The 72089-nt window shown below is 38.0% G+C and overlaps 2 protein-coding genes across 2 annotated transcripts; one reads left to right on the top strand and one right to left on the bottom strand.

The window, feature by feature from the left end:
• Positions 1-21131: 21131 nt before the first annotated feature.
• LOC105053600 (uncharacterized) lies at positions 21132-38754 on the bottom strand. Its single transcript, XM_073245333.1, has 6 exons — positions 38626-38754; positions 24308-24364; positions 23850-23926; positions 23694-23756; positions 21930-22006; positions 21132-21845 (listed from the first exon to the last, which is right to left on the bottom strand). Exons 1-6 carry the CDS (start codon positions 38752-38754, stop codon positions 21745-21747), a joined length of 504 nt encoding a protein of 167 aa, XP_073101434.1. The 3' UTR covers positions 21132-21744.
• A 37-nt stretch (positions 38755-38791) lies between these two features.
• LOC105053601 (UPF0496 protein 3) lies at positions 38792-40657 on the top strand. The gene is given in 4 exon segments (XM_010934833.4): positions 38792-38912; positions 39003-39085; positions 39493-39612; positions 39615-40657. Coding segments are annotated over 3 exon segments (1122 nt in total). The 5' UTR covers positions 38792-38912; positions 39003-39033; the 3' UTR covers positions 40565-40657.
• The last annotated feature ends 31432 nt before the right edge of the window (positions 40658-72089 follow it).

Here is a 72089-nt window from a genome sequence, read left to right on the forward strand (position 1 = left end):
GGGCTATTGGGTCGGAACCGTTCACACGATGAAGGCGACGTGGCTCGATCTAGGGCAGGTGCATCGAATCGTCAGACCGAGGAAGGGCCCAAGTGCTACCACTGTCGACATCCGAGAAACCCTCGTTCAGCATGCTTTCATCTCAACCGTCGAAGGGCCTTATATATATGCAGCCACTCACATCCAAAACTTCACTTTTTACTGTCCTGTTTCTGGCGCTGAGGCCCTGTCGAATTGTCTCCCAGTTTCAGATAGCTGTTTCCGTCCTCCTTCTTTGAAAGCTCTTCTCGAAGTTTTTTCATTCTTGTCTCCTTGCATCCTTACTCCCTTGGCATTTTTCTTTTTGTTCTCTTTTCTTGGGCTAGCGTTATGGCTAGAACCTCTCCTCGAGGAAGTCAGTCGGGGAACCCGACCGATGATTCCTGATCGACCCCGGAGGTGGAGGCTTCTTCACTTTCGGGCCGAACGTCGAATGGCTTAGGGAGTAGTATGGTATCCTGAAGCAGTTCGAACTTTTCGCCCCTAGGGCTGAGGGTCGGGTTAACAACCCGCCTCCGGGTCAAGTGGCCTTTTATGTCGAGGATTTTTGGCAGATCTTCGCTTTTCGATTTGGAGTTCGTCCGAAATGTCTTGGATTATTACAGACTTTGTTCGGCGCAACTGGCACCGAACTCAGTCCGGTTAATAATCAGCTTCGCTTTGTTGTGTCGGCTCTTGTCGACCTTTCCCCGCATCTCTCTCTTCTGGGCGTTCTTCGTCCTCCGACCTCACCCGAAAGCCCGAGGGTGGTGGTTTTCAATCCCCAGAAGGGTTTTTCGTTCATTATCGATCTTCCATCGTCGATCCATGGATGGAAGAATCAATTTTTCTTTGCTTCTTCTTCGCTACCCTGGGGGTTTCCTTCTCGTTGGGGCGACCCTCGAACTCAGCCAAACGAAAACAGTTGGGTGGAGGCAAGAGACCGAGAGGACTTTCACCGATTGAAGGATGTGTCGGTGCCGAAGCAGAGAGAGCTCGTCACCGAGCAAGCTCTATACGACGTCGGTCTGAGTTGGTTCCCTGCTTAGGTACAGTTCGGTCTGTCGATCATCTTTTGACTTTTTCATTTATTTTCGGACTTGTGCTAATCTTTCGTCGAAATTGCAGGCATGCCGCCGAGAGTAAGACTAACAGATGCCGACATTCGGCAGCATGCGGCGAGGAAGAGACCGACGTTCGGAGCCGGACCTTCGCGGCCACCCAAGAGGCCCCAGACATCATCCACGACCGTCGTTGCGAGGGCGGCTGCGCAGCCCGACACTGAACGAGCATCAAACTTTGAATCGATCATCACCCTATCGATGCCGGCGATGCCACCCGAGGCACCGTCTGAGGAAGGGTCGGCGGAGGGGGCAGTCGAAGGAGCATCGGTGCCTCTATCTGTGGAAGAGGTTCGGGTCGAAGCACGTGAGCCTGAACGACCTACGGTGGCTCCCATCGCACCCTCGGGAGGAACTCAGTCGAATTCAAGTTTTTCGTCCTTCTCCGATCTTTAGGCCTGGGTGACTGATCGGGGGAAGGCTTCGATGGCACCGACGGACGACACAAGGTTGGCAGACCGTGTCACGTCGTCCGACGTTTGGATTTTCGAGGGAGCGTCGGCCCTGGCCAACCATAATTTGGCCAGGAGGTTGTGTCAGGCAACCATTCTCTCGATCGATCGGGAGCTCTTGAGGAGTCGGCCAGTGACCGAGATGCTCTCTTCCTTCTACCCAACCATGATCCAGGTGAGTTCTTCTTCTTTTTCTTTCCTCTCCATTATTATTTTCAGTATTTTATTTTTCTGACGACCGACCTTCTACTTGCAGCTGATCTACAAAATTCCGAGTTGGAGGCGGGTACCGGAGGTTCGGCGACGTCCGAGCAGCCTGGAAGGATAGGACCGAAATCGCCGAAGCTGAAAAGGCGACGCTGGTGGAATAGCTGAAGCTGTCGGCCGACTGTGAGGCCAGGCTCGAGGAGGAGATTTCCTGACTCACCGACGGCCTGGCTACCTCGGAGGCCGAACTTCAGTCGGCCCGCGAGCAGGTCCGGCGCAAGACCTGTTCTGTTCATCGGCTGCAGCGTGAGTGGGACGGCTACATTAGTGAGCTTGAGGCCGAGCGCGAACAACTTCAGGTTAGCCTGGAGAATCTGGCTAAAGCCGAGGAGAACCTGTCCTCTGCCAAGCCGACGCCGACATAGCGAAAGTCGAGACGAAGTCGGCTAAAGAGGCACTGAGCCGGGTGGTGGAGGACTTTCGTGGCTCGGATGAGTACCGGGAGGAGCTTCTCGAGAGCAGCTTCGCCTCCTACCGAGTGGGGTACGAAGATGCCCGGGATGCAATTCAGAGTCTGCACCCGGAGCTCGACCTGAGCAGCATCGCCCCTCCGGGATCGGAGGACCAGGCCACAGAGGAGGCTGACCCAATGCCGGAGGATCAGATGGCTGCGGAGGAGGCCATCCTTGGGCCGGTGGGACGAGCTACGAAGGTGAGGCGCTCCAACCTCCGATCCCACTCCGACCGAGTGGGTACACCGATCGCTCCCGAACTCCTTCCGGTGCTGGAGGTCGATTCTGACGAATAGTCGGAGTGTCTGCTTCGTTGTTTTTGTATTCTTTTATTTTTTATTTCGCTTTTGATACTTGTAATTGGACTTCGGCCTAATTTTGTAAGTCTAATTTTAACTAAATGAAATCAAAGAATTTTCAAACTTTTCTTCGTATGCGGTTCAAAGTGTATGTCTCGCGAGCCATCTCCGAGAGTATTGGTCGTAGCCCCGACATACCTCATTAGAACTTCGGTAGGATCCAGCGTAGTTGATCAAGTAGTCAGTGGCATGCGCCATGCTAAGGGCAGAGCAAGCCCCGATCACAGGCCGGCATCCTAATTGTCGTACAGGTTGCATAGGATCCGATGGTCGGAAGTCGTCCCGACTGTAGGTCGAGCGCCCGTCGCCCAGACCTTGGTCGGGCGTGCACATCGGGTCGGGTGTCGGCCAATCTCCGAACTAGCTTGTCGACACGATCATTCCATAAAATCTGATAGTCGAGTAGTGTCCGACGTATCCGGATAGGATAACGATGACAAGTCGAATATCCGTTGTCCGACCCTTGATCGGGCGTGCACATTGGGTCGGGTGTCGGCCAATCCCGAACGTAGCATGTCGACACGATCATTCTGTAGAATCTGATAGTCGAGTAGTGTCCGACGTATTCGGATAGGATAACGATGACAAGTCGAATATCTATTGTCCGATCCTTGGTCGGGCATGCACGTCGGGACGGGTGTCGGCCAATCTTCGAACGTAGCACGTCGACACGATCATTCTGTAGAATCTGATAGTCGAGTATTCGGATAGGATAACGATGACAAGTCGAATATCCATTGTCCGACCCTTGATCGGACGTGCACGTCGGGTCGTATGATAAACGGTGGCAAGCCGAATATCCATCGACCAGTTGTGACCAAGTCAGTGTGTCGCGAGTGCGATCGCGATCGTCTTGACATTTTGCCCTTCTTAGTCAAAGCTAAGTCGGCAAGTTAGCCAGCCACGTTGATCAGAGTCGACTGTGGAAGGAGCGCGTCTTCAATTTAGAGAGGTTTCATCGCCAGCACTGGCCTTTCGTTAGTGTAGACAGAACGGTTCTCGTATGAGTCTGATGTGTCGTCGGCGATCGAGCCGTAGGTTCCCAACGAGACATTGGGCCCAAGTTGGGGTGTCGGGCTCGTACTTCTGGCGAGGGCCGACCCTCGGCGAAGAGCCAAACTTTATAGACTCTGGGGTTTTAAAGAATAGGAGGCATCTCTCAGCCGATCGAGAAATGAATCGGCTGAGTGCGATGATCCTTCCATTGAGCTACTGTACTTCTTTTTGGTGTTGGGTGCCACATGTCGATAATCGCCTTTATCTTCTCGGGGTTTGTCTCAATTCCGCATTGAAAATGAGGAACCTGAAAAACTTCTCCAAAGTCACCCCGAAGGTGCACTTGGTCGGATTTAGCTTCATCCGATGTCGTCGAAGAGTGCAAAAATTTTTTTCAAGTCTTGGACATGATCTGAAGCCTGTGCGCTCTTCACCAGCATATCGTCCACGTACACCTCCATGTTGCACTCGATTTGAGCTTTGAAGACCTTATTGACGAGGCACTGATAGGTGACTCGGTATTCTTCAAACCGAAGGGCATCACTCTGTAACAGTAAAGGCCCTTGATGGTCACGAAGGCATATGCTCTTATCCTCGAGCGCCATCCGGATCTAGTTATATCCGACAAAGGCATCCATGAAGCTGAGCAGATGATGACCGGACGTCGCATCTACCAGTTGATCGATCTTCAGCAGTGGAAAGCTATCCTTCAGGCAGGCTCGATTCAGATCGGTGTAGTCGATACAGATCCTTCACTTTTCATTGGCTTTCCTCACCATGACGACATTGGCGAGCCAGTCGGGATATGTGTTTCTCTGATGAAGCCCGCCTCAAGTAGCTTGTCTACTTCCTCGTCGATGGCCTTCTGTCTTTCGAAGGCGAAAGACTGTTTCTTCTGTCTCACCGACCTCATGCTAGAGGCGATGTTGAGTCGGTGAGTCATTGTTTCTGGAGGGATGCCGGACATATCCACTGCCGACAAGCGAATATGTCGGCATTGGCTTTCAATAGCTCTATCAACTGTTGTCGCTCCGGGTCGGGCAGTTGCGACCCGACCCAGATCACCTATTCAGGATTCTTTGCCATCGGGATGGAAATCAGCTGTTCGATCGGTTCACCCCGTTCCTCCTCTTTCCGTTGGTCCAACTTGTCGACCGACAGAGAATCCTTCGATTTATTGTTTTGAGTTGAGATTTGGAAGCATCGCCGAGCGAGCTGTTGATCCCCGCGCATTTCTCCAGCTTCATTTTTAGTCAGGAACCGGACCAGCAAGTGATATGTCGAGACTATCGCTCTGAAGACATTTAGTCCGGATCTTTCGAGTATGGCATTATAGGCCGAAGGTACTCGGACGACCGTGAAGGTCATGCAGATAGTGCTTTGTCGTGATTCGGCCCCAACAGTCATGGGAAGAACAATTTCTCCTTCCACTGCGACGGTCTCTCCGACGAAACCCACTAGGGGCATAGAGACTCTCCTTAGTCGGTCGGTCGACAGTCGCATTCGAAAGAAGGTCGAGTAAAACAAAACGTTAGTTGAGCTTCCATTATCAACAAAAATCTTTTTTACATCATAATTCGCTATTGTCGTCAAGACAACAACAGCGTCATCATGGAGAGTTTGGATTCTCCGAGCATCTTCGTCTGTGAAAATGATTACATCATCCTGACGTGGCCTCTTCGTCGACTCTCCTTCAGTAGTCATTCCTCGGTCTAGTCATTTGGAGATCATATTGATGACTCCAGCAGTAGACTGATTGTTTGCTGCCTCTTCAGTCGGTTGGGGTCATCGGTCGGAAAGTGGTCGAGTCGGTGGGTCCCTTCGATACTTTTCAAGATACCCTCGTCATATGAGGGCCTCTATTTCATCCTTGAGTTGGATGCATTGCTCGGTGTTGTGATCGTGGCCCCGATGGAATCAACAGTATTTTCTCCGTCGTGGCCCTTTGCCTTCAGAGACGGAGGCCGTCACAGATATTCTGCTCCTTCGATCTCCATCAGGATCTGCGCATGAGGAGCAGAGAGAGGGGTGTAGGAGTCATACCTGCAATGCATCGATCTCGGACTCCGGGGCGATCTTGGGCTCCGTCGTCGAGGCGAGATCCGTTTATCGGTCGGGGGCCTGCTGGTTCAACAAGAGCCCGACTTTTCTTCTGCTTCTCCTTCTGGCCTGTGCCCTCGGTCAGGCACCGGTTAGAAGCTCCTTCGTCCACGCGCATGTATTTGTACGTGCGCTCTAGCAATTCGGCATATGTCCGGGAGAGGGTCTTGTCTAAGAAATATGTGAATCAGGACCCCCTTAGCCTCCTCTTCATGGCCGAGATAGCCATGTCCTCGTTGAGGTCCTAGACCTCAAGTGTGACCATATTGAATCGGACCACAAAGTATCGGAGTGTCTCATTTTCTCCCTGCTTGAGGGAGAAAAGACTGTCCGAGGTTCGTGGTGGTTTCCGACTGGTGTTGAAATGAGCCACGAAAGAATGCTCGAGCTGCGCGAAGGAGTGAATACCTTCTAAATGGAGGTCGGAGTACCAGGCCCTGGCAGCTTTACGAAGTGTGACGGAGAAGCCGATGTAGAGGAGGGCATCGGTTGCCCCTTGAATTGTCATGAGAGCCTTGTAGCTCTCCAGATGGTCAACTGGGTCGGTGGAGCCATCGTAAGGCTCCACATGAGGCATCTTGAACCGACTACGGATCGGTTCGTTGAGGATAAATCGGGAGAGAGATTGGGTAGTCCGAAAGTCGACGTCGTTTGAAGACTTCTGACCATCCGTCTGGAGCTGGACAAGCCAACGGTCGATTTCTTTGAACTTACGTTCGTAGTCATCCAACCATCGGTATTGAGAAACCCCAGGGGTCGAACCTTCCGACGAATTTGAGAGTGAGGCGGACGGTGTTCGCGGCCACTTCTCCTTCCTCGCTCGCTCCAGCTGGGAAGGACAGGGACGTCGAGATCGGTGGGTGTCGCATCGTGACTGCCCCTCCCTTCTTAGTGGGAGTGCTGAGACGGCTGCTCTTGAGGAAGAGATGGAAGTTGACGCGGATGTCGGCGGCTGCTTCTGGACGGCATAGGGTGTGCCGCCGGTTGTTCCACCGGCGGTTGTGGTAACTGGGTCGGTTGTTGTTGGAGGTTTTTGACCGTATCTGTCAGAACAGTCATTTGCCGCATGATCGCCGTAATCTGTGCCTCCGTGGTCACCATCGGGTGCGGAGAGCTGGGTTCCGCTATGGAGGGTAAAGGAGGGGCCTCTTTCCGGCGGAAAGAGTGCCTCGCCGATCTGGTAGCTCTCGATTGCTGAGCCCTGATTTTTGTCATCTTGAGAGATTTTTCAAGCTCTATGGAGCTCGCTGCCTTACCTAGGCCGAGCCCCTTCTTGGTGCGCCAAATCTGTTGGGGCCAATCCCCTCATCACCCGATCGTCCGGGATGCATACCTGCAAGAAAAGTCCTCACTGATCGGAGATGCCTTCAGCGGGGACCCTCAGACGCTCAAGTCAGAGAGGAGACTAGGCAACAATGAAAAAAATCAGGAGGCTCAGTGAGAGGGAGAGAGCTTGAGAGCTTTTCGAGAGCTTACCAAAACTGTTGCCTTACTCCGTTTTATAGTAGAATACGGTATGATCTCGCCATTAATGGTGTAGACAATTGGAGAGTTGTCAAATCGTCGGGGGCTATCAAATCAGCGTGGATTGTCAGGTCATCATAATTAACCCATGTCCTTGGCAGGACAATGCCCCAGGGTGGTCGCACAGCATGTCCTTGATAGGACAACAGCCCATAGCGGTTGTACGGCGTTTGGATGGGCTGGCCGACTATATGTCGGTATTTGACTGCCGGGACATCGGATGATGATTCGAAAGCACCGTCGACTGATTTGGTGCCTTGTGGAAGTCGGACGTCGGCTGCCACCCCCAACAGTGTGTCGGTGATATGGGTTCGGCCGGTTGGAAACAGTATTGATCTGTTCGACCGGCATACCTTCGATCGGATATCGTCGGCAATCATTGTCGGAGTCGTCTGTCCGTCCGGTGGGTAGAGTCGGACGTCGGTCGGATCGTTCTGAGGATAAGTCGGTATATAGGGGTCAGCCAGTATATTCCAATAATAGTCAATTTGTGTGGCCGACTTTCAATCCATTTAACTATCCTAGACCATTTAATCATAGGTTTTCTGTTACATGGACGAGCTATTTATTTTTCATAGACTTTTTAGATTATTGTACTGCAAGTTATCTAAAAACCAAAAAATGTTGTTTAGTTTTTTGAATAATTAAATTTTGTTTCACAACTGACAATATTAACAATGATTTCATTAATAACACAATAATTTCCACTCATTCTTGATTGATTTTTTCTTTTTAGTCACGAGAATTAGATCAATATCTGATGGATTCTACCGCTCAATATATAAGACTATAATATACGTAGTTTCACAAATATTATTATATATACCCCAGGATCTGATGGGTTGAGGGATCTTGATCTGAACCTGACGTGATCTGGTGGGAAAGGATTATAGCCCACCCAAGAAGACAAGGTGTGGTTGAGTCAAGCTACGTAAACACATCCTAGTGGAGATAGGCTCCACTACTTTCCTATATAGGATGATCTTGGCTATTTTATCTTTTGAGAAATATCATTGATCTTGGCCATTTACTAAAACCTAGTATCTAGGATTGGAAAACAAAATTTTATGAATTTTTCTTATTTATTACTGGCTTTTTAAAAAATTTATGCACATGCCCACCACTATCATTATCTTGGATCACTAACTTCGAAGAATGGATTGCCAGGGGCTCGACAAAGATGTGGTTTGATGCAGCCCTCTGGAAATGAAAGTTGAACAAAATCATAACAAACATCGTATGAATTTCAAAGCCTTCCTACTATCTTTACTATAATACAATAGAATTTTTTGTGGTCGGACTTTATTTCGCAAGCTACATATTCTTTGTAGTTGATCTTTTCTAAAGAGCATCTTAATATTATAATGATAAAAAAAATTTATGCTAGATATTTTTCTACTACTCAGGGGCTTTTTGACTTGTATAAGGGGAGAGCTTGTTAGGAGGTTAGATGGTACTTAGATTTAGAGACTTATATAAGGGGAGAGCTTGTTAGGAGGTTAGATGGTACTTAGATTTAGAGATTCGAAAAGTATCTTAAAGTCAACCTGTTTGATTGGAAGATAGTATGGAGTTGCCCTTCCAGTAAGATGGTGCTAAGGGATAAAGGTATAGATCTTTCGACCACTTATCCCTATTGTGATATGGATGATGAGATTGTGGAGCACGTCCTCGTCCATTATCTGAGATGATGTTCATTCTAGCACTTGTTTATTCAAAAATGATGATTCAATCTTTTCCTAAGCATTGCAAAGGAGTGCTGGGATCGAGACCTCTAGATTATTGGGTACGAGGGTTATTTAAAATATTTATCGCATTTGGCTTGACAGGAATGGTAGTGGTTTTGAGTTAAGGAAATGACTAGTGTAGTTCATTTTGGAGAGAGTTTTGAGCCAAGTTGTCAAGATCGCTCACTGTCATCTTTTGGATTAACCTTTCTGACTTGGGACACTTGGGATTTTCTCTTTGCTTATGCAGCAAATATAATAGTTTTCATTACATAAGAACCTTCATCCTCGAGTTTCTTCAAAATTAACTTTGATGATAGTGTGATTGATAGCATAGATGGAACTATGTTTGTTATTCAAGGCCCAAACTCAAGGCTTGTGCCTATGGGCAGAAGTCAGCTCTTTGACACCACCATCACGAGTGCAGAGTTGCCAGTGGCTCGAGTAGGTATTATCTATATAAAGCGACATAGGAGCTCAACCATCTTATCATCGAGGGTGATTCAACTACTATGATGAAGTGGATTCAAAGACAGATGAGGGTAGCTGCTATGCACCGCTTATATGCAATATCTAGAGACTGATGGGGATATCTCCTTGAATATCAAATATGTCTATCATGAGATAAATAGTGCCACAGATTGGATTGTCTCATTTTTGCAGAGTATTCAAGAGGGATATTGTAGACTAATGCAATGGTTGCTTCTATGTCTTTTCACGATATCTTATTTTCTGACTTTCTTAATTGTATCAATACTTGAGTGCTATGAGTGCACCACTTATGATTGCTCCTATTTTTCAAACTCTTGCAACTCTTATGTTCATTTTCAAGTGTTTTCACAATAAATATCTTTTCCATCTGCATCTAGCTAGCATATATCTTCTAAGGACACTTGTTCATACATTTGGCATCCATCTTTTTCTCACCACTCCTTTTTCATCTAATATTATATTTACTATGGCATATCTTTGAACAACATCCTTAAATTGGTTAGGGTCATCGAACTTCATCTTCAGTTGAAGCTTTACATTCTTATTATCATACTTTGGATTGTAATAAGTGTACCTTATCTTTCTCTCACTTCTAGATTTGAATTGATCATTCTCACCACTATCTAGTGTTAGGACTTCAGCATTCGGAGCCTTATAGTCACTATAATAACCATAAATTTGTATAGAATAGGAAGTTTTATTACTTTTAGCTATTCCAAAATCTAGCCCAACAGTATCTAGTCATTGTGCATTTGGTCTACTTGCATGAGGTTCAACAGCATCTGTTCCAAGTGTATCTGATCCAATAGCATCTGATCCAACATCATCAGCTCAACTTCCAAGTCCATCTATTCCAAATCCAATATCATAAACTCTAGTACTGCTCTTTTGCCTCATATCTTTCTTTTTATTTCTAGCTTCTAGATATTCTTCATCATCTGTCACCAGCTTATCATCACTCAAAATCTTTTCAGAGTCATTTGGCTTAATTGGCATATAGTTAGAATCATCATCTTCATCATTATACTTGTCACTATCTATAAGTACTGAACCTGACTATTTCCATCAGTTTCATCTAGTATATCAGTGAAGTGATGGAAATGATGCCCATTGCACTTCAACATATGATTTTTGTGATGTATGTATAGGCTATGGCTTAACTTTTTTAATTTCTCAAACACTCTCATTTACATTCATATATGAAACTCTATACCAAATTCTTGGTATCTTTTCATACCCTAAGTCTTTAACTATGTCTACCAATTCAAAAGATGAAATAAAATCTAGATCATAATTACCTTATATATCAACCTTTCCTTTTACATATATCATTTCTGGATACCTTGTAAAGTATCTCCATGATGCATTTATATGTTGAACCTATCTCCTATTCTATATGATAAATTCACACTATTACCTGTGGTTAGTAAACAACATAATATAAAATTCATTAAAAAGGCCAATATGTAACCTTGCATCATTTTATTCAACTACTCAAGTATTCCAAATGGCATATCTCACATATGCTGTGTAATGCATGTAACAATTAGGCAAAACTATAGTTTTTGTACTTATTTGCCATCCTAACATGGTACAAAAGTATAGTTATTAATTAAAGGAATGGTCCATTGAATATAATATGAAACTCTCCTTTATCTTTTATTGCAAAAATGTCTCAAGCTTTTCTTCAAATAACTTGATAAGGGACCACCGAGGGAGAGATTCGATGGGGGACCATTGAGGGAGGTTCAATGAGGGACCACTGAGAGAGAAGATAATCAATGTTCTATTATTGAGGCGATTATCCACAACCACTATGAGAGAAGGAAATCAATATTCTATTATTGAGGCGATTATCCACGCCACTGTATTGAAGCTTCTAAGGTCTTCAACTTGTAATATCTAATTCCAAATCCTAATCTAGCCTTTCATCCTTTCAAGCACATACAAATAAGAGGCATTCAAGAATAAGTTCCTAAATATAAACCCTAAACTCAACTCTCATCCCATTCAACCATTCTCCTCTCTCTCTCTCTTCATCTCTGTCTCTCTATTTCGGTATTTCTCTCATTTGTCTATCTATATTCTAGACTTAATGTCATGTATAACACATTATCCTAATAGTATTGACAAATCATTTCCACATCTATAGTTAAACGGTGAAGTTAGACGATGGTTGACGGTAAGTCAATAATGCAATAACTTACAAAGAATATATATCTGATTGAAAAATTTTAAAAAATATACTAAAAATAAAAAATATAAAATTTTTTTAATAATTAAATTTTAAAAAAATCTAATATATATATATATATATTAAAATGAAGAGCTCTCAACGGGACCTCCGTTCACCACATGTATAAAATGCAGGTGTCTCCGTTCGCCACATGTGAAGGAAAAAAAATGAAAACGGACAAGAGCTCCCGTCGCTTTGGTTCGACCTTCTCTCCTTGCGGCCTCTGTTCCTATCTCAACTCTCTCTCTCTCGCTCGCTCGCTCGCTTTTTTCTATGGTGGATTAGAAAATGGTGAAAAATCTGGAGGTGAGATCGGAGTTTTCCACGGTGGGGCACTAGAAGTCCGATTCGAGGGTTTCGCCAGAGGAATGATGAAGGGTCGTAGGAGGAGCGGGCCGAAAGCGCGGATCCTAGGGTTTCATTGGTTGAAAGAACGAGGTATAAATCGATGTCTCTGGCATGCCTTCTGATCGTGTGCTCCCCATGCCTCACGATCTCCTCGGGCTTCAACCCCTCTGCGCTACTCAAGTCTCCGATCCTCCTCACTATATGAAGGCATGGGTCTTATTGGTGATGTGCAAGGTAAGGGCCTTATTGGTGTTAATTTATTCAAAAAACCATATGTTTCAGTTACTACGGAAGATGCTTCCTCTAGTGAAAATGAAGATATTGCAGAGTCAAAAGATGAGATCTTGCGGGCAGTAGAGAAGGATAGCGAGAGAACAAGGCGTTCGTGGATGGATGAGGGGATGATGGAGACCTACCAACTTCTGAAATAGACGAGGAAATCTGGGGTGAGGGGGCTTATCTCAAGGACTCGAACAAGGCAAGATGTACCGACTTCATAAGGAGAATCTAGAGGTGTACACAGTGAAGCGGCTAGCAAAAGACTACTAGGTTATGAGGCAGAGGGTGCATGTCATACTGTGGTTTAAGGAGATGGAGGAGGAGGAGGAGAAGCTAGGCTGGCCTTTAGATGACTCTGTTGAGATCTTACTTGATAACTTTTCAGGGTAAGCCAGAAAAATCTATTCTCTTTGGTTAGTTTTCTTGAGCTGCATGATTTGAGCATATATTTTACTGTTTAGGCAAAGGATGAGTTTTATATGCTCTCAAAAGAGGTGGAAAGGTTGCGGTGCTGGCGAAGAAGAAAATGGTAAATTATTTTTGACTTTTTATTGCTAGATTCTTTAATCCATTCTCTTCTTCATGCTATACTGAGTTTTTCTTTTTATGTACAATTGTTCTTGTATTGGTTTTGGATTTCAGGAGAAAGTTGTGAATCCTCTATTTGAGACGCAGCTGAAGCAGTTTGGGATCGGAGGGGCTTTGCCTCCAAAGAAGGACCTCCACCAGGTCATCAAATGGCCGAAGGTGGTCAGAATCCAAAAGCAGAGGAGGATTCTCAAGCAGCGTTTGAAAGTCCCATCAGTCTTGAACCAGTTTACTGGACTTCGGATGAAAATCTCGACAGCTATTTACTGTCTCTTCCAGTAAATTCTTGATAAATTTCTACCATCCAATGATAAAATTTTATTAATAAAATTTTTATAAAATAAAAAATATAATTAATTTAAAAAAAATCTTTTATTAATTTTTTTTAAATAAAAAAAAAATCTCATGCATCACACGGGTTACATGCTACTTCCATAGAGATCCCGTCCCTTGCAATGCTAACCTGGTGGAACTAGGACTTATATAAATGGGGCCACAAAAAGGGTTTATTTTTTCAAGCCTAAAATTTAATCATCTAAAACTTTTGAGCCTTCGTCAAGCGAAATATCCTACGAAACAAGATTCACTTTTAACTCGGCATAAAATTAATTTCTAGCTTGTGAATAGGATTCGAGTTTGATTGATTTAAGTTAGATCAAGTTAATTGAGTTTATTTCGAGAGGGACTCGATCTTATTTTATATCAATCGACGGTTTTATCAGAGCAAATGTTCTGGTATTTGGCGGTCTCAAACAGACCTCCATATTGCATGCACCAGGCGCAGTTGAACCGCGTCAAATCCCACGGTGGATAACACGCCACGCTACCCTTGTATATCACCAATTCCGATTGCGCGCTATCCACCCTGCATACGCTTCGGCATGTGCCCTGGTCCACTTGCACCTGGTGCATGCAATAATTTCTCGATAAACAGTGGATATTTCTTGATTTAGCTCACGGTCACAGGAATGCTAGGTTGCCTCTCAGAAACCATGCATTTCAGTGGTGTTTTAAGAGAGCATGGAAGCATGGCTCTCCTCCTGCTCCTCTTGGTGGCGGTCTCGTAGTGGACGAAGAAGGTGACCATGCCCGACGAGATCGACGACGTTGTGGACGATGAGGAGGACGAGGACTGGAAGCAATTGGGAAGAAAGAAGAGCTCCTCCGAAGCACCACTGCCACCGGACTTCTCCCGGGTGAACCTTGTGGATATCCAGGCCGAGACGATGAAGGGCCGTTCCGGGTCCCCCTACGGCTTCGTCAAGGTCCGGCCGGGCGCCAACGCACCAGGGTACGACAAGATGTGATTAAAAAGGTTTTTTTTTTTTTTGTTTTAGATCTCCTCGTTTTGGTTTCTTGAAGGAAGACGAATTGTTCGTTTTGGTGCCCTATTCTAATGCAATGTGGTAAAAAAAACCTCTTTTTTGTGAGTTTAATTGTTCTATTTGTTGTAACGTTTATAAGCTGGAATTCTCGATATGGATTGGGGTTCTGGGTTTCTTAATCTGAACTTCTATGTTAGATCTTTATTTTTAGGAATTTTTTTGTCCTTTCTTGTTCTGTTTTGGTTTTTGTATATTATGTAACATGTTGGCAAGGAGAGCTTAATATGTGATTTGGTTCGTGTTGGTTTCATATGATTTTTGTGGTATTTTGTCTGGGAATGAGAAATTTAGTGTAACACTTGATACAACAAAAGAGAGAGCTTTGGTAAAAGAAAAGAAAGAAAAAAATAAATAACAATAATAATACTCATCTCTGTGTTTGGACGTCAGAGAAGGCAAAGAGATGCAAGGTGGTGTATTTTAACCTTCAGGAGCTTAGATCCGAGACTATTATAGGATCTTTAACCATGACGGTGGCCAGGGTTTGCTTACAGAGATGAGAGAGAAGGAGGAAAAGATCGACTAGGATCCAGAGAGCTCTATGCCCTGTTTATCCAACAGGCTAAAGGGTAGAGGATAAATCTAAATTCGATCCACTGTTAAGGAGTAACACAGATAGAAGCTTGCCAAATTACATTACATTTCATTTTCAATTTGTTTTCAAGTATTTCATTGTAATTTCAGCCTCTGTAACTGAACATGAATAGACTATAACAGTGAGATCTGGAAGCAAGTAAATGAATAAAAATTTTCCTCCAATTCTCTCCTCCCTCTCTTCAGATCTCCTCATCGTCTCCCTCCTTCCCGTTCTGATCTATTTGAGATCCATCCCTCTTAATCCTCTACCTATACCTCTATATTCAATTCTAATCCTATTTCTCCCTTCTCAACACTTAGAATTCCAAACAGCAAGTTCGTGATCACCTTCAACAAGTCAGGATATTATAATTTTGGTATTAGAGCAGGTAGAGCCTTGGACCTGAGGCATGGAGTCCTGCTACAACTGAACTACCACTTTCTAGTGGTACTGCAGCAGATCATCAGTGAAAGCAACAGATCGGATTGACAATAGCTAAGGCTAGCAACTGATCAGATCAACAGAAGAAATGACTGAAGATAGGTAGCAGAGCAGTCCATCAACAGTGATCAGCATCAGATTAGAGCAGTTTGGAAGCAAATTTGAAACAGATCTACTAGTCCAATCAAATAGGCTGCTGATGCATCAGGTAATCCTCAAATTTTTGAATATACTTTCAGTAGAGACAGTGGTAATTGATAAGGGAAATATATCAAAGTCTCTGTGGAGTGATTACTGTTCCAATCAGTTAGGAATAGCAACCTAGCCTCATTAGATCATCATCGGCCACCTTGATTGAATTTATTATTGCCAAGAGACTGTAAAATTTTTTCTACCAAGTAGTTTCAAAATAGTTCCAAATAGGGATCAAAAACAAAAACCGATCCAAACACTATAATCAATTTAATTGGAGTGAAGTAGAAGAAGAAGAAGAAATGGTAGAGGGAACCTGAAGAAATCAGTGAAAACCTCAAAATTTTAGAAGAAAAAAAGCAAACACTCTCCATTGAATGTCACAGTCACATTGAAGATAGGTTACAGCAAGTAATAGATGAATATAATATTAAAATAGGAGTGCTAGCAAGACAGTTGGATAGATGCAGATAGAGAAAAAACAGAGATATGAAGCTTTGCAAATAAAGGCAGCAAGGAGGCATGAGATTATGATGCAGGAATAAAATCGCAGGCATGAGCAATTACTGAAGCTAATTGCACCACAGCCATCAGTTTTCCAGCCCACTCCTTCATTCACTGCAAACAGCACCCCATTAGCCATAAAAAATAAAGAATAAATATAGGGGCAAAGGGATACTGCCCATGCCATACCATCATTTGGACAGGTTGGGAGATACTCAGAATAGAGCCCAATTTCACTTACCTACCCAAAGCTAAAATTTTTCACTTTCAGTGGAGAAGAACCCAGGGAATGGAGCAATAAATGTGAGCAATACTTCAAAATATATTAAATTCCTGTTACCCATTGGGTGGAAATAGCCATAATGCACTTCATGGGAAAGGCACACAGATGGAAGGAAGGATACTTAATCGATAACCAAATCTAAATTGGAAAGAGCTAGTAGAAGCAGTAAACAGAAGGTTTGATAACGACAGTATGAAGCAGCTAATTAGAGAATTTAATAAATTAGTACAAATAGGTACTGTGAAGAAATATTAGGAGAAGTTTGAAAACATGAGAGCTAGAATGTTGCATTACAACCCAGCACTAACTGAAAGATACTTCATAAAAAGTTATATCAGTAGATTAAAAGAAGAGCTGGTACCATACATTGATTTATCTCATCCTACAACACTGGAGGAAGTATATGAGCAAGCTAAATTACATGAATAGGCATTATTTATGATGTAAAAAAAGAGCAAGATGAATCACAGAACAATCACAACACAGCCAGCAGACTATCATAATCTTAAATCGACAGCACAAAGGGAGGGTATAAAACCATAATTTATCGAAAATTCAAACTTACCTCAGAAGGACAGTAAGCAGCAGTGGGATAGAGAAGGCTGCCGGTGTTTGTTTTAAATGTGGGGAGAAATATCACCTAGGCCATCAATGTTCACAGAGAATAGCCCATTCCATCAGTGCCATAATAGAAGTAGATGAGGTATTTGATGAACAATTATTGCATGAAGAAGAAGAAGAAGGGAGACTGTGGTGGAGAAAAAGAAAAGAAAGTAGAAACTACTATGTATGCCTTAGTGGGACAGAATCAGAATAAAACTATTAAGATCCAAGGAGAGGCTGGTAATAAAATAGTAGTCATTTTAATTGATATTGCAAGTACCCATAGTTTCATTGATTATCAGATGGCCAAGGAAGTGAAAGCTATTCTCACTGCAGCAACCCCACTTATAGTAACAGTGGCAAATGGACACAAGGTCTTGAGCAAACTTAAGTGTGTTAACTTCAAGTGGACCATGCAGGGAGAGCCATATCAAGCTGATCTAAGGGTGATTAGATTGGATGGATCAAGTATAATTCTGAGAATAGATTGGTTGAGAATTTATGGTAAGGTAACTTTTGACTATCAAGATAATACGTAACCTTCACTAAAGAGGAAAAATAGATGACTCTAAAAGGCATTACAGAAGGGTCTAAATTGAGGTCTACTAAGGCTAAACTCCAAATGATCACTGCCACATGGTGGTACAAGTCTGGATTGAAGAATAACTGCTATGCTTTGGACACTTGGTGAACTTTGAGAAGGACAAGGCCAAAGCAAAGATACCCACTTCAGTGAAGATGGTGTTGGAACAGTATACAGATGTGTTCTAAGAATCCAAAGGATTGCCGTCTAGCAGACCACAGGATCGCAACATACCACTGTTGTCAGATACCAACCCTGTCAACATTAGACCTTACAGATACACTTTTGAATAAAAGGATGAGATAGAGAGATAAATACAGGAAATGCTCAAGTCTATCATTATTCAGCCTAGTACCAGTCTTATGCATCATCAGTGCTTTTAGTCAAGAAAAAAGATAATAGTTGGAGATTCTGTGTGGATTACAGACCGCTTAACAAGGCAACGGTGAAGGACAAATATCCTATTCCTTTAATTGATGATCTCTTGGATGAGCTTGAAGGGTCTCAATACTTCTCTAAGATAGATCTGAGATCAGATACCATCAAGAATGAAATCAGAAGATATACATAAGACAACATTCAGAACTCACGTAGGGCATTATGAGTTCCTGATTATGCCCTTTGGGTTAACCAATACACCTGCCACATTTCAAGCTATTATGATGAGGTATTCTCTACTTACCTTAGAAAATTTGTGTTAGTTTTTTTTGATGACATTCTTGTATACAGTCAGACTGTAGAGGAGTATGTGGAACACCTCAAAGAGGTTCTAAATCTATTAAGAAAAAATCAACTGTATGCCAAGAGGTCCAAATATTTCTTGGACAACAATAGGTGGAATATTTGGGGCACATTATTCAAAAGGAGTGACCACTGACTCAGAAAAAGTGACAGCCATGAAAAGGTGGCCTATCCCATCTACATTGAAAGAGCTGAGAGGATTTCTGGGACTCACAGGATATTATAAAGATTTATAAAAGAATATGGGCAATCAGAAATCCTTAGCTGAGCTCCTCAAGAAGAATAATTTTCATTGGGATGAAGCAACTCAAGAAGCATTTGAAAGGCTAAATGAAGTAATGTCAACAGCTCCAGTCTTAGTAATGCCTAATTATTCTTTATCCTTTATCTTAGAAGTGGATGCTAGTAGGCATGGGATTGGAGCGGTATTCATACAATATGGAAGACCCATAGCTTACCTCAGCAAAGGGTTGAGTGAGAGGCATAGGGCACTTTCAACATATGAAAAAGAATTTTTAGCTATTTTGATGGTTGTGTCAAAATGAAAGCATTACATTAGCCCACGACCATTCATCATCAAAACTGCACCAGAGTCTCAAATACTTATTAGAATAGAAAATAACCACTGTAGCTCAGCAAAAAGGGATGTTGAAACTCATGGGATTGGATTATATAATACACTATAAAAAAAGAAAAGAGAATTAGGCTACAGATGCACTATTTAGATGGAGTTTTGAGGAAGAAAAGATGTAGGCCATCACAGCAGTAATACCTACCTGGAGCATAGAAATTGTCAACAACTATGAAGGAGACAGTAGGTCCAATAGGTCATAGCATAGATACTCATAAAACCAGAGTCACAAGCTGAATATGCTTATAAACAAGGGGTGCTTAAGTATAAAAGAAGGATTTATATTGAAAAATAGAGAAACTAAGACAGAAACCCCTAGAATTGATACATACATCAGTTTTGGGAGAACATTCTGGAATGAATCATACTTACAAGAGGATCAAACAACTATTTTATTGGCCTGGAATGAAATAACAGGTGGAAAAAAGGATGAAAGAATGTGAGATTTGTATCAAGAACAAAATAGATGGTACTCCATATGTAAGACTATTACAACCCTTACAAATTTTCACTCAAGCATGGCAAGAAATTAGTATGGACTTTATAGAACCACTACCCAAATCTGAAGGCAAAGATACTATACTAGTGGTAGTTGATCGACTCACCAAATATGCCATTTCATTCTTTTAACTTATCCCTATTCAGCACAAAATATAGCAAGAGCCTTCTTGGATGCGGTATATAAGTTGCATGGAATGCCATAAGAAATTATATCAGACAGGAAAAGATATTCACCAGTCAAGTATGGCAAGACTTATTCAGATTGATGGAGATCAAGCTGTATCCAAGCACTGTTTACCATTCATCAACAAATAGTCAAATCGAGAGGGTAAACTGATGCTTGGAGACTTATTTGCACTGTTTATGCTTTCAAAATCCCCACAAGTGGCTCAAATGGTTATCCCTGACTGAGTGGTGGTATAATACAACCACCACTCCTCTTTAGGGATGATACCCTACTAAGCTTTATATGGTCACCCACCTCCTATGTATCTGGTGGTCAATCTGGACATGGGCAATCAAAGTACAGTGGAAGACTGGAACAAAGAAAGAAACAAAATGCTACAAATATTAAGAGACAGACTCAAAGAGGCTCAAAATCGCATGAAACAAAATGCAGGCAAGAGAAGAGTGGACAAATAATACAAAGAAGGTGATATGATATACCTCAAGCTCCAGTCTTATCGACAGAGTACAGTGGCCATCCGCAAGAACCTCAAACTTACCTCTTAGTACTATGGGCCTTTCAAGATATTAGAAAGAATCGGTCCTGTAGCTTACAGGCTCGAACTTTTCGAAGGATCTAAAATACATCCCATCTTCCATGTATCTCTACTTAAGCGAGGGATTCAGAAATCATGGCAAGCATCACCAACAGTACCCCTCACAGGAGAAGACGGGCAACTTTTAGTCTAACCAGAAAAGATTCTGGATCGAAAAATGATCCGCAGAGAAAACAGGGCAGTTACCCAAGTGTTAATCAAATGGAGTAACCTCAACGAAGAAGAAGCCACATGAGAGGATTATTGGATCCTCAAGAGCTATTCCTTCAGTTTGATCCTTGAGGACAAGGATCCTTTAGAGGAGGGGATGTAACACCTGAAACAACAAAAGAGAGAGCTTTGGTAGAAGAAAAGAAAGAAGAAAATAAAACAATAATAATAATAATATTCATCTCTGTGTTTGGATGTCAGAGGAAGGCAAAGAAAGTACAAGGTGGTGTATTTTGACCTTCAGGAGCTTAGATCCGAGACTATTACAGGATCTTTAACCATGGCGGCGGCTAGGGTTTGCTTACAGAGATGAGAGGGAAGGAGGAAAAGATCGGCCAAGATCCATAGAGTTCTATGCCCTGCTTATCTAACAGACTAAAGGGTAGAGGATAAATCTAAATTCGATCCATTAGCCCGATCCGTCAAGGAGCAACACAGACAGAAGCTGGCAAAATTACATTACATTTTATTTTTCAAGCATTTCACTGTAATTTCAGCCACTGTAATTGAATATAAATAGACTGTAACAGTGAGATCTGGAAGCAAGTAAATGAATGAAAATTTCTTTCCAATTCTCTCCTCCCTCTCTTCAGATCTCCTCATCGTCTCCCTCCTTCCCCATTCTGATCTACTTGAGATCCATCCCTCTTAATTCTCTACCTATACCTCTATACTCAATTCTAATCCTATTTCTCTCTTCTCAGCATTTAGAATTCCAAACAGCAGGTTCGTGATCACCTTCAACAAGCCAGGATATTACATTTAGGTTTCAGTTCCTTATCTTTATCTTGTTGAAAGCATTTGCTTTTTTTTTTTGTCATCTAAACTTTTCCTTCTTGGGTCTTTATTCTTGGGGAATTTCATATTCATTTTTTCTTCCTAAAGAACTTTGTACAAATTATTTAATTGTTAACCACGAGACCGCAAATTTGCGATTTAGGATTTTTTTTTTTCCTTTTTCCTTCCAATTCTAATCTTCAATGGCTTGTTGCCGGGAAGTGTGGAGGTTGGTGGTGATGTTCTGCTCCTGTGTTTTCTTTGATCTTGACCTTTATTGTTGGAATAGTGGTATTTTAGTTATCAATCGAGTTGTTGTGTGACCTTCTTTGGGATATCTGTTTCATTTTACTTGTTTCAACAAAGAGATCCAATGAAAATTAACAAATAAATATGATGTGAAGTGTTAACAAATAAAGAATATAACTTCAGATATGATTCAAAGAAGATAACTGAATATAACTTTACGGTATGTAGTGCTGAACAAATCAATCATTAACAACTCATAATATGATTAATGGCTGAGTTAAGTCATTGAACAGATTTGTCGGTTTTGAAGAAACAGTAAGGAAAAGTTATCTAAGTTTCTTATTGAAGTCAGAGGGGTCTAGCACATGAATCCTTGGAATGCTTTCAGCTTCCTCCCTCTCCTTCGCTGTGTTGCATTCCCATCTTCCTGATCCAAGTAAATCAGCTTACAAAATAACTGCAGATGAAATGATAAAGCATCTTAGATTTGGGAAAAGAATGGAAAAACTACCCAGGTACAAATTCCACTGGTTGAATGCAGGACCTTTGGTAACATTCTTCAGAATTGCAAGAAGATTTTCCACAAAGCTGATCAGCAGCAAATGGTTTGAGGGCAGAAAATAGTTTTGGGAAGAGATTCTGCATTTACTTCCACAGGTAAGAGGGGAAAACTTCAACTGCTGCTCTTAGATTCTGATATTCTCAAAAAAAAAAGAAAAAAGAAGAAGAAAATTCAGAAACAACAGGCATTTAAAAATTATATAATGCATGTCAAATGGTGAAAACAAGTGAAAAGTGAGTTATGGATCATGAATTTGTAAATATATATAATTGGGTATCAAACAATATGGTAATAGATTTCCATGAGACTAGATAGCTATGTTAAATTCCATTTGAAAATTGCTCAAGACAAGTGAGATTCGAACATGCAATGCATATAGCGATAAACATGGATTGCTGTGATTTCTGGTCTCAAACAATACTATTCTTCAATTATTAACATGACATGACAAAAGCAAATGGTAGCCTGATTTCTCCAAAGAGTCCACAATTTTTTTTTTAATATCAGGGTGTTTTTAATTAAAGAGTGGAGTATGTATAAATGGTGGACAATGGGGAGTGGATACATGGGGAGTAGATTGGAGATGCAACTCTTTCAGCACCCTTAAAATCTTGCTTGGGTTGGCTACTTCCACAAGCAGCCCTCTATGCAGCCATGAGATAGATGGAAACAGTGACTTGCCCCATGTAAATATGCACCAGCAAATCTTCCAGTTTGCAATCTCTCAATGCATTCCATATCTAACTTATGAATAGCCTCTGTTGGATTAGAAAATCGAAACTAGCTCATCCCTAGCCTGAGGGGCTAGCACTTTGGCATCATTCAAACTGCCTTTTATTTTTCTTTTTTCCTTTTTCTTTTCTTTTATACAGGGAGCAGAGGCGATGCAGACTTCAGCATCCAGTAGACACGATAGTAGCAAAATTGGTAAGTTATCTTTCAATCTCCAGTAATATTCTTTCATGACCAAACTGTGATACAACCACTATTAGCCACCGTGCAATCTCTGAGCCATCCATAATCCTATATCTCTCAGCTTTGCTCACTGTATTTCTTAAGCTGATTGTAGGTTCTACTCATACATCTATCATCTTTGATTCAGTGTCCAATCTTTTCCTCAAACAGATAATTTTATTTCTTCATTCTGTTCACAAGTGAGGCTGGTTTCTAATTAGGTTCACAGTCCAAGCAAAGCAACAATTCCTTCATCTAGAAGACCTCCAACTCTTGATACCTTTCCATCTTCGGCCTGCAAATGGAGCATGCATCAATTTTTTTTTCCTTTCCAATAAGTGATAATTGTTACCGAATGCCATTCGGATGCTAGATGACAGTACCTTCATCGAAGGTTCTAGAAAATGTATGAAGATTGGGATGCCATTTCTTGTTGAATTTTTAGTTTTCAATTCATGCTGCTACCATACTTTTATAAGGGTCCATATAATTCCAGATAAAACAGATAATAGAAGAATGTCTCATCCAGATCAATGCACAGTTACATCTGTTTGAAGTTGCTGAAATAACTATGCCACAGGCTTCTTTTAAGCATACCATGGTAAATACAATGAACAAAACCATTGAAGGGGTAACCATTATTCTGTCCATGACTTCTGAACCTGTAGCCCAATTAGCTTTAGTCTGTATTTCAACTTATCCAGCAAGATTCATGGCAACAACAAGATGCAGAAGTCCTAGCGAAGAATTAAAACTCACTGTAGTGTCAAACCCTCATGTTCTGGCATTGCTTGGAGCTCCTTTAGCACTTGTACCTTTGGCCTGAAGAATGAGTAAAAAAGATTATGTTACTAAGCATATGAATGCACTGTTAAAAACAGTGAGAAAATAACTAAGCAAACAGAATATACTAACTCAGTCCCTACTTTATATATCCTTTCAGAAGGAATGATTACTCCTTCCAGTTCTTGCAATAATGCATCAGAAATCTGCTCTGAAATTTCAAGAGAAAATGAAACATCTAATAGTAGTCCTTAGAAAATAAGTAAAAACTGAGTGCACAAGTGCACAACACATTGGCGACTTGTTGCTAGTTCTGTGTTTATCAAATGACGAACTTGTGCAGCATGGATAATTAAGCCTTCAAAGACTACACTTTTTATATTCTGATTTGCTGACATCTTAAAAAGAATAATCTGGCCAATATGAAATAATTATCTTTCTATCTTCATGCAAAGAAACATCTGTTGTACCATTTTTATGGTCTCAGATGCTAAAGATTGTTTTTTATGTAATTCTATGGTTTAAATTTTTTTAGAAAGTTCAAGAAATTGTTGACTATAAAAGAAATTGTATGGAGAACCGAATAATACCTGTTTTGTAGTGTCAATATAAACTCTAGACTTGCAAATCTCTGAGATCTGCAACCTCTTGAGTTTATATTGTCATGATAAACAGGTATAAACTTTTCTATTCTTTGTAAAATCTGCAGGGTAATTGGGTAAAATCTGCAGGGCCATCCCTTGGTCAATATACAAATTGAGTAGCTCTTGGCAGAAAGGATAAATTCATGGAATTGTAACTGTGTTTGTGCACTGCATCATCAGAATTAGCAGGAGGTCCTTTGGTAAAATAAGCATTAATTTCATCTGGATCATAGCATTTCAGCTTACTTTGTGGCCACCATTAGGTATCGAGAGTATAAAAATAGGTTAATACTATCCCAAAATAACTTTCCCTTGATACATGGGCTACTGCATACAATGAGTTGAATTGAATACTGTGAAATGATGTACCAAAAAAGTATTGTAAAATCAACAATGCTACTAACTTGTAAAAACAGAAACTTGAGCAAAAAGTCCACATCTATAACATCAAACTGGCTTATACTATTCAATCGGAAACTTTCCAAATTACTGTATATGCTGATTTATAACTAAATTTTCAGTTATTTACCATCCCTATCACATACAAGCTGCCATGATTAGATAAATACAGCAAAATACAGACTGAAATGACTTTTACCATATGCTTCCATGCTCTGGAACAAGATCTTTGAGGAGTATGACTAATGTGAAAATAATGATGTAGATATTTCCTGTTTGATACTCCAACCATCTATGCTTTAAACTTATTTAGTTTTACTGTCTCATCCCCCAATTGAGCAGCTATATCATTTGTTTAGCATGCATTAATTTACTCTATGGAAGCTTACCGTCAACAGCCAAGGATGGAATGAGGCAGCTCTGAACGAGGAAGGATTCCCATGTAAGGTTGCAGGAAACAGGTGGTCTATACAAAGCAGACTTCTAAATAGCCATTTGATTTAGCAGCTCTATATATCTTGATTTAAGTAATAAAAAACTATATAGGGATGCATTTGATAAGTAAATAATCTTAAAAGAATCTTGATAGCAACAAGTGGTTACGATGGAAGAGAGGGCAGATGTGTGTACGAAATAAGGTGCAAGAGCAGGGGCAAACTGGAGAGAGGTAGCATGCAATAGGTTCCATTTCTGTTCTATTAGGAATCCGATACTGTATACTTGAGGTATCCAATTAAATATTCAGACTTTTAAACAGATTTCTACAGAAGAAGGATACTTAATTTCATCTTCATCTTAGATCCTGAAGATATACAGGTGGGTTCATTGACCTTTAGAAGAATACAATCTTAGTTATTCATAGAAGAGCAACAAATTTTTCCATCAAATTCAGGATCTCTAGACACAAACTTGGAGCATATACATGGTAGAATGAATTATCTACATAAAATACCTGTCACTGCCAATCCATCCTGATAGATCATTCTGCATCCAATCATCCCTTATTCTTCCATAAAGATCTATCAAAGCATCTCTGTTTTCATTCAACTCCATAATTTTGAAGGGAAGGAAAACTGTTTCTCTTCAGATGACCCAGGTTGCATCTAAAAATTTCTATTAATCTACGTCAATAAAGATCAAATCCTTACTTGATTAGCAGTGGAACCAGAGATCAAATCTCAAATAATCTGGATTAAACCTTCGTGGAGGCCTGAAAGTACAGACCATCTACTTCGCATGCACGCTAGATGCCACAGGAAAGCAGGATGAACTTCGATCTTCGCAACCCAATCAAATGAGGAAGGAGGTGTGCTGGTGTGACACCTCACACCAGCAGGTGAGACGCCCAAGGAGGGCCCACGCCTAAGGGAGAAGGGGCGACACCAAAAGGGAGAGGCTAAGAAAAGAAGGACTTCTCTCTTCACACGCCTCTCTCTTTCTCTCTTCTCTCAATCTGATTTGTTTTCTATTTGCTATGCATCCACAGGTAGAGACCCTTTCTATTTATAGATGAATTCATGACCCAATAAATATAGGAGTTCTAACTCAAATTGATTTGAATCAGTCCAATACTCATGAAAGAAGAATTCCTAGATGAGATAGAATTGCCATCACTTATGTTAACCACTTTGCACCCAATCCCTTATCCACATGGGAATGCCCTAAACCAGCACCATTTCAGGTGTTGGTCGGCCCATATAAGAAAAGAATCCCAATGCAAGAAGGATTTCTCAATCTCATCCAAAACGGGTCCGATTCGAATCCAATTCGAAGCTGGTTCGAAATAATTTCGAAAGGCTATCAATCCCAAACTCTTCAGAACTTTTATACTAAGTCTAACTTGAATTTTAGACTCAATTAAGCTTAATTAATTCAGATCTAATCTGAAATTAATTAGTATTTAAATTCAATCTTTCATATGCTCCATAGATCATAGATCAGAAACTGTTCATCCCCGGATCGAACATGAACATCATGTGTAGTGCTAGCCAGATATAGTCAACTCTTCAATCCTGTTTGACTCAAACTTAATTCTCAATCAAGTTAGCTTATATGTTCAATCAAGTCAAGTACTTCAAATTGGACATATAAACATAGGCCAATTCCTTCTTACTTTGTCTAATTGTATGCGTGACTCCATAGGTTCAAACACTAAGTCGGTAGTATAGGAACCAATTCCTGTATTAATCGAGATACCATCTAGCAATGATTTCGACGTTCAGATAGTCGAATTATCGTAAAGAAATATTTCAGAATCCATACACATGGTTATCGCATAATTCATCTTTTTGACCCTAATGCTCTAGGATGGTCTCAGGTTAACTGTCAACTGGGATTGCTTCATCCACATTATATTTCAACTTTCAAATCTATCTCATGGATTATCCTAGCCAAGGCTTTGTTAAATTGAAATACAGTGATACATCAACTCCAATAATCCGAAGAGGTCAATCCTATCTTGATCCACACACATCACAAGTATTGACTGTACCCAGTAACTTTTCGGCACTGCATTAGAAATCCAGATAGTCTGGCACCAAAGCACAGTGAGTTGCTTGCAAGTCACTATGGTGATCTCAGGTTTGAAAGATATTTATACCATATATTTCGCGAGCAGCTCTTGACAGCAGAATGCTCAACAGGTGAGTTACTTGTTCCATGATGATGTACTCCTACATCTCACCTGTATGTCATACCAGTGTCACCACACTCCTTGATTAAGAGAACAACCAATCCATATGGCACACAATGACCTCCACTCGATAAATATTATCGTCCTGTAATGATGTATCATTTGATCGCGAACATGTTTAAAAATTATACGATAAATCTTCTTTTATCGCACACTAGCATAGTTCTAAGGACTTCATCACAACACAAGAGTTCAAAGAAGATATAATTTTGTGATGAAAAATATCAGAATAACTATTATTATTAATCAATAACTCATATACAAAGAGAAACTCAATCGTCATACGATTAATTTTAGGACACAATTCCAACAATTCTCACTTGGACTAAAGCCAATCGGGACAGTATCTTATACACATCTTCCATTTGAAGTCATCGAACTCTTTAATTTCGAGAGCTTTAGTAAAGGGGTCGGCTAAGTTCTCCTTTCCGTCGATCTTCTGAAGTTCGACGTCACTCGTTCACGATCTCTTGTACCAGATGAAAGCGGCACAGAATATGTTGCAGCATCCAATGCAGCATGGTATTCCGCTTCGCATACAGACTCGATCATAATATGTTCTTGAACTCTTCCAGAAATAGTTCTTCATTCAGAGTAAATATATAGCCCGACATGCTTCTTTGTCATCACAATCTGACTGAAAACTGAAATCAGTATATCCCACAAGTTTCAGATCAGTGTCTCCATAGATAAACCATTGGTCTTTAGTATTTTTAAATACTTAAGAATTACTTTCGTAATCTTCCAATGCTTCTCATCTAGATCAGGTTAGTACCTACTCATATCCCTAGTGAATAGCCATATCCGATCTCGTACACATCATAGCATACATGATAGATCCTACTGTCGAAGCATATGGTATTTTATTCATACGCTCTCTCTCCTCAAGAGTTGTCGGATAATTCTTTTTGAAAAGTGTAATTCTATGATCTATCGAAAGATGCCTTTCTTGAATTATCCATATTGAACCGCTTTAATAAAATATCAATGTACGTGGATTGAGATAATCCAAGCAACCTTCTAGATCTATCCTATAGATATTCATTCTAAGATGTAGGATGTTTTTCTCAAGTCTTCATGGAGAACTGTGATGATAACCACAGCTTCACACTCTGCAAAGTCGGGATGTCATTTTCTAGTAACAGTATATCATCCATATACAGTACAAGAAAAATGACTATAGAATCGGAAGCCCACTTGTAGATGCAAGGCTCTTCTCCATTCCTAACGAAGTCATACATTTTGATCACCTTATTAAAATGCATGTTCCAACTCCTAGACGCTTGCTTAAGTCCATAAATAGACCTTTTCAGCTTGCACACTTTCGACTCATCTGTGGATATGAACCCTTCAGGTTGTATCATATACACCTCTTCTTCTAGCTTCCTATTAAGAAAAGTATTTTGACATCTATCTATCAGATCTCATAATCTAAGTATGCAGCGATAGCAAGTATAATTCGAATGGACTTGAGCATTGCCACAGGAGAGAACGTCTCATCATAGTCAATACCATAACGCTGACGGTAACCCTTGGTAACTAGATAGATTTTATAGATTTCTACCTTCCTGTCTGCTTCACTTTTTCTCTTGAAAATCCATTTACATCCTATAGGTTTTATCCCTTCGGATGGATCAACTAGTGCCCATACACCATTGATCTCCATGGACTCCATCTCGAATTTCATGGCCTCAAGCCATTTATGAGAGTCGAGCCTTTGCATGGCCTCCATATAGGTGATCAGATCTTCATCGTTCTCATCAAGTTCAATGGAGTCACCGTCCCGGACCAAAAAATCGTAGTATCTGTCTGGCTGACGCGATACTCTACCAGATCTCCTTTATGGTGCCTCTACTGGCTCCAAATTCGATTTTTCAATCAAATCCAACTTTGTGTGTTGGTCCTTCCATCTCATGAACTTCATCAAGTTCAATTTTATAGGCATTAGCTCTTTCACCAAGAAACTTTTTTCCAAAAAGACTGTCCGATTGTTGACAAATACCTTTTGCTCTGCAGTGAGGTAGAAATAGTATCTTTAGTTTCTTTGGGTACCCTACGAACAAGCATCTATTAGACTTAGGTCCAAACCTATCTGTCTTTAAATGCTTGACATAAGCTGGACACCCCAGACCCTAAGGTGTGAAAGCATCGGCTTACGCGCAGTCCATATCTCATATAGAGTTTTATCGACAGACTTGCTGGATACTTTATTCAAAATATAGCAAACAGTTTCTAGAGCATATCCTCAAAAGGAGATTGGCAGACTCGCAAAGCCATCATAGATCGGGCCATGTCTAACAAGATTCGATTCCTCCTCTCCGACACGTCGTTATGTTGTGGTGTTCCAGGAGGATCCATTGTGAGATAATCGCATTCTCTTCTAGATATGTCAAAACTCACTGATAGGTATTCACCACCTCGATCTGACTGAAGGATTTTAATATCCTTTCCAGTCTATTTCTCTACTTCAACATGGAATCGTTTGAATATTTCAAATAATTCTGACTTATGCTTCATAAGATAGACATACCCATACTTTGATAGGTCGTCTGTAAATATAATGAAGTAGAAGTATTATCTTTTGGCATTTATGTTCATAGGTCGCATATATCAGTATGTATTAGACGTAGGACATCGCTGGTTCTTTTACCTTTTCTCTTAAAAGGTGACTTAGTCATCTTATCAAGTAGATAAAATTCACAGATTGATAATGATTCATAATTATCTATCTCGAGGACATGTTCCTTGATCAACCTGTCAATCCTATTCTTGTTCACATGATCAAGCCTACAATGCCAAAGATAGGATTCACTGATATTATCTAATTTAGGACGTTTACTGACTGTGTACATTACACTAACATACCGTAATATTATGTATATGTCATATTTTAATTGTCTACGTATAATTACAGTATAATTCATAATGATATCACAAAAATTATCCTTTATTATAAACTTGTAACCAAGTTTGGCCAGAAGGCCTACAGAGATGACATTCATCGTAAAGGAGGGATAATAATGACAATCATCTAACATGACATTACTGGTCTCGAAGACAACCTGTAAAGTTTCCAAGGTCAGAACTGAAACAAGACTTCTATCTTCAAAGTTAAGCAATCGCTCGTCCTCTCAAAACTTCCTACTACTTGTAGTCTCTGTAATGAATTGCATATATTAATAGGACTTTTGATATCCAATACCTAGGTAGTAGTATCACAAACAGAGAAATTACAAGGTGTTATCATATAAGTACCTTGCGAAGTAACCGTTTGCTTCTTTCTCTTATTTTTAGGTCTGTTTGGATCAAGAGTGGCTATATAAGCAGGATAATTTCTTTTTCAATAATCTAACTTCTTGCAGAAGAAGCATTTTGTCTGATTTTATCAACTTTGAATAGTTTGCTCTGCTTAGGATCGATGGCACGAAATTTCTATACCTTTTTCTTCTTTTTTCTTCTAAAGAATCGACGTCCTACAGATGAACCTCCCACTAAATTTACTGGCTCCTTTTGGAGCTAGTGATCCTTCTCAAAAGTCTGCAGTAATGCTAGCAAACCATGATAGTTCACCGTAGTTTCGTCATTCTATAATGACTGAGAAATGATAGATAAGATTTTGGTAGCGAATTGAGGATAGCATCTTTCCCTAACTGTTCATGCCATGGAAAGTCAAGTTTGCTAAGACGTTCAATCTGCTCAATCATGTACAGTACATGCTCGACGATGAAGTCCTCTCTCATACAGGTATTGAACACTGCACAGGAGTTTTGTGTCTCTCGCATCCTCAGAGGTGCGAAAGACTCATTCAACATTTGAATGATCTCCTCAGGCTGTGCATCTTCGAACTTATGGCTAAGCTCACCATTCATAGCTGCCCTTATCACATAACACACATCATGTGATTATTGAGCCACTTCACATAAGTGTCTCTCGAGACATGAGGAGGTTGACTATAGGTTCTTCAGGTTTTCGTCCGTAAGGACATATAAAATCTTTTCGTGCTCCAAGATATCTTCAACTTTTGATACCAGCTATCGAAGTTGGATTCGATCGGTGAGCTTGTTGCTGTCCAACAGCATATGGAGGGATAGTATGTTGCTATAATTGAAAGAAAAATATAAATCTATTAGTATATAATTATTTTTAATTTGAAGATATAGATTTTAGTCTAAAGGTCCTCCCACTATTTTTACGAATTAGTAGCCTCTACTCCAACTCGAGAAATTACACTAATTTCTTAGCGGGTACTAGAATCCACACGAATGTATTCGGATTCGAGTGTGGCTCGGCCAACCTTAGTGCATCCATGGGTAGGTTCATAACCAATTATTTCTTCAAATAATTTTTATCAATTAGGTTTTGCCCAGGCATCCCTTCAGCAGGCGTGTGGTGCCTCCACTGAAAATCTCGATTAGTTCCAACTATTAAATGACACACCAAGTGCATCCAACAAATGAATGTCCAGCTCGAGTGTGGCTCGACTAATTGAGCATTGATCTAAACGTACATCATGATGGTCATATGATGAATGACAATTTCAATACGTAATAGACACCAGGCGTGTGATACCTCCAATATTTATTTGGAATATTGGACTCATTATCACGCACCTTAATGGAGGCTATGACCAAGTTATCTCATAATTTTATTATTTATGGACCTAATAATTTAGAAATTTGATTTCATTGATCTGAGAATAAGAGAAGAAGTCGACCTGCAAGCTGCAAATCCTCCACCGACTTCATCAAGTTATATAGAGGATTAAACACAAGTTGGTTTAAAGACACCTAAATCAGTCAGATTGATCACCTTAATGACATGGGTCTACACAAATTGACTAGTGAATAATCAAAATATAATCTACCATGTTGGCCAGATAAGTAGATCAGTAGGAAGGATGTGCCCTTAACTCATCGCAGACACATCTAGGTGAATAGCTCCAAATTAAAAACCACTTGATAGAAACTATCAAATTATCTTAGATACTAACTGGTTAATTAGTTTCAATTTTATCCACCAGAAAATTTGAACTCAACCACGGAGCCATGATCATGATCCATTTATTAAGGTCAAACATATCGACTTGATCAAACTTCAACTATTGAGATTAATCTAGAGAAATTCTGACATAATCTAATTCAACACTTGATTAGATTTAACAATTTCTCTACTTAGTCCATATGTGTTTCTAACCCTAGATCTAACCTATTAGAAGGATCTGATTCAAGCTAACTCATTGCCCATCATTTTATGTGGTGTCTTATTGATCTTCAATTCTTAAATCTAGATCATTCAAAACTTAATTCATAATTAAGTGTGTGAAAGTATGTTCAGTCTATAGAATATTCTACAAGAATTTCAGGTGAAGCATACCATACATTTCAATTCATGAAAATAAATTTTTATAATATGTTTAATAATTAAACATGCATAGGTATAATCTAAACTTCATACGTATATCTCATATATTATGACAACTTTTAGATCAATACCAATTACATCTTATGTAATATACAATTCAGATCTAAAATAATTTTATATCTAAATTTTATCTTATTATAATGAATCATAAATTATTTTAGATCTAATCTAAATATATTTATGATCAAAATAATTCATAAAAATCTGTTTGTTTTTTTTTCTTGAAATCAGATCACAATGATACCCTACACATCATAAGAGAACCTATCGAATAGACAAAAGAGAGATTAATCTCTTCAATCTCCTATGATCGGATGGTCTGGTGATCTCATCAATCCGAGTATTAGGCTACGAAGATCTGAAATTAATTTCATATATAATCACATCAACATGTAATTATTGATAAACTATTTTATGTCATAAACATGTCTTTGATCTTATCAATCATGTTCTTCATCTAATCTAATTAGATTTGATGCATCATATACATCATATCAAATCTGAAACACATCTTATACTGATTATAAAATATAATTTTAGATTTGATATCATATAAAAAATTAATTAGATGCAAACATGAATGCATAAGGAATAAATTTATGGTAAAATCTATTTTCGCATGATACTGAATTCTGATAGGATTCAAATCTAAATATCCATCAAAATGGATCTAATTTAAATCTGAAATAAACTTTACTTCATTATAAAAATAATAATATTAAAATTTTATTAAAATAAATTTAAAATAATTTTAATTTATATTATTATTTCATCAAAAATTTAGCAACAGCAGAATTCTGTTATAACAAACTTATAACAACCTTAATTAACAATTGATTAGGCTCATCTATTCCAATCAAAATCAGATTAGAAATTTTATACAAATAGATTTAAATCATATTTAATATCTTATAAAAAATTTTAATTACATCTTATGTAATTAATCCTAAAAAATTCAGTTATGCATGCATGTATTTCAGACTTACTCTGATACCAATTGAAGGGAAGGAAAACTGTTTCTTTTCGGATGACCCAGGTTGCGTCTAAAATTTTTTTATTAATCTACATGAATAAGATTAAATCCTTATTTGATTAGCAGTGAAATAGAGATCAAATTTTAAATAATCTGGATTAACCTTCGTGGAGGCTGAAAGTGCAGACTCTCTACTTCGCATGCACGCCAGATGCCGCAGGAAAGCAGGATGAACTTCAATCTTCAGAACCCAATCAAATGAGAGAGAAGATATGCTGGTGTGACACCTCACACTAGCAGGTGGGACGTCCAAGGAGGGTCCACGCCCAAAGGAGGAGGGGCGACACCAAAGGAGAGAGGCTAAGGAGAAGAAGAAGGACTTCTCTCTTCACATGCCTCTCTCTCTTTCTCTCTCTCAATCTGATTTATTTTCTATTTGTTATGCATCCATAAGTAAAGACCCTATTATTTATAGATAATCTCATGACCCAATAAGTATAGGAGTCTTAACTCAAATCTGATTTGAATCAGTCCAATACTCATGAAAGAAGAATTCCTACATGAGATAGAATTGCCATCACTTATGTCAACCACTTTGCACCCAATCCCTCACCCACATGGGACACCCCAAACCAGCACCATTCCAGGTGTTGGTGGCCCATATGAGAAGGGAATCTCAATGCAAGAAGAATTTCTTATATCTCATTCAAAATGAATCCGATTCGAATCCAATTCGAAGTCGGTTTGAAATAATTTGAAAGGCTGTCAATCCCAAACTCTTTAGGATTTTATACCAAGTCTAACTTAGATTTTGGATCCAATTAAGTCAATTAATTCAGATCTAATCTAAAATTAATTAGTATTTAAATTCAATCTTTCATATGCTCCATAGATCATAGATCAAAACTGTTTATCTCCGGGATCGAATCTGAACCTCATGTATAGTGCTAGCTAGACATAATCAACTCTTCAATCTCATTTGATCCATAACTTAATTTTCAATCAAGTTAGCTTATATATTCAATCAAGTCAAGTACTTCCAAATTGAACATATAAACATAGATCAATTCTTCCTACTTTATCTGACTTATGTGCGTGTGACTCCATAGGTTCAAATACTAAGCTGATAGCACAGGAACCAATTCTTGCACTAATCAAGATACCATCTAACAATAGTTCCAAGTCTAGATAGGTCGAATTATCGTAAAAAAATATTTCAGAATCTATACACATGTTACCACATAATTCATCCTTTTGATCCTGAATGCTTTAAGATGGTCTCAGGTTAACTGTCAATCGAGATTGCTTTATTCATATTGTATTTCAACCTTTCAAATCTATCTCATGATTATCCTAATCAAGACTTTGCTAAATTGTAATACAGTGATACATCAACTTCAATAATCGGAGGATCAATCCCATCTTGATCCACACACAGACTTCGCAAGTACTTGACTGTACTCAGTAGCCTTTCGTTACTGCATTAAAAATTCAGATAGTCCGGCATCAAAGTATAGTGAGTTTCTTATAAGTCACTATGGTGATCTCAGGTTTGAAGGACACTTATACTCATATTTTCGTGAGCAGCTTTGACAGCAGAATGCTCAGCAGATGAATTATTTGTTCAGTGACGATGTACTCTACATCTCATTCGTATGCTATACCAGTGTCATCACATTCTTTGGTTAAGAGGAAATCAATTTATATGGCATACAACGACCTCACTCGATAAACGTCATCATCTGTAATGACGTATCATTTGGTCGCGAACATGTTTAAGAACCATACGATAAATCCTCTCTTTATCGTAAACTAGTATAGTTTTAAGACTTCATCAAGCACAAAAGTTCAAGGAAGATGTAACTTTATGATAAAAAATCAAAATAACTATTATTCATTAATCAATAACTCATATACAAAGAGAAACTCAATCATCATGTGATTGATTTTAAGACACAATTTCCAACAAATTTGGCTTCAGTTGCAACCAGTTATTTATAATCGCTTAATAGTGAGTCTATCTAAAACCTAATTGCTTATCAAATAAAATATTATGAAAAATCCATCAAGTTCCTTAGGCATATAAGAAGGCTACCTGCATTGTACTTATGATGTTAAGCACTTTATATCCCGGTAAGAGACAAATATTTAAGTTTTACTATGCATTGAGAGCAGGTTTTATGGATCAAATTTAGATGTTTTACTGTTGATTTTCGAATGGATGGCATTTGAAGTTCCAACGTGAACTTAACTAGCAATAAATTTTCATATCCTGTTTGAACCAGGGGACGAAAAGCTGTCACAACAGAGAGGAATTCTTAGCTTAAATAAAGTGGTTAGCTATATTAAATAGTTCACAAATTGAATCTATTTTAGATTATGCAACATAGATCACTCTGGATGCACCTGTGTTGTGAGAGGAATTCTTAGATTCAATAAAGTGGTTAGCCATATTAAATAGTTCACAAATTGAATCTGTTTTAGATTATGCAACATGGATCACTCTGGATGCACCATCCTGTGTTATGCAATGCAAAAGTGTTATACTTGCTTGTAGCAAAGGCAAGTCATTTCATTGCTTCTGATATTCATATTTGTAAGGAAAATAAGCAACCTGATGATCTTCTGAACCAAGCATATATGATCTCTCGATCGTACACATAATGGCAATAAACGGCGGCCATACTCAAACTTATAAGAATATAATAACAGATGCAGTACAAACACAACAGGTCACTATGAGAAATGCTCATTTTTGCTAGACTATGGGAGTCATATTTGAGAAAGTTCAAAATCTAAGCTTTTGCAATAAATGCTTGCATTGCTCAAATGTAGCTCTCATGTTCTGGCAATAACGACCGCCACAATTTAGAGTGTTTGCATTAGCTATCATCCAATGTTTGCATTGTCGTTCTAAATGTGTTCATTGGCACCACTAGAGTGTTGGAGATTATGGATAGCAACCAATATAAAAAGCCACAAACACTTTTCCTTTATGTAGATTATTGGGAGATCAATCAATATGTAGATTATAATTAACCAATCAGTCCATTATGTATGTGTAAGCAACAAAAAAATAATACAAATAGCCGCAATCACGCAATAAGAAACACCAGTATTTAAGGAAATAATCCTTCAGTATGAAGGGAAAACCACGGGACCGTTAGGTCCAATCAATTTCACTATATTAACAAGAGAATTACACAGGATCTCTCTAGCAAATCAATAGACCAATACATCAAATATCCATCAAGAAAAATATAATCTTGAAGAATAATAAACTGTAGTAATCACTATCCAAGGGTGTATCCTTGCTAGAGAAGAAGACAAAGGAGAGAACTTACCAAATTATGAGGAGAAAAATATTAAACACAGTCTAACTTCGAGCCTTCCCAGATCTGATCTAATAATGCCAAATCTGATCTCCACCATTCAGATTGAAGAACAATGTCTTAGCAACAACCTGTCCAAATTTTAGCTCCATCGGACAAGATTTTATTATCTGATCGTCAGCTTGATGAAGACTGTATAGAAACCTTAGAAAATCCGAGTTTTCTACTTTTCTCACTTTCTCTCTCTTGTTTCTCTTGTTTTTCACTCATATCATGAGACAATACGACTTAAGGTTCTGCATAAGCCTTTTTTTTATGTTAAATTACTAAAATACCATTAGTAATATTAATTGGATTGAACTTAACATAATTAAATAAGCTCAAATATAAATGAGCTCTTCCTCATATAGGAGGGACTCAACCAATATAGAGATCATCAAATATAGTAGTAGTAGTGAAGATAATAGATGATCATATATGGTGGTGGTGATTGTTGACAAGTTTGGCAATGGTAGAGATTGTAAGAGGTGGATGGTGGTAAGATAGATGGTGGTAGTGGGAAGTTGGTGAGATTGTTAGCATTGATGGATGATGATGGAGATTACAAGAGGTGATGGGTAGCGGTAAAGATCGTCGGCTATGATGGATGATAGTAGAGATTATTGGCAACATGGTGGTAGGTGATGGGAGGTGGTGGTAGAGATAGTCAACAGTAGTGGTGATGAAGATCGTTGGTACTTGTAGGTGATCATATAGATCATTTACATTAGTGGACAATGGTCAAGATCGTTAACAGTGGTAGCGGTGGAGATCTCTAATGATAATAGTATGGCTTATAGTGCAAACTAAAAACTAAAGGAAATATTAAGCAAATGAAGATTAATAATAATGATGGCAGATGATAATGTGGATCCATAGTGGTTGTCGATGGTGGTGGAGATGTGCCGTAGTGGATAGCAAGAGACAAGATGGTCACGTGACATTCCCTCTCTTTTCTCTCCTTCTCTCTCTAACCTCACTTTTTTTTTTTAATTATATTTTATTTCATACATGTCATGTGTTCTCATCCAACTCCCCCTCTTTAGCTACTACAAATGATGTGGGTTTCGGCAAGGGGCGCTTCGTTCTCAAGAAAGTAGAATTGGTTTTGTCAAAATCAGTAAAAACTGCTCATTCTTAAAAAAGAAAGTACAAAAATGAATGGCTGTTTACCGCTCTTTGGTCTTCTGGTGATGCCACCTCCTCTACGTGGTACCAGTGGCTTCTCCAAAGATCATCACGGCCACATGTCATCCCGTACACATGACACGTTTGCACCAAGCAACCACAAGAAACGGAGAAAATGATCCTGTCTCCTGGCCCACGCATAGCTAGCGGCCACCCAACAAATACATACCACCACCTTCTGGCCCACACATAATTGATCCCACGGCGTGCTTTAACATACCACGAATGTAGGGGTCCCACAACCCCACACATTCTGAACCACAAGGCTTTCAGAGATTAGCCACAGGTTTCCCTTGAGTACGTGCCACTCTTTGGCCTTCCTTCCAAGCTTCCACCAAACCTTGGCCATTCCTCCAAGTCTCTGGCTTTATAAGCATTTAAGCGTCATCATGACAGGGAAATCTAAGCTTTCCCAAGGCCTTAGCCTTAAACCGAAAGGCTACGCAGGAGAGCTCTTGTAACTGAACCTTCAAGCTTGCATTTATTCTTGAAAGAAGGCTTCTCTACGTATAAAAACATCTCTCTCGTTATCTCTTCTCTTCTTTCTGCCTTCTAATGCGACACCTTTTTTACATGCTGTCCTTTATTTCTTCGTAGCTCTCATCGCATCTGTATATAGAAAGAAGAAATGCATATGAAGTTCAGCATTTTCCGCGACTGCAAACGCCAAGCTCGAAGAGGTAATGCCTACTATGTAGTTCTTTTGGTCCTTTTTTTTCTCTGAATTAGAAACAATTTTAAATGACAAATAATATTGATTGCCATCAAGGATTGATTCTTTATAAGATGAACATATTTTTAAACCATGAATATAACTAAATATGATCATGGATTACTCTGGAATATATATTGATTCATACTCCTTGTATAAAAGAAAATTTCAGAAGGAAAAAAATCGATGCCCAGATATGAATTGTGGTCATCATATTAATGTCTCCAGCCTTAATTTGTCTTTTCTTTTTGGAGAACATCTACCCTTAATTTGTCAAAACTTAGCACTTTGTTACGAGGCAAAGCTTGTTTACATAGAATTAATTATGTGATCTATGATTTAATTCATACTAAAATATACCCAATTCCATGTCAGATAAATGTGAAGTTGTGGCACCGATCTCGTCCGCTAGCTTCAACCTCTGCGAGGAGTACGCAAACACCTTTCGCACCGAGTCCTACAACGAATTCTGGGCACGCGTATTGGATCTCACCTTAGCCACGGCGCAGCATTAAAGTCGAGGGAAAGCAGTGCAGCAGCTCGCCTCCCTTCCGACCGCCTCCTCGCCGAACACCTCCTGGACCCCGACCAACCCACGGTCACCAAAATCCTTGCCCACGTTCGAAGGCACTGCCACCCTGAGACCCATGTCCTCCTCTCCGACTACTACGCCGAGACCGCCAACGCCTCCCTCCTCTGCGGCCTCCTCCTGAAGGCAATCGAGCAACTTCGTCTCCGATACCGCCCCCTCAAGGCCACACTAAATTCCCTCATCTCCAATGGCCAATCGAGACTCAGCCTTCCAGCCATCGATCACTACCTCGCCGACCTCTCCACGATCCTCACTCCTTCTAACTCGTTGGGCTCATCTCAATGCCAGTTCCGAGCAGTGCAAGATGGCTCTGCGAACCTCCTCAAGAGGCTCGAGTCAAGACGCAAGAAGGCGAAAGCAAAGCTACGGTTCATCAACCACCTGAAACGAGGCTTAGCCATTTTCCTCATAGCCCTCACCGCTTCAACATCGGCGCTCGGTGTTTGTATGGCGTTGCATGCTTTGGTCGCCGTCGTGGCTCTGCCGACGTTTCTATCAGCTTCCTCCTCCTGGTTGGCTTCCACTGGGTGGTTGGCTCGAGTGCTGGCCCAGCTGGATGCAGCAACGAAGGGGACGTATATCTTGAATCGAGAACTGGACACCATAAGCCGGCTCGTGGCTCGATTGCATGACGAGGTCGAGCACATGCTTGCACTGCTGAGGCTGTGCTGCGAGCGGCATGGTGGCGGCCGGCGGCGGCTGACACAGGAGGTTGTGCGCCAGATATGGAAGAATGACGCAAGCTTCAATCAGCAGTTGGATGAGCTTGAGGAGCACTTGTACCTCTGCTTCATGACCATCAACAAGGCTAGAAGCCTTGTGATGAAAGAAGTTTTGGTGGCAAGTCGAGTCTGAGGTCATTGGATTGCAACTTTGTACATGCATACACAATGTAAATAAAACAGATTCATTTTATATATATAATAAGAACACTTGCTCGTTTTTCTCTGAGTATCCGGCTATCTGAGCTGGAGAAATTCTCGCTAGGTTGTGTGTGATTCTCTTGTTGATGCAGTTGGCTTAGCAAATGATTAGTCATTCATGGACAATAGATAATAGGTAATGCTGTCCAAATATCACTATTTTTATCACCGATGGTATAATGTTGGAACTACTATCTCATGTTATAAGTTGACAGAACTAACATATATTCTCTATTAGTGAGGTCAGATTAAATTATAGCCATACTAAATATCATATAAAAGTTTTTTTTTACAATTTATCCAATTAAAATTTTCTGAGTTAGTACTTACAACAGATCATATATCCAAATTAATTAACCTATTTATGAGAGTATTAAAATATATATTTTATTCTTGCATAATTTTCCAAGATAACATATAACATGTTTGACCATTTAATCAAATGGAAGCAGAAGTTATAAAAAAATTATTTCATCAATAAATGTAAGTTATGATTTTTTAAGATCTTTTAGAAAATACATTGAGAAGTGTTAGATCACTTACCACATAGATGCCAAAATCCAAATAATATAATTAGTTCATAAGGATAATCCTCAGGGACTTGACAATCCAAAACCACATTAATATTTTCTAAAAGATGAATTATTTTTTAAATTTTAAAAATTCTAATTTTTGAAATAATTATCATCATAATAGGAGAAATTGCTTATTAACCTTATCCTATTTCCTATCATAGGGTCGAAATGGAAGATGGCATGGTGGAAGCCCCTCTAGTTCTAGTTTAGATAAAGAAGAGAGATTAATAGAGGGAAAGAGAGAGAGAGAGAAAGGGATGGAAGAGGGAATTGTAACCCTTTAATCCCATTTTCATATATATGCTCACACACATGAACGACTTAGGGAGTACTCTTAACACACACATCTCCATATAAATATATAGGAAGAAAAGAGGGATATAGAGAGATGATAGGTGGGAAAATGAGGCGGCATAGAGAAAGGAGGAGGAAAATAAGAAGAGATGAAAAGAAAAAAAGAAGAGGAGATGTGATTTACTTATATCCATAATCCCCCACACCCACACTCACATGGAGGACAAAGCATGAGAGAAGAAGAAGATGGAAAGAAAAAAAAGGAGAAAGGAAGGGATAGTGGGAGGTGGAAAGAGGAAGCGTGCCATGCCAGGGTGACAAGAGGGCTAGTGAGCTTGGGGGTCTTGTAGTAGCATGGGGTGGAAGAGAGAGGGACAAGGTGATGAGCAAGGAAGAGAGGGCAAGAAAGCTACTGGGGTATGAGAGATGGGATAAAGAGGTTCGATCGCATGTTAGTATGTGAAATAGGAGAAGAATACCCTTATTTTTCGATCTTGATCTGGATTGGATTGTGTCCTCTATAAGCGGATTGAGGAAAATTAAGTCTGGCTGTGGGTATAAGTGTTACAACTAATTATCTCATCAACTCTTAGCAAAATGATAAAAATAGGCAATGAAATTGCTTGCTATATATTCATCATTGAATCATATACCATTAATGCCTCCATTCTCTATCATGACTTTGTTGCCCTTGAATTTGGTCATAATTTGCTCAATAGCAGGTCTCTACCATGCTCACTAGTTGTGATGGAAGGGGTGGAGGATGAATTAGAGGACTAGGGTGATGTGGTCAACATGTAGATGGAGGGCTCACTAGATATGCTATCATGGTGGAACAAGAGGTTGGAGGCATAGCTACATGGGTTAAGATAAGGCTTGCAATAGGCTTGGGGTGACATGGCTAAAGACTATATAGGCAAGAGGCCATGTAGAGGACATTATGGTGCTGGAAGAAGAAGCCAGAGGCAATGGCGATGATAGGCTTGAAAAGAAAGAAGAGGGTTAGGAGAGTATGGCCTAAGGGCATGTAGGTAGGTGGCTTGTAGGGCAATGGAAAAAGAGGCCACATGCATGGGTATGGTGGCAATTGAGGTAACAATAGAGATGAAGAAAAGGACTAAGTTGGAGAGGGCATGATTAGGGTTAAGCAAGGGTGGTGGTGGCCAAGTCTATACTCTTATGGGTGAGGCCATTGAGATAAGTATCGACTTCTAAAGCTAATATTTTGAGATTTGGGAGGCAAATAGACCACCTTTTATATTTTTATTTTGGTACAAATATAACACCCTTGACATTATTTCACTCCTTAGACTCGTGAGATAATATAATACCCTTTATATCATAGTCAACCTGGATTTGCCACCATCCATGAAGTTTCGAGAATGGTTCTTCGTCCGCAATGGCAAAACTAAAATGAATGGCTCAAAGAGGAAAAGAAAATAGAGAGCTAGTTTGAAGAGGAATAGGAGGTTGAGCTTAAATGGCTTGCTTTCATAGGAAAAAGATATATTTCTCTCTCAATGCTTATAGAGAAGGCCAAGCCCCAATTTATTTTGGTTGGTGCTATATAGATAGCATCATTAGGAAATATCATCAAAATGAGAATATTTTAGTCCCACTTGTCGATCACACAATGAAATCCTATGAGCCTATGTAAATGGAGATAGATAGTAGGACTATATTGAACAACTTAACTAATTTCAGTGATCTATCTGAAACCTTTTAAACTGAAATGGTATGAAGAGAAAATAATCTTAAAGAGATTGATCGCTGTCGTAGATGTCAAAAATAAACTAACTCACTACTATGTAGATAGCATGAGTCGAGATCGTATCCACAAAAATCGTGTTGACTGCATTTGAGGGATTGAAATTTAAGTTAAAAATAGGATAAAGATTGATTAAAGACTAGTAATTGAAGGAGCAAATAAATTAAGACTAATTAAGATTGATATCAAATATGAGATAGATTCTCAGGATCTCAACCACTTCCTTGTTAGACAGCTGGTGCCTTTCTTAATATGCTTTGAATTGATATCTAATCAATAAAGATATAACCTATCTTAGAAAGTACAATCTTTATCTTTGGATTATGGCCGATCCCTTAAAGTTATAGACTAGTCAAAATTGCTTAGATACAAAAGATAAGAAATTCTATCTAAATATAATCTATTCCAAGAGTAAGAACCATATCTATAGATCACGGCTCGTTCCAAAGGTCATAAACTATTTCAGATAAAAATTCTTATGCAAGAAAAATAAAGACATAAAGATAAATACAAGTACAACAGATCTTTATTATATATTAAGAGAGAAATACAAAAGATTTGAAAAGGAAGCACATTGTCAAAACAAGATTACAGTGATTTTCTGAGATGTGATGACTAGTCGGCCATGGAGATACTTCTCGCTGAATCTTTCATCTTGAAACTTTGAGGACTTCCTTCAAATAGCTTGAAAAAGGGATCAAGAGCTGGAGGAGAGATTTTTGTGGAGAAAAAGAGGACTTTAGGTTGGTTGTTTGGAGGTTTGGAGATGGAAGAGAGGGTGGCATGCGATAGATTATGGAGGCTTTTGGGTGTTTGGATGGCTAGCCTAGGTGAGGCATGGAGAAGGATGGTGGAGGCATAGAGAACGTTAGTAACCGGCTCATTGTTTGTGATGTGGAAGGATAAAATATTCGGTGTCTTCTTTAAATAGAGCTCCAACCCGTGTCAACTGTGCCTTTATAAATTACAAGAAAAGAGGTTATTAGCGATAAAAATTTTTCATCGCTAATAATCTATTTTCATTGCTAATATTTCATCATAAATAATCACATTATTGATAATATTTTATGATAAAAAAAATTTCATCGCTAATAATCATTATTTGCGATAAAAATTTTTCATCGTTAAAAAAATTTATTTTTTTCAAAACTATTTACAACAAAAAATTTTAATCATAAAAAAATATTTACGATAAAATTTAAGGTCTCTAATAAATAATAGATTAATAGTGATAAAAATATTTTTATCATTATTAATTTAATTAAAAATTTTTATAAAAATAAAATTTTTAAAAACTTTTAGTGATGAAAAATTTTCATCGTAAATATGATTTTTTGTAATAAAAATTTTTCATCATTATTAATTAATAATATTTATAAAAATATTAGTGATAAAAATTTTTCACCGTAAATATAATTATTAGTGATGAAATTTTTTTATTGCTATTAATTTAATAATAAAATTTATTAAAAAGTAAATTTAAATAATATTAGCGATGTAAAGCTTACATCATAAATACAATAATTTTTGATAAAATTTTTTATTACTAATAATTATTTATGATGAAAATATTTTCATCATTATTAATTTTATATAAAATTTTAATATTTTTAAATTTATTAAAAATTTATTTATGATCAATTTTTCATCGCAGTAAAATATTTTTGGCGACCCATATTTCATCAAAAATAATTTCATTGCTAATAATTTATATTTTTTTAAAAATAATTTATGAATATATATTTTTAATTTATATTTATAATATTTTTTATAAATTAAAAATAAAAAATAAAATAAAAAATTTACACAATAAATTCATAAATAAATTTTATTATTTTATTATATTAAATTAAAATTATATAAAATTTGAAATAAAAATAAAAAACTACATAAGGAGGCCGTCAAGTGTCGGCATCTGCAGAGGGAGAACGAGCTGGAAATGAGGAGCGCTCGAAAGAGCTCAGACCGACCTACTGCTGCTTAATCAGCTGTATCGTCTGCTCTATCTGTATCATCTGCTCTATCATCTGGATCTGGAGCTGCTGATACTCATCGACGCATGTAGCCAAATCATGAGCTCGCTGTCGATTCTCGATAGCCTGTCTCTACACTTCCGTTAGCCGAGCATTGCAGGCAAAATGGATGTCAGCCCTAGATGAGTGTGAGGATGAGGGAGCAGTGATCCCATACCCTAGACCTCTAACATAATAGGAACTCGTACTAAGCACCTGATCACAGATTTCGTCATTTGTGGGTGCGGTCGAGCCCTCAGGAGTAGGCTAGGATCTCATGTCTGTCATACGATCCTGAAAATTAAAGTTATAGCTATTTTAATTTTGTAATAAAAATCAGACTGCGAATAAAAAAATAATTAAAAAAAATTATAAAAAGCTTATGGTTCTCTGTCGTCCACTTCTCTGATCGTCGCTGGTTGGTCCGCTGGTAGATATCGATCCTACCAGAAAGCTCGCCACTCTCAGCATCTCTTTGTAATTTAAAAATAATTAATTAAATTTTTTGTAAATAGCTAGAGAATTATATGCTAATTAAAAATTACTTATCATCTGCTCCATGTGATGAGCGAACAACCTCGAACCTCCACAATGCGGTACGATCTGTCTCGTCCGATTTGTGGCATTTTGGACACATCTTCGCTGTACAGTTACCAGTCAAATTAGTAGATAATAAATTTAATTTAAAAATAAATGATTGAACCATTAAACTCTAAAAAAAAAAAAGTTTGGATGTGTAACCTGATATGCCGGATCCTCGTAATGTTGGCATATGACAGTCCAATCATCCATAGTAATACTATCATAGGGCTGCTACCGCGCTGCCTCATCCCCATAATCCTGCACCATATGGTACCAATATTGATGCATGTGATGGCGATAGTCCTTGAAATGCAAAGATAAATGAGTGTCCACGGCTCGCTACACGCGATCCTCCTCAAAATCAATGATGTTGAATACACCCTGCCAATAACAAATATTAGAAGAAAACCATGCAAATTAAATATTCATAGTATAATTTATTTTATCTGTAAGTGGGTGTAGAAAATCTCTCTTTGAGTCAGTACAACATGACGCCAATTGAAAAGTGTCACAGGGGCATAGCTGCGGCATATGATGCCCAGCTCGGTCTGCCACAGCTCGCACCATCTTCTAATGGGTCTGGTATAGCCTGGTGGTATCTCAATACGGAGACGTTATCTCAGATGCTCGCATCTCCAATGCTCTAGAGAGAGGTTTTTCGATGGACCTCATCCTCGCCTCACTACTGATGAAAACTGATCTGAAACAATAATAAATAAATCTTAGTATGATAGCTATCTAAATAAAAAAATTAAATTTTATTATATAAAAAATATAATAATACCACTCGGATCCATCTCACTCGAACCTGCCTCACTGAGACCTGCCAGTGCAAGACCCTCTGGCAATGGAGCCGGTGCAGCAGTGGAGATCGGTGAAGGTGCCTCAGCCTCTGGGATAGACTGTGAATGCGAACGTCATTGTCTGTCTCCTAGTGCCATATTTATAATTTTTAATATATAAATGAATATAATATTAAATAATAATAATAAAAAATAAATTATATTCTAATGAATAGAATTATATCGCATACCATAATTGTAAGAGAAGATTGAATAAAGAATATAGATTTACCCATCAATATTCGTATCTTTCTCGATATGTAGATCCTCCTTCGAATCACAATAATCAATATATATGTCATCTTTTATCTTATCATCATTTATGAACTGATTGTCGTCCTCCAACTCATCAAGATTAAATATAAAATCAGCTTCAATTTTGTTGGATGGCAGATCAACCCTATTCAAAGGTGTCGTTATAAGTTCTTCATCAACAAAAAACTTAGTTAACATTTATTCTTCTTGCTGAAAAACTTTTTCTTCATGTAAATCCAAATTTTCATCCATCTCTAATCGGGTTGGCATGTCATATACGTCTCTAGGTATTATTTTTTGTACGACATACCAATTACCTTGATACTTTGATTCTTAAAATATATTACTTGTTTTGCTTGAGTTGCTAATATATACGGCTCATTCTGGTACCATGTTCATGCAAAATTTACACTGATAAAATATGGATCGATATGAATACCAATCTTTTTATTACTAATATCCCACCATTCATACTGAAACAAGATTATAAAATTACTAGATCCATACTTTAGTTCTATGATATCTATCAGTACACCATAATATTCAATCTCTTCTTCTCCTTCATATCCTATTATAAAAATCCCACTATTCTGGATCCGTCGTTGTATCTCAAGCTCCCTTGTGTGAAATCTTATTCCTCCAATGATACAGGATGCGTAGTGATTAACTCTTCGATCGGGATCACATACTAAATCGTACAACTTATCGGTCACACTCACTTCTTTATTGAAATACTTATGTTTCATCTACACCATAACCTAAAAAATTATATTGATTCAAATAATATTATTTATAATTAAATAAATAACGTATTACTAATACAACTTATAAGATCACCAAATTATTTTATAAATTTTCTCCTATATCGATCATCAGCATCCATATTATTTTCTCTACATAGTATACTCTTATGCTCACTGCAATAAATTATGATTTTTAATTTTACATCGATATGAAAAAATTATTTAGAACATTAAACAGTATGCTAAGATGGTACTTACTCAATGAAATTTTTAATTTTTTCATAATTATTTAAAACATAAAAGTATGTCTTGGATAGCTCGTTCACGTCCATACATTCATATCTCCTTACACCAATAGGTTGCACTATTTGATCAAATATAGACAATGTCGGTTCATTATCACCTCATTCACGGTCTGCGTTACGATCTGTACGATTGAATCTTATTTCGATATCATCAAGATATATCGAGCAGAATGTGACACACTCCGTAGCTACATATGCTTCTGCTATAGATCCTTTGGGCCGTGCTTTATTATGCATATATTTTTTTAGGATACACAAGAATCTGTAAATAAAAATAAATTTAAATTTTAAAGATATATTTATATTTTATAATTGATATGATAAAGTGTGTATAATTTTTTTACCTTTCAATAGGATACATCTATCGATAATGTACTGATCTGACCAAAAGAGCTTATTTTGGAAGATGAACAGTCAGATGCACCATAACATCAAAAAATGATGGTGAAATTTTTTTTTTTAACTTACAAAGAATGAGTACAATATCTTTTTCAGATCTCTCAAGTAAGTTAATCTTCAATTTTTGACAACACAGTTCTTGAAAGAATACTCCCAACTCAATCGATGCAATTTGAACATCACCATCCAAATAGCCACGCATGACCACAAAAAGCAAATATTGCATCATCATATGAGAGTCATGACTTTTCAGGCCAGAGATATTACCGTCGTTGTTTCCAACACATCGCGATATGTTTGAAGCATATGCATCAAAAAATTTTACGATTTTGAATCATCCACAGAATTTTTTTTTTTCCTTACCAAATAGTGAATAATATGAAATGGCATAAAAAATCTATCACCTTGACGAACTAAATGCAACTCTGATCAGATTTTTATTTTCTATAAATCAAGACAAGCTTTTGTACCATCTTTTATTTTTTCTAAAATATTCAATATAGTACTGATGATATTATCATAAATATTCTTCTCAATGTGTATTACATTCAGATTATGACGAAGTAGTAGCTGCTTCAAATACGATAGTTTGAAAAAGATGTTTCGCTTTGTCCAATTTAGCTAAGCTTCAGTACGCTTCCGCTTGCGAGTACCCGATATTTTTTCAAATTGGATGTTTTCAATGACTTCAAGTTGTTCTAAAATTTTTGCTCCACTTAACTCTTAAGTGACGGACGCTGGTCGGACTTACCATCAAAATATTGATTATAACAGATCCTCCAAGAATGATTACCAGAGAGAAACCACTGATAACCCATGAAGCATAATTTTCATCTATGCTTTAAATGTAAGGAGGATGCATCCTTATTGCATATTGGACATGCCAGATATCCTTTGGTGCTCCATCCAGATAAGTTTTCATATGCAGAAAAAATATTTATGGTCTATAGAATCAAAGCATGCAACTTAAAATTACTTCGACTCACAGAATCATATATCTGTATCCCATTTTTTCATAGCTCCTTCAGATCATCGATTAAAGGTCGTAGATATACATCAATTTCATTATCTGGTACTTTCAAACTCGAAATCAATAGTGACATAAAAATAAATGATTCTTTCATGCACTTCCAAGATGACATATTATATACAACTAGCATCACAGGCCACATATTGTAAGAGATACTCAGATTGCCAAAAGGATTAAATCTATCTATCGCTAGACCAAGTCGGATATTGCACGGATCAATCGCAAAGTATGGATGCTTTGCATTGAAGTCTTTCTACACTAAAGAATCGATCGGATAGCTAAGTATGTTCTCTTCCGAAATCCACTGCTCATGATGCCATCTCATTTCTTCAGCTGTCTTTGTGGACATATACAATTTCTGAAGTCTTGAAATCAATAAAAAATATCTCAAAATCTTTTAAGGTATCTTCTTTGCTTTTCTATTATCGATTTTGTACCTAAACTCATCATATTTCGGACATTCAGTTGCTTGTTCATTATCTTTATAAAATAATATATGATCATTTTTGCAGGCATGTATAGGAATATAGTCAAGTCTCAATTTTCGTATGTATATTTTTGCTTCAGAATATGATTTCAGAAGTCCTTCTCCATCGAAAAGAGCTGCTTTAATCAATATCAAATTTTGATCAAATGACTTCCGACTCCATTGGTTCACAATTTTAATATGAAGCAATTTTATCAAAAACTCTAACTTGGAGAATTTTGTATAATTTGGATAGAGTGGCTCTGGTGCATCCCTTACAAGCTTTCCAAACTGTTCAGAAGTCTCTTCTATCTCAAGCTGGATATTGTGTTCATAATCTGAATTGCTTTCAAATGCAGTAGTACTCATGCATACATTTGAACAAGCACTTTGATGTAAATCATCCAATAGTTCTTCTGTACCATATTCGACAGGTCCAGCAGTATCACTATCATCTTCAGCATTGTTATCATCATGCACCACTTCATTCAGATCACCCTCTCCATGCCATATCTAACAAGTATACTTCTTATCCATACCATAATGTAGTAGATGCTCCTCGATAAGAGTTATGTGACGATATACCATATTGACACATCTCTTGCATGGACACTTTATCCAACTAGCATTATCAGTCTTATTTCGTGCAAACTCAATAAAATCTCGAACTCCTTTTCGATATTCAGACAAAAAAATATCTCTAGCTTTCATTCAATTTTTGTTGATATCCATCTAAGAACAAATATGAAAATCATTAACAATAAAAAAATTTTCAGTGATATTCATCCGAACCGGATTCCAATCCAGCTTTCAGATTGAATCGCGATTCGAATTTCGAACAAAATCTCGATCTAGATCTAGACACAGATCATTTTATACAAAACAACACAAATTAAGAAACACAGACTGAACAGTAACACAAAAACTCTCCTTCCACCAATTTAATGAAGTAAAAATGCATGATCCTATCTATTTCAAATCATTATTAACAGATATAGCCCAATTCCTTTCAGAAAAGTCATAATCTTATTATTGTTATTAGTAGATATTTTATCTCATTATTATAAAAATTTCGACAGCATCTCCCCATGGTTCTCTAAGTATACGATGTGAACATGGTGCCTATGCACACTATCCACCATATACCTGGAGAACAGTAGATAGATAACTACTAAATACCATATAATGAAATAAAATATCAACTATTAACAATAATAAGATTATTACTTTATCAAAATATCTGAATATGAGACATCCAAGAGTCGATCTCGATGAAGATCGACTCTTGAACGAAAATCTACGGCTCAATAAAATTTAATTACCATCTCTGAACATACATTCGAAGATGGATTTCTAATTTATCAAAAAAGAGTAACTCTGTATTAAAATTTTTTCATCAAAAATTTTAATAGATTTTTCTTTAAAATAGAAATACTTTTTATATTTAATTATAATAAATAAAAATATACAAAACAGCACATAAAATAATTAAATTGTAATAAGTAACAACAATGTGCATTGTGCTAGTGGAACAAAAAATAATTAATCAAATAATTAAATAATTTCAACAGTAATACTAAAAAATTTATGCAACAAATATAATTAATCAAATAATTAAATAATTTTATTAATATTTTATTTTTGTCTTTTTTTATCTTTTTTTTTCTTCTTTTTTTTCTTTCTTTTTTTCTTTCTTTTTTTCCTTTTTTTTCTTTTCCCCCCTCCTTTCTCTCTTCCCTTCCTCCCTCCCCGCCGCCACCCCCTCCTCGACTGTCGGTCACCCCCTCCCCGGCCCTATCTCCGTTGGCCGACACCCTCCCCGGCCCTATCTTTGTCACCGTCGGTCGCCCCCTCCTCGACCCATCCCCCCCGATCCCATCCCTCTCCCCACCCCATCCCGCCCATCTTTGGCCCCAAACCCCCTCCCTGCCGGTCGACAACCTCCTCGACCCCATCTCCATCACCATTGGTCGCCCCCTCCCCGACCCCATTCCCCACCGACCCTATCCCCCCCCACCCCATCCCATCCATCTCCGACCCCAGACCCCCTCCTCGCCGGCCGACAACCTCCCCACCGGCTGACACCCTCCTCGGCCCCGTCTCCATCGCCGTCGGCCGACCCCTCTCCGGCCCCATCCTCCCCCATCTAGCCCCATGCCGCCCCGCCCCTGTTTCCATCCCGCCCCCTCCACACTGGCTGACCATGCCTCCCCACTGACCGACCCCTCCCAGGCCTCGTGGCACCACCGGCTACCAATGGCACCCCCCCGCGAACGGCTCCGCCTCCGGTGGCCCGATCAACATAAAAAAAAAGGGTTGAAAACCTTACCTCCGATGGACGACGGACGGTGGGTGGTGCAGACGGTGGACGACAGTGGTGGAGTGGGGCTCATTGGTGGGAAGAGATGGAGGGGAGAGGGAGAAATGTGAGCTCAGAGAGAGGGAGAGAGATCAGGGAAATGAGAGAGGGGGGAGAAGAAAGGGTTTTGCATGAAATGGGGGGGGGAGAAGAAGGGTTTCGTATGGTTTCACGTGAAGAGACGTCGATGTGACGATGACTGAAAGCAGAACTATTAGCGATAAAAATTTTCATCGCTAATAACTTTATTAGCGATGAAAATTCAATTTTCATCGTTAATAATTCAAAAAAAAAAATTTTCGATAAAAAAATTTTTTCACCAAAAAATTATTTACGATGAAAAAAAATTTCATCATGATTTAAATTATTAGCGATAAAAAAATAATTTTTAACATTAATAATTTCTGTCAAAAAAACAATTCCTCCATTTTCTTACTAAAAAAATTATTTATGATGAAAATAAAATATTTCATCATTAATTATCATATTAGCAATGAAAAATAAATTTTATCGCTAATAATTCTTTGAAAAAAAATATTTGTGATGAAAAAATTCATCGTTAATAAAGTTATTAGCAATAAAAATTAAAATTTCATTGCCAATAGTTCAACCAAAGAAATAAAAAATTCTCCACTAAAAATTTTCTCTCTCTTAAAAAATTTTGCAAAAAAAATTATTTGCGATGAAAGCTAAATTTTAGTTGTTAATAATCTTATAAGCAATATAGATATAGTTTTCGTTGAAAATAATTTTTGTAAAAAAAAATTCCTTAATAATAATTTTATAAAAAATTAATTTTAAATTTTTTTCACTAAGAAAATATTTTATCCAAAAAAAATTTAACAACAAAAAATGATATTAAAATAATATTCATGATGAAAAATAAAATATTAATAAAAAATTTATATAAATAGTTAATTTATGATTTTTTTATAAAAAAATTATGTATATAAAAAATTATATACACAAAAAAATTATGTAATCATGTACCGTCAGATGAGAATCATTTTTCTACTGATACATTACAGATGTTAACTAATAATTTTTGTTACACGTAAATTAAATTTTGATCGTATTGTTATGCTTTGACAGATATCTTGTTTGGATCAATTTTTTGATGATCTACTGGTCTTAGTTTCTATATAGAGTCTGATTTTTCTGATAGAGGATCGACATCAATTGATTGTTTCAGGAATCGACTGTTGTGGCATATCATCTATCGTAGATTAAGGACAATATTCAAGAAGTTATGTTTTTCTATTAAAGATGTTATAGGATTTTGTTGTCACAAAAAATTATTGATCAATCTTTTTTGAAATGGTTTAGAAGTAAATGTACAATTTAGTCAATCGAACAGTTAATAAAATTTTATTCTTTATACAGTTGGAAGTTGATATTTTTCTTGAATCAAATTTCTTATATTTAATTTTTTGAGGTGGTTTCCTTTTGGATCTTAAAGATGGTTGATTCGATTGTGGGTAAAAAATTTTATTACATCATCCAATAAAATTTGAATACTAAAAAAATAAATTTTTTTCAATATCGAAAGTTATTTTTTTAAATTTATAATTTTTTTAATTATTAGCAACAAAATTATTTCATCGCAAATAGTCAATTATTTATGATGGAAATCTTTTTCCATCGTAAATAGTCAATTATTTATGATGAAAAGTAATTTTTCATCATAAATACTCAACTATTTATAATATAATTTTTTCATCGCTAATAATCTATAATTTTTAAAATTTTTTATTTTTTTAAAATATTAGTGATGAAATATTTTGCATCGTAAATAATCGAGTATTTGCAATAGAAAGCTAATTTTCATCACAAATAAAAGATATTTACAATGTAATATTTTTATCATAAATAATTTATAATTTTTAATTTTTTTTAATTTTTTTATTTTTTTCAAAGATTAACGATGAAAATTTTATATCCTAAATAATATGGTATTTGTGATGGAAAAGAACAATACATCATCCATACTCGATTATTTATGATATACTTTTTATCATAAATAATTTATAATTTTTAAATTTTTTAAATTTTTTATTTCTTTTCAAAGATTAGCGATAAAAATTTTACATCATAAATAATATGGTATTTGCAACGAAAAAGAAAATTTCATCATCAATACTTGATTATTTATGATGTAATATTTTTATCATAAATAATCTATAATTTTTAAATTTTTAAAATTTTTTATTTTTTTCAAATATTAGTGATAAAAATTTTTCATCATAAATAATTAATTATTTATAATAAAAAATAATTTTATGTCACCAATACTCAAGCAGTTGCGACATAATTTTTTTGTAGCCAATAATATGTAATTTTTAAATTTTTTATTTTTTTCAAATATTAGTGATGAAAATATTTTGTCATAAATAATGAAGTGTATACGATGAAAAATAAGTTTTCATCATAAGTACTTATATTATTTATGATGAAACTATTTTCATCATGAATATTTAAAAATTTAAAATTAAAATAAATATTTTATTATTTATGATGAAAATAATCATCATAAATAATAGGTATTTATGATAAAATTATATTTTGATCATAAATATGAAGATATTTGCAATGGAAAATAATTTTTTTTCATAAATATTTTTTATTAGTGATGAATTTATTTTTTCATTATAAATAGTCTTATTATCGATAAAAAATTTTTCATCACAAATAAATTTGTTACAAAAAATTTCTTTTCTTGTAGTGTTATTTTTAGGTCCCAGGCATGTCCTGCATCTCAAGCCGCATAAACTAAAAGCCGCTCATTGAAATCACACCCCACTATTCCAATCCACTATCAATCTGCGCACTCATCAAATAGTACTCATGCATTCTTTATTTTTTTTGCTATCAATCCGTGCATTCGCCCTGCACATTCAATCTGTGTGAATTCAAATCGTGCCCATCTGGTTCTACTTCCATTTAAATCCGCTCACTATTGCGCCCACTCTCTTTGTGAAGCCACACTCGTGTTTGAATCTTCTATCCCGCATGCTATTTTTAACTCCATGCGCATACCAGCACCCACACAAGCCCATGCGCCAAAAACCTAGCTAAAAGAATCTCCTTCATATTTAATGTTGATGGCCCCACCTGTGTCTTTTTGCTTTGATCTTTTTTAAGTTATCATCACTCAGCCATTAGTTCATTTTTTTGTTTTAAATATACATAGGTCCCACTCCCATTTAATGCTCTCAAAAAAATTTTCAAAAACAACTTCTTCTTTTGCTTAAATTTCTGGTGTGTCCTTTCTTTCTTCATAATTTTGGATGTCGTTCTGTGCTCGCATCACACCCGTGTCGGCATCACATAATCACATTAAGTCCAATCTATCAATTACCTACAAAATAAACTATAAACATCAAATTATTAATAAATAAAGAGCAATTAAATAAAATTAAGTACTTTTAGTGACTTAATTTAAGTATTTATCACATCCTCCAACTTAAATTTTGTTGTCTTTGAGTAAAGTAGATGAATTAGTAATATGTGCCGACTCGTTCTTGAATTAAAAGTTATCCTAAGCAGTTCTAAAGTCAATTGATGCCCGACTAGACCATCAAAAAGATACTTTATCGAATTATCAATTCTACCCATTTAGTGGTCGAGTGAAGTTCATAAAAATTTCTAGAGTTTTTCTTTTACCAACTCTCTATTCTACTCTTTAAGTCCTCTAACTTGATGTGAGCTGGGTTTATTATCTTCTTACAATTTAGTCTCCTTATTATTTACTATTTTTTTTTTAAAAATAGTCTAGTGCAATGTCTTAGCCTCTTGAGCCTTCTAGTTGATCTTTGTAGTAAGCTTTCGGCCAGTGACTGTCAAATCAGTTGACTTTAAGACATTTGGTGTAGAACATTACTCAGACTTATTGACTCAAGTCCAAAAAAAACTATAAGGTGAGATTGACTCTATAACTGATCTCTTGATATTTCCACCTTTTAACATGAATCACAACACTTACTTAGGTGAAGATGTCCAGTTACTCGACGAGACAATGCTAAATTTTCTTTTTTTTAAGAGAAATAATTTTTTTTTTGTATATTTTGATCTTTCCACCTATATCCCTATGAAGCAGATTCTTCATTAAGATAGGTAGAAAGAAGGTTCTGAAATCACTCTAAAATTTATTCTGATTTAAACTCTTTTATTTATTGAGTTTTCTTAATAATTTGCCCTTTAATATCTCTAAAATTATCTAAATCATTAATCACTCATCAATTAGAATACTCGATTAGCTTCAAATCGAGATAAAATTTGGTACGCAAAACTTATTATGGTCATACTTGTGGATTTAATTAATTTAATTATTCTCCCCCAACTTTATTTTTATTATCCTTAATGGAAGAAGAGAAAAACAAAAATATTCATCAAGGAGGGACACCACCTGATTTATTGTTGTTTGTAGTTTCTTCTTTATACTCCACTGGATTCTCATCGGATGTTGATGATGTGCTCCCGCCAACTGGGCTAATTGTCTTTATTAGATTCCTACAAAATAAAAATTAGATAATTTGAAAGATAAAATACTGGATTACCTCCTAACAAGCATTAAGTTTAAGATCTTCAGCCAGATCAAGTTAAAGTTCACGGTGGTTCATAGACCAATTCAACTAGATCCATAGACTCGATTTGCTCTCCATCCCTTATACCATCTACATAATGCTTCAGTCTCTGCCCATTAATCTTAAAAGTATTTTTCTACTTTGGATTTTTAAGTTCTATGACTCCGTGGGGAAAAACTTGGATCATAATGAATGGTCAATCCCAATGTGAGTGAAGTTTATCAGGGAATAGTCTTAATCTAGAATTAAAGAGCCATACTTTTTGATTAGGTTCGAATATTTTTCTTGAAATGATCTTATCATGGTAAGCTTTAGTTTGAGATTTATAGATTTTAGCACTCTCGTGTGCCTCATTGCATAACTCCTTTAATTCATTTAATTAAAGTCTCCTTTTTGACCCCGTATTTTTCATATCAAAGTTAAATTTTCTTATTGCCCAATACGTGTGGTATTCTAATTCCACTGGCAGATGATAAGGTTTTTCAAAAATAAACTGGTAAGAAGACATTCCTATGGGGGTTTTGTAAGCAGTATGCTAGGCCCACAGTGCATCATCTAATCTCTCAGACCCATCTTTTCGATTAGACCTAACTATTTTCTCTAATATCTTCTTTATTTTCCTATTGGAGACTTCTATTTATCCACTGGTCTGGGGATGATATGGGGTAGCTATCCTATGTATTATTCCGTATTTCCTCATTAAAGCTTCAAAATGCTTATTCGTGAAGTACGTACCCCCATCACTGATTATGATCCTAGGGCAACCAAACTGACTTATAATATTTCTTTGAATAAATCTTATTACTACCTTATGATCATTAGTTCATGTTGCTATGGCTTCTACCCATTTAGAAACATAATCTACTACCACCAATGTATACTCATAACCACTAGAGGAAGGAAAATGGCCCATAAAGTCAATTCTCCAAACATCAAAAATTTCAACTACTAAAATGGAGGACAGGGGCATCATATCTTTTCTTAAAATACTCTTTGTTTGTTGACATCTCAAATAATTATGGCAAAAATCATGAGCATCCTTAAATAGTTGGCCAGTAAAATCTACTCTACAGTACTTTTGCTGTAATTTTTTTTCACTAAAATATCCCCTACAGGCTAGTAAGTGACAAAAAGTCAGGACACTTTGAACTTCACACTCAGGGATACAATGCTGGATAATTTGGTCTGGGCAAATTTTAAACAACTTTGATTCTTCTCAAAAATAATATTTTACTTGGATAAAGAATTTACTTTTATCTTGCTAGGTCCAGTAGGTCGGAACTTGTCCTATCTCTAAGTAGTTAACTATGTATGCAAAGCAAAAAATATTATTAGAGGATGCTGAGAAGAGTTGTTTATCAGAGAATCTATCCCTAATGATTTCATTATTGTGTTCTACCAAGATCCTCGAGATATGATCTGCTATCACATTTTGGAAACCTTTTTTATCTAAAATTTTTAGATCAAATTCTTGCAACAAAAGGACCCATCTAATTAGTCTAGGATTTGTATCCTTCTTGGATAGTAGATGTTTCAATGCTACATGATCCGAGTAAACTAAGACTTAGAGCCCAAAAGGTATGACCTAAATTTATCTAGGGCAAACACAACTATAAGCAATTCTTTTTCGATCGTGGTGTAGTTCAATTGAACATCCGAGAGAATTTTGCTTGCATAGTAAATCACATGTGGTTCCTTATTGAATTTCTGCTCTAAAACTACCTCTATTGCATAATTGGAAGCATCACACATAATTTCAAATGGTAGGATCCAATCTGATGATTTGATAATCAGTGTAGTAGTCAATACTGTTTTTAGTGTATTATAGGTGGTTAAGCAGTCTTTATTAAAATCAACAAAATTTTCTTTAGCCAAAAGATTACACAAAGATCATGAAAATTTGCTAAAATCCTTAGTAAAGCACCTATAAAATCCTATATGTCCTAAGAAGGATCGTGCTTATTTAACCAAGATTGGGAGTGATAGTTTTAAGATTATTTCAACTTTAGCTTTGTCTACTTTGATCCCCCACTCAGATACAATATGTCTGAGCATGATTTTCTCACAAATCATGAAATAACTCTTTTTTCAGCTTAACATCAGATTCATCTCCACACATCTTTTAAGTACTTTAGTTAAATTTTCGAGACAATCATCAAAAATAGAGCCAAAAATAAAAAAATCATCCATAAAAACTTCTAAAAACTTATCAACCATGTCAGAAAAGATAGCCATAATGTACCACTGAAAAGTGGTCAGTGCATTGCATAGTTCAAAAGATATTTTTTGAAAGACAAAAGTACCGTAAGTGTACATAAAGGTGGTTTTCTCTTGATCTTCAGGGAATATAGGCACTTGATTGTATCCTGAATATCCATCCAGAAAGTAGAAGTAACTCTAACCTGCTAACTATTTTAGGATTTGATCAATGAAAGATAATAGAAAGTTGTCTTTCCTAGTTACGGCATTGAGTCGCCTATAGTCCACACACACTCTCCAGCCAGTTGCTGTGCGAGTGGGTATCAACTCATCTTTTTTATTTTCTATCACAATGATACCTGACTTCTTTGGCACCACTTGGGTCAGCCTGACCTATTTACTATCGAAAATTAGATAGATAATGTTTGCATCTAACCATTTTATTATTTTTTTTGCTACCTTCCGCATGTTTGGATTTAATCTACTTGCATGTCCCTAAGTGGTTTGGCTTTGGCCTCATAATAAATATGACGCATGCAAACAGAAGAATCAATGCCTTTCAAATCAGTAATTGTCCACCTTATGGCCTTTTTGTGCTCTTTGAGCACATCTACAAGTTGATTTTCCTGATCAGTAGTTAGGTTGGAGGAAATGATCACTAGCAAGGTCTCACTGGATTTGAGAAACAAATACTTCAGTGTATCAGGAAGAGGCTTTAACTCTAGAATAGGTAGTGCTTCTAAGGATAGTATTAGAGGGCTCGATTGGGTCGGTAATTGTTCATACTTTGCAATCCAAGGAGGAGTTGTGCTAAAATTAGGTGGCTCTAAAAGTGTATTTACTTCTTTATTATACCCATCAATATCGAAATTATCCACTCCAAAATGTGCTAAGCATGCCTGTAAAGGGTTTGGGTCGAGCAAGGTAGGGTTTTATCTTCTAAAACTTTCTCTAGTAAATTGATATCACCATGGTCAAAAGTGGATGGTCCTTGAGCTGCATTAAAGATGTTCAACCTTAGCTTTTTATTTTCGAAAGACACATCCATAACCCCAATCCTACAGTTTATGTAAGCATTGACAGGTGCTAGGAAGGAATTACCTAGGATGATAGGTATTTGGCTGGAGTTGCTACTAGCTTTTATGTCTAGCATCAGAAAGTCTACAGAAAAGTAAAATTCATCTATATTAACCAATACATCTTCCAACATTTCATAGGATACCTTAATTGATCGATCTGCTAATTGTAGGGTTACCATCGTGGTTTTAATTCTTCAAATCCCAATCGGTCATAAATAGAGCTCGAAAGAAGATTAACACTCGCACCCAAATCTAACAATGCTTTCTTAATCATTAGGTCCTCTATGACATAGGATATTATTGGGGTATCAAGATCCTTAAGTTTGGATGGGGTTACTTGTTGAAAGATTGAGCTGGCTTGTTCAGTCAAATGGACCTTCTTTGGTGTGTGTTCCTTAGTTCTTTATTTCTGTGTGCACAGATCTTTTAAAAATTTGGCATAGGTTGGAACCTATTTAATAGCATCAAGAAGGGGTAAATTTATTTGAACTTATTTAAATAGTTTGAACATTTCATTTATTTTTATACTTTTTTTGTCGAGAGGCAGAGGGGATTCTAAAGCACTTGGGAATGGGGCCTTAGGTACAGGTGCTGGGTCGGTAGGTTCTTCACTTTCTACAGATTTCTTCTTTTCTGGCTCGATCGGTATTAGTTGTTCTGATTGTTGGGTTATTTCAGACTGATTTATGATTTTTTCGCTTCTAAGGATCATCATAGATTTTGCATGCTTGGGATAGATTTTAGGGCCTGTGGAGCTCTCAGCCATATACTGCCCTTTAGGGTTGCTGATAGGCTGGCTTGAAAGTTTTTCTTCCTTCCTTCTACTAAAAAGTAGTGGCTCGTTGACCTATTTAGGTGTCTAACTTAGCTAATGATTGAGTGTGGGGATGAAGAAGCTGGATGTTCATCTCAAGTTTTTTCAATGCTTACAGTATTTTCTCCTCAAAGGCAGTGTTTGAAGAAGGTTGTGGGTTTTGTGCATATTGTGGGTATGGAGCCGATTTATTGGCTTCCTTAGAATAACTTAGTCTTGGCATTGGGGGCCTAATAGCAGGTTGTTGGGCCCAAAAAATATTAGGTTGGTTTCTCCAATCCAGATTATAGGTGTTGGAGTAAGAGTTGTGTCCTAATCTAAAATTATTTTGACCTTGTGCTTTGTTTATTTGTTTATGTATAAACTCAGAAAATTGAAACATAGCAGGACAATCATAAACAGTATGAGCAAGACTCGAACATATAAAACAAATATCTATCAAAGGTGTGGGTGGGGTGCTGGTCGGTGCTACTTGCAGCAATCGGTCTAATTTTTGAGATAATTCATCCACTGTACTATGGATGTCCATTGAACTTCTAATTTCGTAAATCCCACCATGTTTAGGTCCAGTCATGGGAGGGTCTTTCCTAGTAGCAAACATGTAATGCAATGAATTTTCACTCAAAATTTTAAATAGCTGCCAGACTTCATTCTCATTTTTTAGCATGAAGGTTCCACCACACGATGCATCAACTATTTGTCGGTGCTTCTCTGACAAGCCATCATAGAAGCACTAGACTAGTTGCCATTTGGGTACGGCATCGTGGGGATATTATCTAATTAGTTCTTTCAACCTCTCCTAGATTTTATGAAACATCTCCTCATCCAACTAAAAAAAAATAGTTATTGCTTTTCTTATCTGATTTATTTTTCCTATGGGAAAGTACTTCTTGAGGAATTTCCTCTGAAGTTGATCTCGGGTTATAGTATCTAAGGAGTTCAGCTAATATTTAGCTTTGTCTTTTAATGAAAAGAGAAACAGTTTTAGCCTGAGAGCATCGTTAGAGAAATTTTGGATTTTAACTGTTGAGCATATTTTCAAGAATTCATCAAGATGTTTGTATGAGTTCTCATTGACAAGTCCATAAAAAGATGGGGGCATTTGTATAACACTAGATTTGATTTCATACTGTACTGCCTCAACTGGAGGCACCTGAATACAAGGAGAGTAGGTATATTGAAGGAGTAAAGTACTCTTTCAACTATCTAGGTGGATCATTCTCTTGATTTTGATCTATATTTCTACGTCTGTTGGCTCTAAGGATTCTTTCTATTTCTGGATAAAAAGATAGATTTTTGGTCGTAACGATCTGCGATCAAGCATATACCCTATAATTATACCTTAGAGCAAGCACAGAAAATTTTAATTTTTATAGAATTTTTTTTTAGAAGTGAGAAAAGAGTGAAACAAGTCCTAAGAATCCTTAATCTAAGAAGAGAGAGGAGTTAAGGTTTTTTTTTTTTGATTTGCCAAACATTTACTCAAGCAAACTTCTATTTTAGGTTATCCTAAATCTAGATAGCTCCTAACTGCCCAGCCCATCTTAGAGCCCTTCAAGTTAGAAACCAACTAGCTAACTAGTTAGATAAGGATAAGATCGGTGGGAGGTTCTACGGATCTAATTAAGTAACCACCTTTCTTTGAGCTTTTGTCTCTAAACTCTTTTCCTAGATACCAGTCAACTAGCCAATCCTGATCTGATCCAACTCTTTCGGGTGCCTTGTCCTAGTGAGCTCGAACACCTTAGTGGTCAATGTCTAATTAATTTTAAGTTATGCTTAGGTATGCAATATGAAGATTGTGGTTTGTGGGTTAAGGAGGGGTGATGAAATCTTCACCTTATCTGATTAATGGGTTAGCCCTTAGAATATATTATGACCATGCAATGTAGCAAACCAAGATGTCCAATCTTGTAATTAGCACACACTCAAGATTAGTTTGTTTTTATTTTTAGGTTTTGTGGTTAGGTCTCTAGTTCCTTAAATAGCTTATGAGATGTCAATATAGAGATTTTTTTTTTATTGATTTTGTAGAAATATAAGTTTGACTAAGTAAACTAGGTAACTTAGAAAGTACTAAAAATTAAAATAGACTAAGAGTAAAAGATAGGAAGCAAATATAGCAAATATTTTTTTTCTATTTTTTTTTTTGGACTTAAAAGCAACTATGCCATGATCCTCGGCAACAGAGCCAAAATTTGATCACTATCATAGGTATCAAAAATAAACTAACTTACTACTATGTAGATAGCATGAGTCGAGATCGTATCCACATAGATCATATTGATTGCGTTTGAGAGATTGGGATTTAAGTTAAAAGCAAGATAAAGATTGATTAAAGACTAATAATTAAAAGAGCAAATAGATTAAAACTAATTAAGATTGATATCAAATATGAGGATGGATTCTCAGGATCTCAACTGCTATCTTATTAGATAGCTGGTATCCTTCTTAATATATCTTCAATTGGTACCTAATCAATAAAGATATAAGTTATCTTAGAGAGCACATCCCATTCCTTAAAATTATAGGCTAGTCAAAATTGCTTAGATAGAAAAGATAAAAAATCTTATCTAAATATAATTTATCCCAAGAGCACGAACCGTATCCGTAGATCACGGCTCATCCTAAAGATCATAAACTATTCTAGATAAAAACTCTTATACAAGAAAAGTAAAGACATAAAGATAAATGTAAGAACAATAGATCTTTATTGCATATTAAGAGAGAAATACAAAAGATTTGAAAAGGAAGCATACTGTCAAAGTAAGATTACAGTTATTTTCTGAGACGTGATGACTAGCCGGCCATAGGGATACTTTTTATTGAATCCTTCATCCGGAAACTCTAAGGACTTTCTTTCAATAGCTTGGAAAAGGGATCAAGAGCCGGAGGGAAGGTTTTTGCAAAGAAAAAGAGGGCTTTAGGTTGGTTGTTTGGAGGTTTGGAGATGGAAGAGGGGGTGGTGTGTGATCGATTGTGGAGGCTTTTGAATGTTTGGATGGCTAGCTTAGGTGAGGTGTGGAAAAAGATGGTGGAGGTGTGGAGAACAGTTGTGGCCGGCTCATTGTTTGTGGTGTAGAAGGTAAAATATTCGATGTCTCCTCTAAATAGAGCTCCAACCTGTGTTAGTCATACCTCTGTTTTCGTGTCCCAGGCGTATCCTGCATCTTAGGCCGCTTGAACCAAAAGCCGCTTGCTAAAATCGTAACCCACCGTTTAATCTGCTATCAATCCACGTGCTTGCCAAAAAGTCATGCACTCTTTATTTTTTTCACTATTAATCTGTGCGTTCGCCCTGCATTCAATCCGCATGAATTCAAATTGCATCCATCTGGATTTGCTTCTGTTTGAATCCACTTGCTATCACGCCCGCTCTCTTTATGAAGCTATGCCCGTATTTGAATCTCATGTTCCGCATGTTGTTTTTGACTCTACGTGCATGCCAGCACCCACACAAGCCCACATGCGAAAAACTTAGCCAAAAGAATCTTCTTTGTATTTAATGTTCGTGGCTCCATGTATGTCTCTTTGATTTGATCTTTCTTAAGTTATCATCACCAAGCCATCGATTCACCTTTTTGTTTTAAATACATATGGGTCCCACTCCCATTTAATGCTCTCAAAAAAATTTCAAAAATAATTTCTTCTTTTGTTTAAATTTTTGGTGTGTCCTTTCTTTCTTTCATAATTTTGGATGCCGTTCCGTGCTCGCATCACACTCGTATCCACATCACATAATCATATTAAGTCCAATCTTTCAATTACCTGAAAAATAAACTAGAAAGCATTAAGTTTTTAATAAATAAAGAGTAATTAAATAAAATTGAGTGCTTTTAGTGACTTAATTTAAATGTTTATCAGGGATATGTAAATAAATTTACCAAAAAAATACAGCCTATCTTATGCTTGTGGTTTAACCTTTATAGTCAATCTTCCTAGATAACTTAATATGATCCCCAACAAGCACAAGTACATAGGGTAGCTGAAACTCATGCTAGTAGAAACATGCCCGAATAGGTTAGCTAAGGGACCTCACTATATAGAGACAATCTAGATGCCAAAAACCCTAGAGCTCACCATGTTTCAAACCAAAGCCCTATTAGTCTCTCCATAGCTTCGTCAATCTCTATCTCAACTGTGAACTTTACAACTAGTTGGCTTCGAGATCTCAAACTTAGGGTTTGTGTAAGTGGTGGAGGGCTTCATGTTGTCGATGCCCATAATCATTTCTCTAGGTGGGATTTAGCCTTAGTCTTCTTAATTCTCCAAAAGCTTCTTGCAAATTGCCATTCTTTTTAGCAAGATGTCAAAGTTGATTAAGTACTTCTTATAGACTTTTTGGATCTTTAGTGTTCTTTATTTAGTTTTGTAACCATTTCTTTGATGTAAAGAGAAAGAATTATGGAGGAATTGAGAATATTAGATTAGAAAAGAAATCATCTTTTGCTTAATAGACTATGTGAAAAACAAAAATTTGGAATTACATTTAATACTCATTCTTAAAAGATGGTCCTTTTATCTACAATTTTGTCTTTTTATGGAATGCCCAAATAAAAAGCTTGTGGAAAAAAGAGCAAACATGCTACGAACATATAGGTCAATTCATTATATTAAATATTTGTATTGGAGGAATATCGATGCAACTACTATGCATTCAAAACTTGCGAAAAAGCATAATTCAGTGATTTTCTTCAAATTTTATTTTTTATTTTTGATTTAGTTATGTCTCTTCATTGTATTTGTTACTTTTTTATTTTTTTTTATTTTATTCTTTTTTAATGAAAATAAAATATTTATACAACTCGCATATGAATACATCCCAAAAGGTCAGAAAGGATACCGATAAAATAGAGGAGGCCCCCTAAAGTACCCTATCAAAGTAATCTCTAACAAAACTTGCCACCTAGTTTACAGTAGTAATTATCTCATGATAGGCATACTAGATGTCCAAGGAGGCACAGAAGTCAAGAATCCTTTGAATGTCACGAATGAGAGGGTGAAAAGCAGCAGCATCCTATCGTCCCTACATCTAGGAAACCACCATCATGGAACCCCCCCTCCACTACCAAATGGTTAGTTCGAAGAGTCAGTCTTATATAAGAGATGCCCTCCCAAACTGTCCGTAACTCCATCGTAGGGACGGTGGTTCCCATGAGGTGGACTCCGCTAGCATGATGTGCCCTGAGTCTAGGCTATGGATCGTAAACCTAGCACTGCCTCTGCTATCCATCACACTGCCATCGAAATTGATCGTAAGAAAAGTTGGGGTGGAGGCTCCCAATAGATAAAAATCTCTGAGGCACTTTGTGAGCAGGCGGAGAGTCCCACATATCCCAAGTCCTCAAAGTCATACAATTCAGCATAGCATCGGCAAACTCCGCCACTTGGGTCATAGTCCTCTCAAGCACAAACCTCACTAATTATCATCTTCCATAAAAAATTCTCATATTTCAGACAAGCTAAATATGATAAGCAATGTAGGCCACCCTGATATCTATAGATCTGGTGCCTCCAGGCTCCATGCTTTGATGTAGAGCCTCAAAGAAGTCCTGAGCAGGTTGCTCCTCTCGGACGATAATAGGAACACAAGACGCCAACTACTAAATGCATCTAGCTATTGGGCAAAGGGACAAGGTATGATTCACTTCCTCTTCCCCCCTCCCATAGTTGAGACAAGAGGGAGGAATATCCATCCTCTAGCTTTTCAATAATGCTCTGGTGGGCGGGCGGCCTCAAGCGACCTTCTTGAGGAATAATCTAACCCTCGAGGGAATCTAGAGTCTCTAGATCCAAGCGATGTCCAAGCTCCCAATTAGCTCTCCTTTGTAAGTGTCACACAAGTCCCTAGCTACTACCCTCAAAGTATAAGAAGACACCAAGCTCTAACATCTAGGCTCTCTAGGAGGGGAATCACCTAGGAGAGGTCCTTATCTACAGGCTGTCCACTAAAAAAAAGCCTCACCATTTGTATGTTTTAGCCCTCCCCTCCAGCTGGAGCAGGTCATACACCCACATAGAGTCGACCATCTCAGTTTTCAAGTAGATCAGCCATTGATATAAGAGGATATCTGCCATCCATTGGTCCTTGACGATGTCGATTGCCTTATGCAGATCTCTCTCCACAGAAAGAGCTACTTTGGCTTGCATGGATCTCTCCATCAGCAGCCCATGTACGCTTAATTTCTGGCTCGCATCGTGATACTCCATGGACTGTCGGGCTGTAGTGAATCTTGCTGCATAGCAAGCAATTAAGACCACCCAATGAATGAGCAAGGAGTCAATACCCAACCCCCTTCATAGGTCGACTGATAGACGACATCTCATGTCAGGAGGTGTACTCCGCTCCCTCCATGATGAAAGCCCCATAGGAAGTTTCTGAAAAGCTGCTTAAGCTTCAGAAGGAAGGCTCTTGGGATCATAGTATGGGCCAACATGTAGATCAAGATGATACTGAGGACTGATATAATCAGAGTCACCCTTACCATCATAGAAAGCATCATCACCTGCCATCTCTCTAGCTACTCTCGAATGGACGCCTCTATCTCTGTACAATCAGACCTCCATAGTCTCCATCTTATAATCGAAACACCCATATAACAAGTGTATCGATTTGCTAAAAAATGCCCAAGATCTCTCTAATTGCCTACTTATGCAAAGCTCTAGTCTTCAGGTTGAAGAAGATTCCCGACTTGAGGAGGTTAACTTTTTGCTCGGAGGCTTCACAATACTCCTCCAAGATCTTTCTTAGGGCCACCATATTCCAGATAGAGGCCCGATCTATTAAAAGACAGTCTTTACAAAGGTAGATATGAGATTGGCTGGGCATCCAGGGCCAACATATAAGGATTTGTGATCTAGGTTGGGGTGCCCACCCCTCGCAAGACATGAGAAAGGGCATCAACATAGATAATAAACAAGGGGACAAAGGGCAAACTTGATAGAGTTTGATGGAGGAGTAGAAGAAGTCCGTCAGAGTGCCTTTAATCAGGATAGAGAAGGATGGAGCCTACATACACCCTCTGATCTAGCTAATCCACCAGCTATAAAAGCCAAAGCTCCCAGGGCATGGTAGAGAAAATTTCAGGACACCCAATCATAGGCTCTCTCTATGTCTAGCTTAATGGTTATAAGATTGTGCTTGATTGGGGTCTTTCGGAGACCATGCATAAACTCCTGCATAATCAACACATCATCGAATATACTATGGCCACCTACAAATGCACCCTACTCAGAACAGATGAGGCAAGAGAGGATGGGCTTCATCCTACCCGCCAAGACTTTGGTACAAATCTTGTACAAAGTGGTACATAGTTTGAAAGGTCTATAATGACTTGCCTCAGAAGCATCCTACCTCTTTAGAACATAATGAAGGTCCTCTTCTAGGTAGTTGGCATCGATCTAATAGCAAAGAACTACTGGATCACCTCCATGACCTCCTCCTGGACGATAGGTACCATCTAAAGAAGAGGGGGGAAACCATCATGTTAGGTGCTTTCTCCTCTAGCAGCACCCAAACTGCCCAATAAATCTCATCCTTGGACACGCTGTGGATCAATGAAAAGTTCTTCCTAATCAAGATCTGACTAATCGGGGGGTGGGGGGATTACGAAAGGCCTAGATCCCTCCCATTTCTACTGACCATATCGATTGGAAGAAAGTAAGAATCTTCTACTGCAATCCCTTCTCACTGTCAACCCACCACCCACCAGCATCCCTTGATGTCCGGATCTGATTTCTCTATCTTCTGATGACAATCACTTGATGGAAGAATTTGGTATTCCTAACCCCTCTCTCAGCAACTGGATCTCCAATATTTGCCACCACATTGTCTCTTTTGGCACAGCAAAGAGTGGTGCAACAAGAGCATGGTCCTGAGCTTAGTGAGATCATGATCAGAGAGACTCCCTTTTTATCCTCCCTCAATTGGAGCTTAGAAAATGCTTCTCCACCTCCTCTAGCTTTTGAAATGGTTACTCACCTCAACTTGATTTCACCTCTTGAGCCTATGCCTTACCAACTTGAGTCTACGGGCAATCCGATATATAGCATCGCCATGCATCGACATCCTCCAACCTCACAAACAATGTCTCATGAGTAGGGGTAAGACAACTAAAATTTTTCAAACCAAAAGAGGTATTGGTAAGAGAGATCAAAATCAGCGAAGATTAGAAATAAGATAGTGGTCAGAAGCAATCCTCAATAGATGACGTATCAGATAGCTCGAAAACTAGTGCATTGAACTCACCATTGCAAAAGTCCTATCGATGCACTCCCACACCCAAGCCCTACCCTAACAGTTATTATACCAAGTGATTCTGGATCCTGAGAATCCAAGGTCCAGTAGCCATATCTCATGATGAACTCCCTAAACTCTTTGGACCCAATGTTAACTATGAAGAGTTTGCTCCTCTTTTTACTTGGAGCCCATCAATGTAATTGAAGTCACCAGCAACAAGGGATGATAGGTTCAGATCAATGAACTCAGAGACCACCTCCCACAACACTCTCCTTTGTCTATATTCAATGCTAGCATAAACACCACAAAAAATGCAGAGGGATTAATTAATACCAAAAAGAATCGCTATAATATTCTAATTACAACTATACAAAATAGCTACATTAACTGTTTTATTTTTTCATAGTACTATAATTTCACCTGCCAACCCATGTGAATCGATAGCATAGAAGCCCTATGAAATCAGAAGACATCATTGGGCGCACCAAAAGCTCCTACATTGTACCTTGATCTCAAGGAGTACCCATAGATCTGGATTATACTGGTACAAAAGTCTCCTAAAAGTAGAGAAAAAGAAAGACTTCCTGACCCCTCGGACATTCCATATAAGCAGCCTCATTGGTGAGAATCATCCTCATTGAGGCCCCTTCTTGAACCCTCAGCATCTTCTTGACTCTTTGCCTCGCATCCGATATGCGCAACCAAAATAGACCCCTTAATGCATGCAATTAGGGTCATCTTGACTTGAGCCATAATTTTTTCATGCCAATCCATCTCTCTCCAAGTCGACCCAACACCATTCAAAGGCTCCTCATGAAGGGCCTACATTGCCATTCCTCTCTTAATGCCATTAGGAGAGTTAGAAACCCTCGATGGATCCTTAAGTGAACCCTCGATCGATTGAGAAGAATAGCCCCCACCCATCGTTGTCCACAAAAGCATCCCCCTATCGGATGGAGGGGCATCCTGCCACCCCTCACCAACCCCGACCAGCCCTAAGGCATTGTCAGGCCCCGACTTCACCAATTCCACCAGCATGGACACCAACTTTCAAGAGGCAACGACCAATTGGACCACCATCGACTCTTCGGAGCCATCATCTCCTGATGAATATGTTGACACATTAGGATCTGATGCCGATGATGCTCTCCTATCACCAACAGCCTCTGACTTGCACCCGATCACAGGCACCAGACCCATAGTAGGCTAGAAGAATTGATGTCCTGGGCTGATTTTGCTGGCCTAGCCTCCTTCTAGATGGGCTTGGGCCCGGATCCCACCTAGGGCTTTGAGCTTGCTTCAAGTAGATTGACCCTGAGCGTGCTTTCACCATGGATAGATCCCTGAGCACTGGGCCCTCCACTAAGTCCACCTCCATGTCGACTCGATTTGGCTTGAGTTAGCCAGCAGAATGAATCAAGTCCCAGTCTGAGTTGGGGACTCGTCTGACACCGAAATGCCTTCCCAAGTCATGGTCCGAAGAACAATGCCACACCACCTTTTCCTGCTCTTGGCACCCTTTGAAATCTGGTGGAGACCTAGGAGGACTAGAGTTCCTTGACAGTGAATCTGGCTACTTCGAGGATGGGGTAGCACCAGAGTAGGTCATCTTCTTCCCCTTTGCAAGCCCCGGGGTTGCCTTAGTGGGTCTTTGCCTCAAGGTAACCATCCAGAAGCCAAGATGGGGATGGACACGAGAAGCTAGATCCGCCTCATCGCCAGCAGTGCAGTCTAATTAGCCGCCACATCCATGGGTATGGTGGGGACATCCACAAAATTCTTCTGCTAAAGAGGAAGCCCACTTCCATTGGTAGAGGGGGCAACTGATGGTCCACCATGTTCTCCATCTGAGTGATTAATCTGGCCACAACTGAAACAAACTGCAGGCAGATTTTCATAGATAAAATGGCTGCCAACAAACCTTGCCCTTCCCCCTAATTAAGACCCTAGGCTTCAAAGGCTCTGTGGTGTTAGTCTCCACTTGAGTCCTAGCAAATCCTATCTTCCTCAATTGATCCATGAAGTTACGATTGAGATCGGCCTCCCGGCTTCCTCGACAATACTCAATAGTCGCTTCGGGCACCAATATTAGATTGGGAGACTTGGGAGCCACATCTACGTGTTCGTCATCTTGACAACATTGGTCCCCAGCACAAAATTCGATACCCAAGGCTCCACGGTTAGTAGCTATCTAGCAACGAACCATGTCCCCCTAAAGGATAGCACTTGTCTCCTCCTCTGACTTGAACGGGAGCAAGAGGTGGTCTTCTGCCAAAGAGAACAACTCCACATAGTTTGGCAATTTTCCTCTTTCATTGAAGTCCCTTGCCACCCAGTCAATTGGAACTCACTGGCCCAAGCTTTCAACAATCACCACCAGCTTCTTCCAGTTCCTCCTTGATTCCTCCATTTCATCCTCGGGAAACTCCAACATCTTTGTGAAGTACGTTGGAGATGCTCCACCTCCGCCTTCGAGATCTTATGAATTCATGTAGATAGCCGAGACAGCTTTGAGCCCCGTTCGACTAGGTCTGCCCCCCTCGTCGAAGGCCGGAGAGGGCCGACCCCCAATGCCACCATCCTTCCCGTGTTTGCCATCCTTCCTTCCCCACACCCACCACCTGTTTGATGCAAGTCCAAGGAGAGAACACAACTTTTGGTGCAATCACTCACCCGAGCACTCTCGAACTTCCTTTATTTTGGTTGTAGGAGTTGGTCTTGTGCTTCTTATATATGAAAAAAGTTTTTGCTTAAAATTAGTTTGAGAAGGGTTGTTTTTACAAGAGGTTTAGCCCATAGTACTGATGACTTTATTTTATTTATGACCAAAACTAAATTGATAACTTAAAATGAAGTGGTGATGTTTTGGGGAAAAAAGAAACTCTCATCTTGCTTTATTGCAGGCATGTAAAT

The sequence above is a fragment of the Elaeis guineensis genome, chromosome 11, assembly GCF_000442705.2.
Source record: "Elaeis guineensis isolate ETL-2024a chromosome 11, EG11, whole genome shotgun sequence".
NCBI lineage: Eukaryota > Viridiplantae > Streptophyta > Magnoliopsida > Arecales > Arecaceae > Elaeis > Elaeis guineensis.

Excerpts from the sequence above, each read along its gene's own strand:
- LOC105053600 (XM_073245333.1), bottom strand. The coding sequence starts at position 38,754 with ATGGCCAAGGTTTGGTGGAAGCTTGGAAGGAAGGCCAAAGAGTGGCAC. Across the intron at positions 22,007-23,693 it reads CATGAGGGTTTGACACTACA|CTTTGTGGAAAATCTTCTTG; the intron begins GTGAGTTTTAAT and ends GCTGCTGATCAG. Across the intron at positions 21,846-21,929 it reads CCAGTGGAATTTGTACCTGG|GAAGATGGGAATGCAACACA; the intron begins GTAGTTTTTCCA and ends TACTTGGATCAG.